This window comes from Cydia strobilella, chromosome 15 (genome assembly GCF_947568885.1).
Source record: "Cydia strobilella chromosome 15, ilCydStro3.1, whole genome shotgun sequence".
Lineage (NCBI taxonomy): Eukaryota > Metazoa > Arthropoda > Insecta > Lepidoptera > Tortricidae > Cydia > Cydia strobilella.
This window is the reverse complement of record NC_086055.1, coordinates 2,172,024-2,231,382: the sequence shown is the minus strand read 5'-3', so window position 1 is coordinate 2,231,382 and position 59,359 is coordinate 2,172,024. Positions and strand designations below refer to the sequence as shown.

The following is a 59,359-nucleotide window of genomic DNA, read 5'->3' as shown; positions in this document are numbered from 1 at the left end:
TCAAAGCCAGTGTGTCGGTCACAGTAAGCGAATGCTTAAGGAGATTGGCGACGTATCGTTAAGCGAGTCGCTCAAAAGATTACATAATGTAAAGAGTGCAACGAAGAAGAAGAAAAGTCCTAATACCCACGTCAAAATGGTGTACGTCTTGTTGATGCCAACCTATTTAAGCTTGGTGGGTAACAATGAACCCGATTAAATTACGTAGGTTGTTTTTGGCATGTTGTCAGGAATGTTAAAACGTATTTTTGATTTCGTCTTGCGTATGTTCTATCCCTCACGGGCTCACGATGTGGCAACTGTATTTTACGTGATTATACTTAGGTACTTAGTATACTTGCTTTTAGACTCGCTTGTACCTACCTACTTATGTACGAGTGTCGAGTGATCGATGAAAAATGATTCAAAGCAGAATTAATGAGTGGGTATTAAATGCTGATGAAGCTAGGTGAATTATCATAAAGGTACAGTTTCAGTTTGAAAACTTATTTCAGCTGAAGTAGTCGCTCACTTTAGGAGCAAAATAAACGTAACATGGCGTGCAAACATACTTCGAAGAAGATCATATTGATGATTGTCAATGTGATTGTCATGGTAAGTAACTTTAAAAAAAATCGTATAGGAAGAGGAAGCACGTACTGCTTGCCATGAGATTTGGTCAGAGACGCCTAGTCTTTCTAAGATGGCTAAAGCGGGATTTACCATTACGAAATTAGTGGCGTGAAATTAATGTCGTGAGTCGTGACAGTAGTTTTACCAACTGCTTCACGTGTAATTTAATACTTTCGTAATGCATGCATTACGTTATAAATTACACGTGAAACTGTTGGTAAAACTACTGTCACGACATTAATTTCACGCCACTAATTTCGTAATGTAACTCCCGCTTAGAAGTCGGGCGTTAGTCGCGTTAGCTAAAGACGCCGGTTCTATTTCGGCCTTTACCACGTCTTCGTCACTTTTTCTTTAAGGCGGTTCCCTGAGCCAGAAGGCGAAAAATCTCCTTATATGATCCTGTTTTTCTAAGAGGAGTTGATATTCGTAGACGTGGAAAAAATATATGTAGTTCTTGACTATATTATCTTTAATATCATAGCTTCCGATACACGAATTATGACACTTCGCTCGATACAATTAATTCCCAAAGTAACATCTAACTCGGACTTTTAATCCAACTTTACTCGGTTATTTATTATGTGATACCATAAACAAAAAAAGAAGAAAAAACAATTTTAACTTAAATAGTAATTTCATAGCTGTCGAATTTCGATATTGTAGGGTAACGTTTTTAAAATAAATAAAAATCGACAAGATTCGATCAAAATTGACACTTGGCGCGCATGATCTTTCCCGTTCTTTCTTGCGAAATGTGACAGAAACAGCGGCAAACCGATGGAACGGCCTTAATATAACATATGACATCTATTTCAGCATATAACTTTTTTTTGTTATATTCAAGAGAGGGCGTAGCCAGCCGCGCGAAGCTTGCGACGGAAGATTTGGCGATTGCGTGGCTTTTAACGTCTTACCTCAATAACTCTGAAATTAAACTTCTGATTAAAATTTTGCTAGTCAAATCCCTAGGCTATACCACTAGCTATTTTATATTAAAATTACCTAACTATACTGCTATAGAATGAAGGGTAACGATATTCAATTGAAAAAAAGGGATTTTTTTCAAATAACCAACTTTAACCGTTTACGCTTTTGCTTAAAGTCTGCCATCGCAAATATAGTATAGTGTGAATTTTTAGGGTTCTGTACCCAAAGGGTAATAAAAACGGTACCCTATTACTAAGACTTCGCTGTCCGTCCGTCTGTCACCAGGCTGTATGTCATGAACCGTGATAGCTAGACAGTTGAAATTTTCACAGATGATGCATTTCTGTTGACGCTATATCAACAAACACTAAAAACAGAATAAAATAAGTATTTAAGTGGGACTCCCATACAACAAACGTGATTTTTTTGCTATTTTTTGCGTAATGGTACCGAACCCTTCGTGAGTCCGACTCGCACTTGACCGGTTTTTTAATGTCATTTGCCTTTGATTAAAACGTGTAAAAATGTTAGCCCCCTCTTAAGAACCTAGCGTACCGCGTAATACCTATAGAGTAAATAATAATTTCTAGATGAAAACTAAAAGTAAAATTGAAATGAATATCTGTAGTTCAATCTTCTATTTTGATGGTTTAAAACGAGCGAGAGATATAAAAAAATAACACAATAAATTTTCATGTTAGCATTTAAAACTGGCAGTGATAATATTTACAAGACTTGTTCTGATAATAATACCCATTTAGTGCTAGTACATGATTTAATGGCAATAAAGGAGTACCTACTCAAAAAAAAGCAGTATTTTTTTAAAATTAAATTCTAAGCTATTACTGTTTAATACCTGCCTCATATCGTTTCAAAATCCATTATCACATATTGATCTAATTTAAGCAAGCAATGATTGCCAAAATTAATTGCAATATCGGTAATCAACAGCATCCACTTGTTTTCGTTAATTAATTAGCAGTTGAAATCAAATACTTAGAAGCAATATCATGAAATAAAACCGGAAAAGTGCGAGTCAGACTCTCTCCCAAGGGTTCCGTACAAATTTAACAATATTTTTATTTTTTTGTCATAGTTTTCAGATATTTACCCGTACTTGTAGTGTAAGACAAATTTCATAATTCTATTTCAACAGACAGTACCCTATAAATTTTGATACCCTTGAGTGTCGAAATCATGGACCAGAAATAAATATTTATTGTCGTTGATAATATAAGTACAGTTTCTATACAGTATACCTACAGTGTGTAAATCTAATACGGGCAATAAATAATAAAAAATAATAATAATAAAATTTATTTATTTTCACCTCAAAAAGGATACATTTAACATATTAACTTTTAAATAGACTAAATTAAACCAGATATAGAATTTATCCGTCTAATCATTAATTAAGAAGCTTTTTAAGTTACACTTAATTATGACCCCGTAATTTTTATTTTTTTTAATTTACCGAGCAGCAATGTACTGCAAACATTAAGAAACATAAGATGACATGACATTACGAGATACGAGCTTTTTATAGTAGGTAACTGCCAACAAGCGTTGACAGTTACTTTAAAAAATTCGTAACCCGTAACTTGTGTGGTGTATTACATTGCGGGCCGAGTTATTTTGTATGGTTAAAGTTTTATTGTATTTCTAAGCAAAATCTATCTAAATATATTTCTAAGGTCCTATGCTAACCACCGTTTTAATGTTCGCCCATATAAAATGTACACACTGTATGTGTTGAAGTAATCATATTTCTGTTTCAAGCTTGTCGGCTTAGGAGTTTTCGGCGTGGGCCTATGCTGGTATATGAGGGTGAATGTGATATCGAACATATTCGGATATACCAGCAAATGGATGGCCGTCGCACTCATGCTGGCTGGGCCGCTGGCGGCCGCCGCTGGGATCCTGGGGTGCTATGGCGCTATCACACAGAAAGTGCTTATTCTGATCATTGTAAGTTACAAAATGTTTGAAGGGATCATAAGGGTCAAATGGATCAAAGGATCAAAGAAAACCTACCTACCTGTGAAGCCCATGGTCCTGGGTTCGAATCCCGGTAAGGGCATTTATTTGTGTGATGAGCACAGATATTTGTTCCTGATTCATGGGTGTTTTGTATGTATTTAAGTATTTATATATTATGTATATCGTTGTCTGAGTACCCATAACACAAAGCCTCCTTGGGCTTACCCTGGGACTTAGTCAATCTGTGTAAGAATGTCTTATAAAAATAAAATACATAATAAATAAATAAGAAAGGATCAAAACGTGGAAAGGAAGGATCATCTATATGTACACAGTTCTGACAATAAAGGAATCTTATCTTAAGATCACCAGTCTTTTCTGTGGACATTACAAAAGTTAACGATTCGGATATGACACCGTAAGATTGTGCACCCATTAGTTTACAATGTAACTTAGGTTAGGTTTGGTTAGTTTGTAATCTTTCTACCGTCGGTTTATCATTGTAAACTGATGAGTGTTTACAATTTTTTGGTGGCAGATGCACCTTTCTCGGACTTTCATCATACAAATTAAAAGAAGGTTGTAACATGCCGATCCTTATCAAAACTAGGCTTTCAAGACCGTTTATTTTTACAACGACCACGGGGAAGTCGCATAATTTCAATTCATACTACATAAAAATCCTCTCACAATCATCTCACCATGAGTGAACGCTAGCGACTGCGTCAATTCAAAAGCAGTGCATCTCGCTTGCACCAATGTCAGTACGAGGGAGATGCACTGTGAGTTAGATTACGTAATACGTAGTCGCTAGCGAATATGTCAGTGTCAAACTCGTGATAAAGATATAAGTCGATTTGCGTAAAGATAGTGCCATAATAATTATTTAAATCTTTTAATTCCAGTTTAAAGTCCTACTGATTGTACTGCTGGGTGCCAAGGTAGCGTGCGTGCTCCTTGTTTTCATAAAGAAGGAATGGTTTGCCAAATCCGGCCCGAAGAACGAGCCCGAAAAGTTCCAGATGATCTTTACAGCCTTTATGGCTGCTATGGCTGCTGCGGAGGTTTGAACTCTTTTCTTTAACCCTTAAATGCATAATGATGTATATATGCATCGTATATTTGATGGTCCGTGGCTCAATATGCAGCTATCCAAAATCACATTTATTACTTTTATACAGCATGACACATCTATTTCAATTTATTAAAAAGTTATACAAAAAATCATGCATTTAAGGGTTAAAAAAACATTTAGTAGGTGCAAGTACTTGCGTGCGATCGTTGGAGGCATGGAGACTGTATAAAGGAGCCAAATCTCTATGTATGAAAAGTGTCCATCAAAAAACAGTAATTAGGCGGCGCCACCATACACCGAAATACTACCAAAAACAACCTACGTAATTTGGTCGGGTTATTTGTTGCCTTATATGGTTCATGTTATACTCATGTCCCAGAGCCTAACTAGCGCCACCGGAGAGATTAGGAACTATTATTTAAAGCTTAACGCGGTCACTTTTACAACAATTCTGCCATAAGAGATTGCGATCCTTTCTATACCATCCATAGTTGGAGGTTTGAACTCTGTGCTTATAAAATGATTTAGTCGTTGGAGGTTTGAACTTTGTACTTAAAAATTAATTAGACTGTGCAAGTACCTACTTGCATGCAAACGTTGGCGACTTGGAGGTTTGAACTTTTTACTTAAAAAAATTAAATTAAGCATATTCCGCGAAACAGTCCCTACTGACTGACTGAGGGAGAAAGCGTAATTAATTGCCAATAAATAAATAAATACTGTCCTAAGTGAAACCAATCGCTATAATATTCTGATTTTGACGACGTAAGTAGTGGAGTAAGAATTGCTATTTTAAATTTAATATAACTATAATTTAGGGGACCAAGTCTCCCCAGTCCCCCCTATATAATTAACTTGTGACAAATCTGATTCTTTCAAGTCAGTCGGACGACTGACCAGCGTTGTCCTAGCATTTTGTCACGGGTCACATGGGGAAGTTGGGGAGGCTAGGAGACCCTGGCAACAGACAGCAGCAGCTGGGGCCTATTTCTCGAACGGTATTAGTCTATATTTGTATCTCCTTGGATTTCACGGGCCTATAAATCCCGGTCTTTTGATAGGCTTGCGTTGGGATATAGATCCAACCGCCTGGAACCCGTTCACAGGCGCAACAATAGACACCCATGAACCGGTCGCAGCAGGCATTGGGACTATTGTAGATAAAGTGAACAGTATACCGGTCTATGAATTGAAGTTTGGGTGGACAATGAGTTATTAGTGTGTTGCCATGGTAACCCATACGACTTGACAGTTTGTGGACTAATAATATTAGACTAAAACCGTTCGAGAAATGGGCTCCTGGCAGCAGGAGCTGGGTGGTTACATTAATCAAAAAAAAAAAAATTAACCTACCTGTTTATTACGTGTTTTTTTTCTCTTTTTAGATAACAGCTACTGTGTTTGCTTACAATCTTATACGCCACGTCAGAACATGCCCCCAAGAAAATGAAAACTAAGAAGAAATAGAACTGTAGTTAGACCAAGAAAAGCATTCGCAGTGCAAGTGTTATTTATACGTCATTATTTCATAGAAGTTTGACGTTAAAATAACACTTGCACTGCGCATGCTATCAAAATCGTTGCAGACTTGTCTTGGTCTAATAATTCTGATTCGATTCTGACTCTAACAATTTTACATTCTACCCCTTAACTCGGACGGTTTTTAAGAAGTTCATTATTATGGTTACCTACAGAATTAGTTCCTAGCAATAATTGAATACCCAAACTGCACTATGCGTAAGCATAAAAAATGACGTGATCTCAAAATAAGTTACTTTTCACGAGTAACATTAAGGATGACTCACGTTAGACCGGGCCGTGACCGGGCCGGAGCTTCCGGCGCTTCGTTTTCTATGGAAAGCATCACGTGATCACCTGTCATGTCATAGAAAAGTAAGCGCCGGAAGCTCCGGCCCGGACACGGCCCGGTCTAACGTGAGTCATCCTTTACACAATAACCGTCTCAGTTAAGTGTTTAGGTGTGAATCATACTCTACATTTTAAACACCAGCAGCAGTATTTGAAATTATTAGATCTGAATATTAATTTATTCAACACAAAGAACAAGCAAAAAAAGCCATTAACTAAAACACTTGAGACGCAATTGTATTTTTTTTAAACAAAATAAGTAGGCACGAGTGAGGTGAAATGTCTCTGTCGGTGAGATTGATATAATGTTGGTGTCATATTTTTAATATGTATTGTCCTCTTTAATACTCTCAAGAGTCTCAAGGGCGAATCAGAAACGAAGATTCTAACAAATATGTCTACTCTTTTTCTGGTTTTTTTTAATTGGATTTGAAATTAAAATAAAATTTAATAAAATTCTTTTTTTATTTTCCTGACTTACCTTGCTTTGTAATTTACGTCTATCACTATCATCTCCTACCGTTCCTCAATTAATCGGCAGAGCAGCTTACCAGTCCAGTCCGCCGGACGCAAGGGCCTGACACTTCGATAGAGAAAGATAGTCTTATTGCGATTCCTATAAGAGTAAAGAGAAAATAGTGCCATGCTTTGTCCTTATCTTATCACCTTATCTTATCACTTATCACCGACCGGGTTTTTTTTCATGGTCGGGTTATGGCAGCATAGGTAGGAGGCGATGGCGAAATACCGAAATTTATAAGAGTGAAAGAGAAAAAGGATTATGCTGCCATACATTAACCTGTCAATACATGAATATGTCTTTCTCTTACCCCTGGTCGCTCGGTTTCATGTCTATAACTACTATACTATGTCTATGGCCGGACGATATCAGCCTGTCAGTTGTTCGGAACTGTCAACTTTTTGTTCTAACTGACAGGCTGATATCGTCCGGCGGACTGATAATTTCGTGGGCAATCAAGTCTCACCCGAGACAGTATTTTTTCCACTTTTAAATTTATTCCGTTATCATTGAAAGTCAGGGTTGGTAAAATTACGAACCCTAAATTCGACTTAACTAGCATTACCTACAAGTAAATCATAATTAAAATTCATTTATTTGCATAAAATATGGTACAACAAGGTGATATACTTATAAGTTTATTCAATAAATGTCAGTATAACAAAAAAAAAACAATACACTAACAACTTAAGACTAAACTTAAGCCTAGTCAAAAAGTCCCCCCCGAGTTGTCCCTGGCGCAAAGGTGCCCATTACATTACCACATTGAATTGCGATGGACAACCTTTGCACCAGGTACGAACCCGCGCGGGCGTCAGACCCCCTCTCCCTAATACGACGTCCCACTTCCCTAGTAAAGGCAATAGCCTCTGTCCCCCAGCACCCAGTAGTCTCAAACGCCAGGGGTTTGTTCTATTATAAATTGTATCGTGGGATTCATGGGCTTATTCAACATTTAGGATTTGTAATAAGGTTTAGGTTTCGTGTATGAACCGATATTACATTATCTAAATTTGATTTCCATTGCTCGAACGTCAATCTTGCCGCCCAACCCTTTAGGATCCAGAAATTGCCTCCCATAAGATAGGGCATTAAAGTAGGCAGCCTGTAAGAGCAATCAATTTTATTGTGGAACCGTGGACAGTTTCACCATTACATTGAGCTTGAAAGTAACATTTGCGTATCAAGTGTTGCTGCATTACTGTCTTGATAAAATGGAAATTTCGATTTCGCAGTAGACCCTAAGAGCCCGGTATCCAAAAATTACCAGAGCAAAATACTATGTCTGGTCTGTTACCTACCTACTAATTTTCGGTGCTAATAATTGATAGTGAAACTTCTACTCGCTCTATTTTCTTTGTTTTACCATTTCTAGCAACAAAAACTAGACCCAGACATAGATATACGTATATGCTACTTGAATGTTCATTTCAAATTATTTCAGAATATCGTTTTAAAATGAGTGTAATTTCGATTTCATGGCGGCGGCTACGTTTGTGACTCATAAGAGTCATAAGCTGATGAGTTATGAGAACCGTGTTGCTCCTTCTTGTGTTAGGTAATCTACGGTTATATCTCGGTCACAGCGCAACAATATCATCAATCTTATTACCCCTAGATACCTTCTGGGTTATTTTATACTATACTATTTTATAAATAAGAGCGCAGCAAGCTCGGCCCAATTTCTCCTTCCCATACAAACGGAGTTTCGTTCTTATTTTAGAACTACGTGTTGGATTGTAATGAAACTTTGCACATACAATGAAATTAGGTATATCTAGTTCTGTACGTTAGTGTATATAGCTCTAGTATATAAAAAAATGAAATAGAGCAAAAACAAGTTTTATATGAAATTTTAAATTAGCTGTGAATCAGTTCGCAATATTTGAATAGACCACCAATTTTGCAATCGACCTTAAAAACATAACAGCGTCCTAATTGCCTGTAAACAAAGGGTGGAAGTTTCATACAGTAATAAGCTTAATTTTAAAGTTAGATGGACGTGGGTACTATAACTTTGGAGGATATAACCAAACGGAGTAACCATTAACAGGCGTTCCCCTCTGTCGAAACTCCAACCACTCCAACCAATCAATGGTCATAGAGTTAGACTAAGAAAAGTCTGCAACCATTTTGATAGCATACGCAGTGCAAGTGTTAATTATACGTCATAATTTCATAGAAGTTTGACGTTTAAAATAATACTTGCAATGCGAATGTTATCAAAATCGTTGCAGACTTTCCTTGGTCTAACTCTACACATTGTATGGACTGACGTTTATCTGACAAAAATCGGCAGCCTGTTTTGTACAGAAAATTACAGACAAGGCGTCTCCATTTGGTTATATCCTCCAAGACTATATCGGATATTTTGGCAGAATAATTTTCGATGTTTAAAAGCTTTGGATGGAAGGTGAAACTCGTATTTTAATTTAATTGATAGGTTCAACTTTTGCTTTCCAGATTTTACGACACTTTCCTATTATAATATAGGATATAGGTGTTACGATTGAAAACCGGCCAAGTGCGTGTCGGACCACGCATAACAGAGGATTCCGTAACTTCATTCACATAAAAACCATGCAAGCAAAAAGTCGTATTTCGCGGAACTAACGTCGCCGTTGACAAAAAAAACCTTAAAGGATGACTCACGTTAGACCGGGCCGTGTCCGGGCCGGAGCTTCCGGTGCTTCGTTTTCTATGGAAAGCATCACGTGATCACCTTTCATGTCATAGACAAGTGAGCTCCGGAAACTCCGGCCCGGACACGGCCCGGTCTAACGTGAGTCATCCTTTAGTCTCCGCTCGTGTCATGCTCAAAATAATGTTAGTGGAAAGTAATTAATTATTGTAGTAGTAATTAGTAGGTAAATACCGGGTGCCTTCGGTGCCCTTATTCCCAAGGAGATGTAGGCACGCGGCGCCCTGCATATAATACTAAAAGAATCGGACGAAGCCATAGGTACCTGTGTACGGGGCGGCTGATTGTGGTACAATGTCCTTTGAACAGTTATAAACCGGACAGGTGAAAAGTAATAATTTATACTCGTAGCTTGGAAAATGGTTTCTGTGTATTCCAACAGGTTTTAATCACAATATGATATTGTACGACGTAACAATAGACGCCCTCATTTGTCAAAGCGTCAGCCATCACCGGCCGTACCGAAATACACTCTAGAATCATGAAAACGAGTCACGTTGTGGTTAATTTTTCATAGATCGTGACCCGTTTTCATCGCTCTAAAATGTATATTCGAAACAATACGTGTATTGTTTGATTTTCGGGCTCGTCATGCTGTTAGTAACATTCTTTATTAAATTTGCGGTTTCCCGCGACGTCACGCATTGAAATAAAACAGATGTGACGGGACACGGAAAAGCACGTAAATTTTATACCGTCGATCAAGTAAAGATTAAATAAATTGTGAAGAAAATATCTTAAATAAAAAGAAACCAAAATACGTACCTAACTTCAGAGATTGCCTGTAATATCTTAAGTATGCATAATCGCTCGCAGTAACAAAAATATTATCATTTAGCTTCTACTTTTTCTGTTTTTACATATGTACGGTAAAAATGTTTTATTAGCTGTGCGCGATGACGTTAGGTGAGAACAAAAACATACTACTTTTTCCGTTACCGTTCCTCTTTGTGGTTGAAAAACTATTTACATTTAAATTAGACTCGCAGCAGCGAGGTGGCAGTGTTACATTCTCTGCTCGCTGTATGAACGTGACAGGTACAAAATGGAACAATCGCATTTTTGAAAAACCAAGTTTGAATTTGGAATTTTTTACCCGAGATTACGGTTAGGAACTGAATGAGATTTCTTATGGCGGTTACGTCTGTAAATATTGTGGGAGCGCTCTGGAGAGGAATGTTTTCCGTCTCACTACTGGTTGTGGATATTTCCATTTAGAAAAAGAGTTGATGAAATACTTAAGGGGATCCCATGCCCCAATGACCTTCGATTTGAATCCCTTAGTTTTCTAATGTTTTTTGTAACATCATATTAACAGCAACGGATTTTAGCAATATAGTATCCCATATTTACTTCAAAGTTCATTGTTTTCGAAATATTTGGCATCAAAGTTGAACAATTTTAGGCCAAAAAACTGGTTTTCTGGCCATAACTTTTGTGTTAATTAGTTTAAAATTAAAACCTTAGACAAATTTTTAGAGACGTCTAAGACGAACCCAAATATGTAGATTTCGTATAAGTAAGATCTTTCACAGCAATCGAGATACGAAAAAAGTGTTTTTTTAGACAATGTTTAAAACAATCATAAATAAATAAGTATTCATTTTTTTCACAATCCAGTAGACAAAAATGGAGATAAAAGATTGAAGAACCGATAGCCGCTTGTCTTATAATTCTATATGTAGTGCAAAAGTAGGAGATACGATTCAAAACTTGTCAAAAATCGATGAAAACCTCACTGTTCACTGCGGGATAAAGGCCTCTCCCAACGATATATACAACGAATCGTCGTGTGTCCCGGAGTGACATGAGTAGGCCCGAATTTAGAGGCCTTGGTTTGGCACTTAGAATTTTGGGTGGTGAGGAGGGGGGAAGGGTCCCTTCTCCATCTCAAAACCATTGCTTAGGTTGCTTAGGCGGACCCGGCCTTGAATATGAGAGGATATTGCTAGTACAACCGATGGCCGCTGAGGTAAAAAGGTTCTTGAGTGGCGACCACAAACTTAAAAATGTATTACCAAAAGGCCAGGACCGAAACCCCGGGTCAAGTTAGGGGAAATGCAAATAAATTCACGCCGCATCCCTTTCAGGAGCAAAATAAGACACGTGTAAATTCTGTACGATTTACATTTTACAGTAAAACTTAGTACTTTATTTCCACTAATGAGCTAAGGTTCTCTTTAGACTTATATATATTGACCGGGATATAGACAGTGATTACCTTTTGTATTGTTTGTGAGCTCACGATATTTCGACGTTACACGCATCTTGTTCACGGGTGACATATCGGGAGCTCAAAAACAATACAAAAGTTAATCACGGTCTACCCCGGTCAATATAAGTCTAGTGAAACTAACCGGGAATAATTCAAAACTCTTAAGGTTCTCTTTGCCTAAGTTGTTGTCAGCCTTCTTCTATAGACCAGTATAAAATGACCTTGGGTTGTATCAACTATGTAAAGCCAGAGAGAGATAATACTTATATTGGTTTGCTCGCCTGCGACTGGTGAGCGTTTGAAACAATTTCAACCTTTGTAAATAGTTCCCTGTCCAATCTGCCCGTCCAATTGTTCGTTCAACTTGAGATTGAGGAGTTCTGACTTGGACGAACTTTGGAAAACAGTTAACTACTTAAGATTCAGCACAGACTACGTACCAGCTTTTGCATTATGAAACGTGGAAAGTTGAAAATGTCACTGTCACCACACAAGTACCTAAATGTATTTAGTCACACAAGTAACGTATATAGTTTTAACTGTTAATTTTTTACTAATTATTGACTAACCAGCTTTCACTCGCCTTCTTTTTCAGGCCAATTCGAGTTTGCTTCAAGTGTAATAAGGTCCTTTTATCTGAAATTCCAACAGAAATTCTGATAGTAAGGTCTTTATTGCACATGAAGCGTAAAGACCCTTCTCTGTGGAAAGCCACATTTTATTTCTAACTTAAGTACGTTTAGATTTACAAAACCTTTATATTTATCCTAGAGGCTAATTAAGACTTACATTTTAATGTCAAAATGATGCCGTTTTAAGAATGACTCACGTTAGACCGGGCCGTGACCGGGCCGGAGCTTCCGGCGCTTACTTTTCTATGACATGACAAGTGATCACGTGATGTTTTCCATAGAAAACGAAGCGCCGGATGCTCCGGCCCGGACACGGCCCGGTCTAACGTGAGTCATCCTTTATTATCATTCGCCTGTGCGTCTCGCTCGCGCCAGTGCCTATACGTGTACGAACAAGAATACGTGTATGAACAAAATGAGATCATATTGATATCAAAATGTACGTTCGAATTAGCTTCCTGTCCCCAATCAAAGGGCTCTCCAAGCTGCCCTTATAGATAAGCCTAACACAAAGGTAGCCAAGGGCATTATCAGTGCACCGGAAGCACGTCGAGCACCGGAAGTGGTTCTATCGCGAAAGTGCGTGCGCAATCAGCGAGGGAGATACGGCAGGACATTAAGTGCTGGAAAAATGGGGAAATTCATTAGGGACCGGAGACGGGATATAATTAGGTGTTCTATTTTAGGCTTTGAAAGGTCAGTGATGTTGCATGATATAATTATATTCTTCTTCATTATTTAATGGCGGTCTGGCTGGCCAAACAAGTTGGCACATGCCAATGCCAAGTATTTTGATGTCTGCACCTGAGGACAGCACAAACATATACCATTACCCACACAGAACATGAACGCACTACAAGTTTTGTTATAGCTAAGTAAAACAAAAAAAAAAGGTGGGTGATTAGTCCAGATGTAGACGACACAAATTAATAATCTCTTATACTATACTATAAGGCGGCGGCACAAATGTTGTTTTTCCTCAGAAACCTGGCTAGAATCCGAAATATTTTTTTATTTTCAGTGAGACATAGTAAGCTCGTAGATTTTATAAGAAGGGGAATTTTTAATTTTGTTAAGACGGAATATAAATTATTGTATATATGTGCCATTTTCAACCAAAAGGGTATTTATTGTCGCTTGTCAGTAAGGCGCTATTTCCATATAGCTTCAATTAGAAATCAACCTTATCAACAAGCGACAATGTGGTACCTTTTGGTTGAAAACGTCACATATGTTTATGTAATAAGGTCTGTTCTAATTTTTTTTTATTACAAAAAGGCAAGCATTTGACCGCAATCTCACCTGATGGTAAGTGCCGATGCAGTCTAGGATGTCTATTCACTCTCGATTTAAAAAGATCCAAGTTATAATTGTAATGGAGCCCAATGCGGTGGACAGACCAAATTCGCTCAGCCCTTGATGTAACGCTCCACGGTGCCCTACACTCGGCGACACACAGAAAGAGGTGGCGACAAATTGTCCAAGAGAAGCTGTTCCCTAGAAGTGACCACGACCATCAGTGATGAGGAATCCGATGCAAGGAGGAGGATGTCTATTGCGTTTGTTTATTGTAGGTATGTATGTTTGTGTGTTAATATCCTTATGCTTCACACCTGCAAAAGAGCTCTTGCCCACTGACGTCCAGTTTTTTGCGGGATACGGTTTTCTACAGGATCCCGTTTTAGTAGTATACGTGCTAATATAGTAACGTTCACACGAGCATTCTGTTTGCGGGATACTGCACGCATACTACAGAAAACTGGATCCTGCAGAAAACTGTATCCCGCAAAAAATGGACGTCAGTGGGAAAGCGGCCTAAGACCTTTTTATCAGAATTTCTATTAGAATTTCAGATGAAAACATCGTGCCATGTGCAAGTAGAGATAGGTGCGAACACTTTGAACGTTCGGATGACGCCAATTTCTCAAATTTTAATCTGGTCCTGTCGTATAAGTGGCGGCAGTGCAATATTAAAGGCATTTGCAGGCATTTTGCAGGCGGTGTTGCATGTTACGGTGCACGGGGGAAATTAAGCCCGCTCAAAGGATTTATGGAGACAGCGCACTTTAATATCATATTTAAGTGCTTGTAGTATCTGCGGGCTTAGCCAAGATGACAACGAAACGATATCTATCTCTCTATCATTTTTCCATATAAGTAAGATAGAGAGATAGAGTTTCCATGTCGTAGCGCAACCGATTGTCACCTTAGCTAGGCCCCCTGGTGTAGAAACGAGACTCAGGTAAATCTAAATATGCTCCAGGCTCCAGAGCATGAGCGACAATAAGTAACTGTGCAAGGAAATTTCCATACGACGTGAGATAGTTTTCACGAATAATATGTTTTTTATTGTGGACATTGTGGCCCAGTGACTGGCTATTATTTTCAAGAGGGAGGTTTTCTAAGAAAGAGTAAGCTACCGTTAGTGCAACGGCATTTTTTCTGGGACACGCACACGTACATCCTTATTATTAATTGTCAGTTTATCTGATAAAACGTTACTCTCCCTTCTTCAAACAGTTTACCCTTAGTTCGTGAGGGTATTTTACGTAAAATAATAAATAAATAAATATTATAGCCATTATAGGATATTACCACACAAATTGACAGTAAGCTCAACAGTTACACGCATTCGAAATGCATAAAAAGTAACAAGATCCTGGCCTTCATTTAAGGTACCAAAATATTACCCTACCAAATGTTCTCCTAGATATTTCCCAGAGGAACAACATATTTGTCTTAGAAGTTACATGTTGACATGTCCCAAGAAATATTTTCCTTATTACAGTGACTCCTGTGACTTTGGCCGTGTTTCCTGTCCCGTGTGTGCCATAATTTATTCTAAATAAAGTGCATCTTGTTGGAAAACATGGATGTGAATATTGTGTTAGAGCTTGTTCCCACTATGTCGGATGTCGGAACGATTTTTAATCGGGTGTCGGCGCCTCTGTTTACACTAGTCGGCTGTCGGGTCGATTATTAAGGATGACTCACGTTAGACCGGGCCGTGTCCGGGCCGGAGCTTCCGGCGCTTACTTTTCTATGACATGACAGGTGATCACGTGATACTTTCCATAGAAAACGAAGCGCCGGATGTTCCGGCCCGGACACGGCCCGGTCTAACGTGAGTCATTCTTTAATCGGGTGTCGGTGTACAGAAGTTCACACTAGTCGGCTGTCGGCCGCAGCTGGTGCCATTTGACGCGCGGTAGGCACAGGGGGTGCGGCGCGGCCGGGGTCGGTCCGACATCCGACATCATGTGAACAGCGCCGCCGACACGATTTTTTTCCGGACGGAGGGCTCACAAAACACACGATATTTTATGTCGGATCCGACACAAGTGATCGTGTTGTCGTTCGTGTGTGAATAGCTTCATATAAAATGTTCTGCCGCTACGACACCCGATTAAAAATCGTTCCGACATCCGACATAGTGGGAACGAGCTCTAAGGTTCAGGCAAGCATTTCAGGAAGGCGAGTAAATGATAAAAGAAATTTTATTGTGTAAATAAAGGTTTCATACAGTGACGGAATGTGCATAAATGTCGGCGACCGATCATAAGATTCGTAAGTAAGGGGACCTAAATCCAGGGGACCGCGAAATTTTTCAACTCCGAATTAAACATAGCCAGAGAAGAATGAACTCGTACAGGGCCAAATTAAGACCATGATGTACACATACAAATACAATTTAGAATCAACACATAATTGAATTACAATTCAATACATAATTTAGAATGAACAGATTATATTGGTATGAAAGTGAATGAATAACTGCACAAAATTCGGATTTTATGCAGTCGAACTGCAAATAAGTTTTGCAGGGAACTGTTTTAAGGATGACTCACGTTAGACCGGGCCGTGTCCGGGCCGGAGCTTCCGGCACTTACTTTTCTATGACATGACAACTGATCACGTGATACTTTCCATAGAAAACGAAGCGCCGGAAGCTCCGGCCCGGACACGGCCCGGTCTAACGTGAGTCATTCTTTATTTTAATTTATTAAATTATACTCGGAACGTGGGAATTAAAGGTAAAAACCTGAGGTAAAAACAATGAAATTAAATGCCGGTAGACTTGTTTGTATAATTAAATATGTGCTCAAAACGCGAGAGTTTAAAGTGTTTTATTCTAATTCATTTTCTCAATAAAGAAATAAAAGTTGTTCAGTTTGACCTATCAAATCACTACGCAGAGTATGAACGGTGGTTAAAATTTCACCCTGTATTAGGTACAAGGGCAGACTCCAACAAAAACCTTATTAGATTTAAGTTGGCGCGATAGAAATAAATCACGATATGTCTTATTTTCATTTAATTTTAACTGTAAAATATTTATCAGTACGGTTTTTACTCACTATTATTTTTAGTCGCTTTTGGCGACATGTTTCGGATTCTTTGGGAATCCATCCTCAGGCACGAGTGTCCGCGGCGGTTGTTCGTCGTGCACTGCCCGCGCCGCCCGCCTCAAAGAAAGAATCCCAAAGAATCCGAAACATGTCGCCAAAAGCGACTAAAAATAATAGTGAATAAAAACCGTACTGATAAATATTTTGAAATATGTCTCACGATAGTTTAAGTGCGATTAATTTTAACTGTATCGTTACCCTGCATACCATTGATATAGCCGATAGTTATATAGTCGAAGCACGTGACTTCAGTGACTGAAGTCACCTTCAGTCTATGTTTGTTAGGCGGCTATACCTAATAAAAGTTTGACGGTAGGACCTTCGTTAAGGGACCCGAGTGGCCTAAATTGGGTCCCGTAATCACGTCAAACGTACAATGGGGTCGTCAGCCGGACAGGGGTTGCCTGGCCATTCATAAAACACTTTTTATTCGACTGTGAGTTTAGCCCTCATACAAACTTGCCCCCTCGTTGATCATGAAAAATCTTTAACAAAAAAGAAGCGACTTCAAAAAAAATTTGCTTTCATTTTTTTGTCTTCATTAGCAGTTACGCTTAACCAAATTGTGCTTTCCGAGTTGAAGTTACTTTAAAAAGTACACAAATCAATACAATAGCTGTAGCCTTTTAATATTTGAAGGGCTTTGAGACCAACTGTGAAGTGTCCCTTTTAAACAAAAAAAAAAACAATCGGTCCAGCCGTCTTATGAAGCACTATTCTGATCTAACATTTTAATCTTGGTTTTCTTGGCAAAGAAGGAATAAAATGGAATAAATTGGCAAAAAATGGGGTGAGTAGGAGCAAAACTGACATTCAAACCTCGATAACATTTTATTTTTACATATGCAAACTGAATGGTGTACCTATGTAATAAGTGTTCCGGACGTTTTTAGGGTTCCGTACCTCAAAAGGAAAGAACGGAACCCTTAGAGGATCACTCGTGCGTCTGTCTGTCTGTCTGTCCGTCTGTCACAGCCTATTTTCTCCGAAACTACTGGACCAAGTTAGTTGAAATTTGGTATACATATGTAAGTTTGTGACCCAAATATGGACATGTAACGTAAACAAATAAAATTTAAACATGGAGACCACTTTTGGGGGGTAAATGAGAAAATTAAAAAATAAAGTTTTTCAAACTATATCGTGTTACATATCAAATAAAAGAGCTCATTGTGAGAAACACAGGTATTTTTTTTTTTATAATTTTAGGATAAACAGTTTAGAAGTACCAACGTAATTTATTGATAATAGATGCAATACTTATATTTTTAATAATAACACACATTAATAAAGTACAATACATAAAAAAAAATCAAAACTTAAAACTAATTATTACTAATTAAACCTAGACGAGCTACAACTAAAACAATACAAATTAAAAACTAAATATAAAAATTTTCCCTTAAGTCCCCCGCTTCCGGGAAACTCCCCAAAATGCTGGCGGCATTCCCCCTCTAAATCGCCGTTTCGATGGGTTTTCATATAAAGGTGATTTTGGAAGATTGCTGGATCGATTTTTTTTTATTATGAGTATTACTATAGCTCCATTTTCAATTAGAATACATTATTTTTGTAGCAGTAGCCCTAAAAACCCATCTCACCCCCCTTTCAAACCTTCTCTCCCCATTCATAACCCAACTCTCCCCGCGAAACCTACTCACCCCACCCCTTTACGGTACCTACTTAAAATCTGATATAACTTTTTGGATTCTAGAGTTAGGGATCGACAGGAGTAGAGGGTAGACTATAACAATAATAACCAGATAGTTATACTTAATGAGTTTTATGGAACATAATTATGTACTAAATGTTATTTGATACTTATTTATCAGACACTTAATGAAAGCTGCAGAAAATTATCGTGAGGAAATTGGACCCCAATATTGTCTAGATTACCCATAGGGAAGGTGAGATGGCAGTCACGTTCGCGAAAACTAGTGCCTGTACCAATTCTTGAGATGAGTGCCAAAAGCAGACCTCGGGGTCCTTAATGTCGCAATTGGGGAAGTGATAAAAAGAATCGGAGGCAAGTTCAACTGGCCCAACTGTACAAAAGTGGCCGTTAATCTTTATGAATAAATAAGACTGATTGTTCTTCCGGAAACTCGAATCAGCCCAGACACGACTTCTTATTTGGGAGTGGAAAACTCCTTATGGTAAAATTTTGAGATTTTTTATATTACTGGTCAAATATTAAGGGGAAACGACGCAAAGGAAGGCCCAGGCTCACATATCTCAGCCAAATAAAAGACAGTTTCTGTCGCGTTGTACGAGGGAGTAAGAAGACTGGCCCAGCAAAAATAAGAGTGGCGATTACTTCACCGACAAGAGCATAGCTCTTAAATATTGATGATGATAATTATATTGCTGGAAAAACTAAAGGATATCTTAAAACTTATGTATGTGTTACATCAGCATCAAACAAATAGTGATGGCCAAAATGGCCAAATATTCGAATTTAAACGGTTGTGACTGTGAATTTAGACATACTAACATTAAATCATTTTACGGTTTAGACACTTGTTTTAGTCACTCGCGCGACATGTTGGAAAACATCCTTATTTCTACTTTAACAAAGCTGTGTTGTGATATATTTGGCCAGGGCCACTTTGGCGTCATTATATATTTGATGCTGATTGTAAAATGTGAAATGTGAAAGTCTATATTATATTTGCGAGGAAATTCAAAGGTATAGAATACCCCTTCCCTTCCCTCGTCCCTTATCCGCTCTGTATGACAACTTAACCCTTTGCTGGTGGCGTAGCCTGGTCGAGTTTTTTTCACCTGTTACCATGCTTGTCACGTTCTGACATGTGGGTAAGTGCGAAAGTGACACATGATACGATAGGCGAAAAAAAAAGAAAGAAACCGATTTCAATCTAACGCTAAAAAGAATAGAATAGAATTCGAGATAGACCTGAAGTGTCCTGTAGTCATAAAAACTACATTAATATATAATAATAATATTTCAGCCTATATACGTCCCACTGCTGGGCACAGCCCAATGCGGGTTGGCAAAACTACATTAAGCTCAGATAAAGCGACAAGACATACCCAAGGGAATTGCTCTGGGGATGGGGCATATCTATCGATTTGAACAAGTACAATTTCACCTACAAATGCCAAGTAGGAGGATATATTATGTTGGTGGTCTTTAAGCATTACTATCTTAAGAACTAGAATCATCATCACCGACAGCTTGTTTCCGGACTGTAATCCATTCATGGTTAGAATGAATGAATTTCGTTCATAGTATTCAACATACATATTTATACAATCTAGAGCTTTGCAAGTCGAATAACTATGCATGTAACTTAACTGGAGTTGTGACTTATATGGACACGTTGCCAGGCAGAGTGATGGCAGGTGAACCAAAATGTTGACGGATTGAAGGCCGCTTTCGGATGAAAAAACGCTTGGCGTCCATTAATTGCCTCGTCGGGAGGATGACGTTCGAAAAATCGCGAGGCACTTTTGGATGAGACTAGCCCAGGACCGGGATAAGTGGCGTACAAAGAGAGACCTATGCTCAGCAGTGGGCGAGTGAAAGCTAAAATGAATAAATAAATGTAACTAATTATACATTTCATCTAAGGACAGACTTTTTTAACCCGACCGCACCGTTTGATATTACAATGAATGAGGTTGTGGCTGTTGCGTCTCTATTACTCTCAACGTCGTGCCGTCGTGAGATCCGGATGTCAGTTGCAATAAATATATACAACCAGGGATCGGAACCGGTTTTTTGCAAAAACATCGAAATGACCAAATATTTCGAAATATTTTGTACTCGAAATGTAGGACTTAAGGAAGACTCACGTTAGACCGGGCCGTGACTGGGCCGGAGCTTCCTTCGCTTCGTTTTCTATGGAAAGCATCACGTGATAACCTGTCATGTCATAGAAAAGTAAGCGCCGGAAGCTCCGGCCCGGTCACGGCCCGGTCTAACGTGAGTCATCCTTTAGTTGTGTTTTCAGGTAACGATATCGCATTATTAAATTGCCCAATTAGAAATGAAATAATTAGCAAAAAACGAAAAAATACCGTTTTCGTTCCCATACAAAAAATACCGGTATCCGATCCCTATATACAACTCGTAACCAACTTCCATCTCCAGGCACAACCCTAACAGCATTTATACGTCATTATGATGTCAGCGACGTCATTGCTACCTGGGAACACCCGCCGCTCTACATTCGACAAGGTGTCTCGATTTGTCTCAGTTCTAAGGTATAGTCGGCATTTAAATTTATTTAATTCGACATGCGATTTCAAGATAGGGACTGTAAAAGTCGATGTATGTGTTTAACAGTTTATGCACCCCGCGAACTCAGACGTAATTACGTCATTATGACGTCGCTGACGTCACTGCTACCTGGGAACACCCGCCGCTCTACATTCGACAAGGTGTCTCGATTTGTCTCAGTTCTAAGGTATAGTCGGCATTTAAATTTATTTAATTCGACATGCGATTTCAAGATAGGGACTGTAAAAGTCGATGTATGTGTTTAACAGTTTATGCACCCCGCGAACTCAGACGTTTTCAAATATTCTGTATTGCTCTTGAAAATCGGTAAATAATATAGAACTCTACGTAACCTACAAACCTGACAGACGTACATGTAATCCCTAGGCGTAATTCGAGACGTTTCGGAAAACACATATGTACCCTAGTTTCTAGAATTTCAATTTGCCTAATGCTCGGTCGGCGCTGAAATTGACAAATGGGGTGAGCGCGTGGGTGTATTCCAATTTAAAGAAATACAATCTTGATTTGATTTTGACACATGTTTCGAGCATGTTTTAGTAGATCTCGTCCGCTAGCTGGCGCGGTTGCACGGAGCGGGTGAGCGGGTTAACGAAAAATAGTATGAGCAACGCCAACTAGCGCGGACGCGTGTGACGGGTTTTACCTACAATGGCACCCGCGTGCGTGCGCCCGCCCGCTCCGTGCACCCGCGCAAGTCAGCGGATGCCCTGCATTAGGATTATTTATTAGTAAATCAATCTTCCCCCTCGCCTTATTTTCCTCATTACTGGGGGTCATGATTGCCCCGGTGGGATATTAATTTCTCGTTTACGATGTTCTTTCATCTGTATGTCTTTATTAGGACTAATCAATATTACCTATCATGACTTTATTCGAAATCCTCTTCCTCCTAGCCTTATGTAATTTTGATTTCACGCTATTTCATTCGACCAATATTTTTGTGTTTTCGGTTTTAAAAGGTTTAGCCTGGCCGAATGAATGAAATTTTTCTCTGCCTTACATTATTTATGGTTGGACATTGTTTAAAAGGGACAAACCCTGGATCACGATTTACTACTGCAACTGCACTACTGATTTTTACTACAATACAAACTTTTAAACTCATAATGCCCCTCCTAAACGTATATTCTCATTGATTCCAGGAACGAGAAGTTCTCGTACCTATATAACGAGTAAACGTGATGTTGAGAATTGTAACACCTAACCTGCGCTAAAGAAGGCCCGGTTATAAGCTTGTCTGCTTTCAAAATTTCATACTTTTATAAGTGTGAATGGGTTCAAATTTGACGTTCATGTTCGCTAGTACCATATACAAAACTGGAAGTTCATATTAAACATAAGAAAAATAAAAATAACGATGGGCCTTGTTTGGCGCAGGACGCAGGTACCTTAATCAGTAAACGTGAAGTTGAAAATTGTAATATGTACCTAGTGGTGAACTTAAGAGTAAATTGTATTAAGGATGACTCACGCTAGACCGGACCGGGCCCGGGCCGAGGCGTACGACATGTCATTTTCTATGACGGCCGATCGATGATCACGTGGTGCTTTCCATAGAAAACGAAGCTCTGGCCCGGCCCTGGTCCGGGCTAGCGTGAGTCATTCTTTACTTGGTTTTAGCTACCGCTCGGTGAGTTATTGTAATACTCGTAACAATTATTTTTGCGAATAAATAAATAAATAAAATAAATAAACAAAAAAAACAATAACCATATTATATCATTTTCAACCCCGACGCAAAAAAGGGGTGTCATAAAGTTTGACCGCATTGTGTGTGTGTCTGTCTTTGGCTCTGTCTGTGGCACCATAGCTCTCATTGAACATTACGAGGTCCCGAGATAAATTTCCCAGTAGAAAATTAGCTCCAGGAGGTATCTGTATTTATTTAAAAGGGGCCAAAGGTCCGAAATTAAACTGTCTGGATTGCTTTATGGCTCCCCGCGGAGCCTTGAAATAATTACCGCTGTTTAGGTTAATCTTTAAGGGAGTTTTGACTGTTGTAGCTGAATAAAAGTCAGTTAAATCATTTATCGTCATTAATCTTAAATAATACGTTGGAGTAAAAAATCTGGAAGTGAAGTAGATATTTTGAAAGTCATTAGGGCCTCTTCGTTTACTACTTACTTACTCGTTAGTTGTGCCGTTCTCAAGAACGTACTCCGTTTCTTATGGGAAATATTTTCGAGCGAGAACATTTCCCATAAAAAAAGAGACGTGTAAAGGCAGTAAAATTATATCATAAAATAGTCCTATTACTCTAAAAACCGGCCAAGTGGGAGATGGACTCGTGCACGAAGGTGTTTTTTCCGTACCATTATGCAAAAAACGGCAAAAAATCACGTTTCTTGTATGGGAGCCCCACTTAAATATTTATTTTATTCTGTTTTTAGTATCTATTGTTATAGCGGCAACAGAAACACCACATCTGTGGAAATTTCAACTGTCTAGCTATCACGGTTCATGAGATACAGCCTGGTGACATACAGACGGACAGCGGAGTCTTAGTAATATGGGTCGAAGAGGCGTCTCGCAGCTGGGCCGTTTTATTAAACAACAACAAAAATTATTTGCTACAAAAAAATTACAAATAGATACCTTATTATTTATTTTATTTCTCGATTTTGGATTTCACGGGCTTATAAATCCCGGTCTTATTTGTTCCACTCTCCATGTAGTAGAATTAAAACATGGAATTAACTTTTTATACTTGTATTATTATTGAAACACAAATTATTTGCAACCCGTACAACATGCGATGGCCGTGATTGTTCAAGAAGGATATTGATGGAAAAAAGTGTTGCCAGTAACATTTTGGCCATAGACCACAAACGGTCTTATTTTTTTTATTGTTAACAGTTTTAAGCAATATAATTAATTAGCATGAAGTTGCTGTTCTCAGCTATTTAACAGGCTGTGGCAAGGAGCCTTCTAGTTAATCGTCGAACACACAGTGGCTGGAGCGAATTGCCGAAATTATTCCTTGTCAAAACTGCCAACAATCCCCCTTCAGAAGTCTACCACGAACTTCGAAGTCATTGCGTTGCTATTTGGATCTCTATCGCTACAAGTGCAATAGAGAGGGAGATAAGGAAATTTCGAATTTCGAATGGAAAGTAGGCCTTCAGAATATTGAACGCTTGGTCGAAAATTTAGAGACAAATTGGGATTTGGTGTTGTAAAGTTCAGTCTTACGCGATGTCAAACGTAATTTAAACAAACAAACGCAGCACATCAATCATGGTCATTATGTCAAAGAAGTGCGATTGCGGGGCTCCCGTGTAGGACATCGAGCACATCATTCAGTACGGCTCAGTTGCCCACTTAGCAATACGACGGAAACCCTGCAGACTTGTTTACCCTCGACAGTGACGTAATCCAATGGATAGAGAACCTTAGAATATTTTTATAAACTATTGAACAATTATGCCATACGAGTAAAATAAAAATGTCAAGGAAATTGACAGATACAGCGGCCGCAGCGGATTAATGCAGCTGCAGTTATCATCGAAATGTCACCTTAAAGGTGTCATTCTGATGTCAATTTCCTTGTTAAATGAGTGATGGATTGAACGTCATAATCGCGACAGTAATGTGTCACTTATTTTATCAAAGTAATTGTTGCGAACGCAACCTTTTATTTGTATAATGCAGTAGCTAAACGCAGCCGTCGGGCTCAGTTAGTATGCGGAGGCTTTTTTAAAAGCACCAATAGGAGCGCTCCACTTGTATCGCGGCCAATTAGAGGCACCTAAATTTAACTGTGAATGACATCTCGCTTTGTGTGGTAGGGTACAGGACAGCGGATGTCATTCCAGATCTAGAGCAGAGCCCAACTGGGGAGGTACCTCTACCTTACAGAAAACCGCAGCCAAATAACACTAGACCCTACTAATAGTGTTGTGTTCCTGCCGGTGAGTAAGGATGCCAGAGCTCGAGGGAGAGGAGTGTTAGGGTCGGCAACGCGCATGTTACTCCTCTGGAGTTGCAGGCGTACATAGGCTACGGAGACTGCTTAACATCAGGCGGGCCGTATGCTTGTTTGCCACCGACGTAGTATAAAAAAAAAAACTACCTTTTTACTATTCAAATTTCGCTTAATCACTCTCGCATCAGCCTCCATACTATCTTGTAACGTAACCAGCACCTATTATTCTAGATTATAAGTTTACTTCAAATCGAAGTCTTCTTATTTGTCCTCGAGACCTGCACGGCGGCTACAGTAATTGACAGATACAGCGGCGGCGTTGATGCTGCAGCAGTAATGCCGTAACAATAATTTGGCTACAGTGACCATCGGAATGTCACCTGTATTATTAATATTAATTTCGTAATATTGCCAGAAACACATGGTACAATAAAATTAGTCGAGTGTTAATAATCCCGCCCTGTAAATAACGTTGACGTGCCTGCCTCACGTCGAAACTACATCACATTCCGCTCGGGCGCTAACTATGATAGATGACTCTCATTTCAAAATACGCATGTACGAGTACCTGTAGGTAGCTTCACTCCATTAGGTAGTGCGAGGAGGATATCAGTGGTGGATGAGATACAATATATTAACTCAGCTGTTTAAAGGTTAATCGTAAGAAATCGCCTCTGTACACATTCATTGTATTTTTTGCTTGTTATCCCTTTCAAAGTAATTTGCTCGACATAAGGTACCTGCGCAAAAGAAGGCCCAGTCCTTAAGCTTGTCTACTTAAGAGTGAATAGGTTCAGCGTCCACGTTTGCTAGTACTATATACAAAAAGGCAAGTTTATATTAAACGTAAGAAAAATAAAAAAAACGATGGGCCTTCTTTGGTTCAGGTATCTTAATCGTGAAAATTACTTTACAATAATTCTGGGTAGGCTTTAAATGTTTTTCAGACCGATACTGATACGTAAATACGTGCAAATACGTAGAAAAACGTTAAAAAATGCCATGTTTGTTGGAATAAAAGATTGCAAAGCTGTTCCAGAAATGACTGAATAAAATTTTAAATCATGTTATTTAATTTGTTTAAAAGAATAGACTTTTACTAATCCATAGAAAGAGATGCAATGCTCTGGTTAGTAATGATACCTCTGTTTCTTTCACTTTTCTCCGTGAAAATTCAATCCAGAATATTAATTCCATGTTCTCGGCTCGAAATTTAATCACACGCGGACATTTGCATGGCGTAATTGAAATGCTTAATGCCAAGTTTACATAGCTAGAGTCGTTAATATTAATCCCTGGATAATTTATTACTATTTAACCGACAACTACCTGATACAGGGGACTTTCATCATTTATCCTGTCGTTTCGGGCATGGCAATACGTTCTTGGTCACGAGCAGACTGGTGAGGGATTCTATCAGCAATAGGGTTGATGACACATGTTGAATTTATACCAAAATCTAGTAAAATAGATAGCAAATGAGCAATTTATCACAATAATTTGAAAATAAAATAATATATGGAAATGATAAAAAAATACAGGACTTGAAAGTTTCAAAATTTAAGTTTTTTTTAAATAAAAAAGGAGTTGTATAGCAAATATGTACATAAACGCTATATTTTACTGGCGAAATCGCAATCTTCTTGTGTTCCATACTAAGATGGGTTCTCAGTTGGACGATGACGTCATGTTCATTTATCGTTTTGTTAGGAGCGTAAATTTGCGAGTGAAGTACGACTGTCGGACTTTAATTATTATTTCTGCCTTTTGTATTGCTTTAATGCCATTGCATTAAAGCAATACAAATTGACCCATTGGTCAATAAACATTTGATCCTAAAAATAAACCTGATCGATTGATACTATTAATTATAAAAAAAAAAAAACATCGAGAGGCTATTATTATCAGATGCAATTTCTGAGCACGAACTATTAATACTGCTTTTATATATGGTTTAATTACACTCTTGCCTTCCAACGGTTTCTTCTGTCAAAACCTTCTTTCTTAAGTTTAAGATGAAGACTAAGGCCCGTGTAAACACAGCACGGCGATGTTTGGAGAGAAATGCAAATACATTTAATTTTAAATTTAAATAATATTTGGTAATGTTTTTGAAAACTAATATTACTTACCGCTACGCGTGATAGGGCAAAAATGGTTGCGATGACGACAATGCTCTCAAAATTAATAAAAAGTATCAATAAGCCTGTTTTTATTTCCTATGCCTTTTGCTTGCCTTCTCACTGTTTCTTCTGCCTCCTTACACCTCTTTATTTCTTAAGATGAAGACTAAGCCCCATGTAAACAAGGCACGGCGTTGTTTGGAGAGAAATGTAAATAAATGTAATTTGAATAACATTATCAATCAAGGCGCGCTCGGCTCGTGCGTACTTCTTGGAATGGTAAACTTAAGTTAAAATCAATAATTTATACAATTATGTGTACCTATAGGTATTATATGGAATTTTACATTAGGTAGCTACTTTGATGACATTTTCATGTTTGATAACATTATTATTTAAAAACTTTCACGGCCAAAATAAAATATAAGCGACGGTTTTATGAATTGCTTTGCAATGCATAAAAATATCAATCAACGAAATAAGGCCCGACGTCGCTGTCCAATAGAAAAAAACCCACAATGTATGATTTTTCGTGATTTCGAGATTGTTCCTATAATTCTTTGGTAAAATATATTCGACCAATTAAAGCAGGCTCCGTTTCCATGCATATTATTAGCAATCAGTTACCTTCTTACTCAGTCGGATAATATAATGAAAAAGCTCGTGTTATAATATACTGAAAAAGCACGCGTGGTTAATATCTAGGATTATGAGCCAAAAATCGGTGGAATAAAAACGTCGTTTTGAGCAATTGTGTTGAAAATGATATTTGATCTATTTTGCTTCGATTATTACAAGATAAGACAAGCCTTACTTATCAGGCCTCCGTACCTAAATTCATTTGCCACAATTCATTCATTATTAGACCTTGTTAGGTACCTGTAGTACCTAGTACCTTGTTTCTTCTTGTGTCACCTTGTTGGTTCTCCTTGTTTGTTCTTGTACTGTTATACCTTGTTTCCTTAGTTGTTTAATAGGCAACTACTGTCCGCGCGCCAATTCCGTGCATTCGGAGGTCGAGGAAGTGGGAGGGTGTGCGCCGCGCCCGTACGTACAAAATGACACTACTCTGTCATGACGCCCAACATTCCTAACATTCCTCAGCCGTGCACGGAATTCGCGCGCGGACAGTACTCACTTTCCTGTTGGCCGTACATACACATAAACAGGTGGTGTGGCCAAAATATTCTACACTTGAACCCATCAAAATCAAAATTCATGTTGCTAGGCACACGGAAGCAAATTGATAAAGTTGCAGCACTTGATCCTGTAGTTTCTATAAAAGGCGCTCCTCTGGAAAGAGTCGTTGAGACTCGAAACCTGGGTCTTGTGATGGATGAATGTCTAAGGTTCGAAAAACATATTTCTGAAACTGCGTAACTGCTTCTATCGGCTTAAAGTGCTGTACGGGATTCGCGAGTGTTTGTCTGTTGATATGCGCAATGCGCATCAAATTGTGTGATACCCTTATTCTTTCGAAATGAAATTATGCTGATGTAGTGTTTACTAGCTAAGACAAAAAAGGTACTGCAGCGAGTACAAAACGCATGTGCACGGTTTTGTTTCCCTGTCCCACGACGAGCACATGTTTCGCCGTTTTTAAACCAGCACGATCTCCTAAATATGAATTCACGTAGACATCTACACTTTTCCACATTGTTGTTTGGAGTCATAAAAAATAAAGAACCCTCGTACCTACATGACACGCTTAACTTCTCGCAGCGCGCCATAAGACACGCATCACGACTCACTTTTCCTCCACACCGCACGGTTGCCTTCCGTGGCAGCTTTCGTTTCGCTGCCACCAAGTGTTGGAATGATTTGCCACCACCAGTACGTAATTCGAAAACCGTGTCCACCTTTAAAATTCACCTCCGTAAATTCATACTGGCTAAGCAAAAATGCAACACTTAGGCAACCGTGCACACTCAGTCACTCACACACAAATCGCAGACACTTACATACATACATACAGACAAACATTCATAAGACTTAGGTATAGGCTAATTTTAATTAAGTAATTTGATTGTTATTTGTATTTAAGCTTTCCCTTATTTATTTTTTACATTGTGTTTACTAGTCCATCTACTGGGCCTTACTGAAAATCAGCGTCGCGGAGTGTGCCATGTTGGCTCACACCGTGACACCAAGCTGAGTAAGGACCATTTAGCGCAACCTCATTCTGTTTAATTATTTCTAGTTTTAGTCTTGTTATGTTGAGCTAATAAATGCTTTTTCTTTCTTCTTTCTTTCTTTCATACAACATAACCGTTAGAGTCACAGCTGTAATTGAGTTTCACATGAGGGGTTACGGTGGCGCATGTTTCGTCTTGATTAAAATTGTACGCACGTTTCGTTCGTATGTTGAGATAATGGCAGACAGACGGACAGAAGAACGATACTGTGATTGTGATTGGGGTAAAACTAAGATAAAGGTTTTGCTTTTCTGGAGACGTGACCAATTTTTTTTATCGAAAATGCCTAATGAAAAATAAAACTGTCCCGAGGTAACAGTGCCCTCACCATGAGTTTTATTGTGTTAATGCCATATGTCAAATCTAATTGTTTATTCATTCTTTGCCCCAAATATATATATATTTTATGAAGTTTTTACTCGGGAATTTTAATAAGGACTGCAGTTGAGGATTTCAGGGAAATAAAGCAAATCCATTTTTCTTTTATTATTATAATGTAAGTGCAATACTTAGGCACTTAGTTTAAAAGGTAACGTAATTTACATTTTTTATACTTATAAAAGGTTAAAAGTGGTTTTATAGGAATTAACAAAGCCTCTTAAAATTATGAGAGAAGGTATACCCTTTTACACTCATTACTTTATATACATTTAGCAATAAGAATAGCTGAGGAGGTGAAGTGTTCTAGTGTTCGACCGTCACCGGATTTCTTACCGAAAGGTTCGGTTTTGCTCTAGTTTCGGCCAAAACCGAACCTTCGGCCGAAACATGAAGACGCCGACATATACCGAAATCAAAACTTCGACCGAACACGATTTTTATGCCAAAACCTGCCGAACATTAATTAGTTCTGTCACACTCACAATTGCGGTATTGAGATCATTTTGAACACCTGGCCCGCTCAGCTAGTTTTGATCCTGACTGCATGTACATATTTAGTGGAGATGCTGCAAAATAAATATATGTAATGTATAATAATGTAAGAGACACGGTTAATCGAAGTTGCAGCCAGCTGAACAAACTTACTGATGCGCTAAATTAAATTGTCTACGAGACTTTCTAGTTTCTCTTAACTTAAATCTAACTGAAGCACATTTATGTTTCTGAGAAACAAAGAAGTTATAAGCTAAAATACTTATAAACTTAATATACCTATAAATAAAACAGAATTAAATAACTAACCTATAAAACTTAGAAACTAAATCTAAAAATAAATAAAAATAATCTTAAAATAAATAACTAAAAACTATTCCCCTGCGGCATGGTGCCGTAGATGCTGGCAGCATTTCCTCACTGTATCGCAATGCTTATTCTTTGTGCGAGGAAGCTGCCAGCTCTACGATCACCGGTGGCGTCTGCTATTCTTTTGGTCAATTGCTTTAATAGTGTAGACACGTTCGGACTCCACGGGCGAAGGGTCTCGACGCCAAAAGGTACGAAATCGTATTCGGGACCGAGACCCCTATATTTGGTCCTTTTTAGGGTTCCGTACCCAAAGGTCCTCCTACCTACAACCTACCTCCTTCTTTACAAATAACACCTATGTATTGTAATGTACCTGATTATGCAAATAAAATGAAATGAAGGGTAAAAACGGGACCCTATTACTAAGACTCCTGTCTGTCTGTCTGTCTATCACCAGGCTGTATCTCATGAACCGTGATAGCTAGACAGTTGAAATTTTCACAAATACTAAAAACAGAATAATATAAATATTTAAATGGGGCTCCCATACAACAAACGTGATTTTTTTGCTGTTTTTTTCCGTAATGGTACGGAACCCTTCGTGCGCGAGTCCGACTCGCACTTGGCCGGTTTTTTAAATTATCAGCCGCCTCTGCCATGCCGCCGCGCCGGCTAAAATTACTTATCAATGCTAAAATTATAGATCGTTCAACTTAAAGCTCATTTAGACCGTGCGAGAATTCGCATGCGACTTTCACTACAATGCGATATTATTTTTATCGATCAGCTGAATTGGATGTAACCTTAATATTCCGCAGTGTAACTACTTCGTGCACCGTCTTAATGAGCCTTAATGCGTTATTATCTTGTATTATTTGCATGTATTTTATGCACAAACTATGCTAATATTAACCCTGACTAACAAGCAAGAATATGTGAGAAAATACTTCTTACTTCATTTAAATCACTCCAAATATTAAAACCTATGTTTATAACATCGGAAGGTAATTATTTATTACAAGATACGAGTACTTAATAGATTAAGGGATACAACATTTGTTACTACCAACTTTACTGTTTACAACAAATGCAATATAAATGGTTTAATAGTAATTATGGCGTACTAAAAATGTCAGATTATACTTAATGCGGTGCTACGCGACGTAAGCGCCGACCGCCATTTGATTACTGCCATAAGATAGGTACTTTTAGCCGTGCAACGTCACATTTTTACTCTAGCGACAGAATAAGTAATTAACATACAGAACGGCCACGCACCGCCCCGCCCCGGCTCGATTTACCTCGCCCCGCGACAGCAGATTGACGGCCGTTTGCCAGCCGCTCAGTACTATTTTTAAGCAACTTACTCACACTATGACGCACGACGCGTGTACAGATGTGCCTTTCACACATAGAAACGCAAGTGATTTTTGATGTATAGCATGTCCGCCCTGTGCTCTAGCTTTTGGCAAAGCGTTTTCATAACCATTTTTGGTCAATTGCATCCAAGAACTAAATAAATCGTTATAGTGTGGGTACTTGAAATGCCAAATACATTAAATTACTTTCCATGCCTTGTACGATTTAGAAGCAATATCGGCAGCCTGACATTTTACATACGACATTCAAACAAATGATACACTAAAACACTATCATAAGCTACGTATCAAATTTTTAAGTTTTACATTATTTTTGACAATGGAAACAACTTATCATCACATTATATATCCTGACTTATATACCCTTGACATTATATACCCTTAGCCCTAACTCGCGTCAGCGTTCCGACCGATCCCGTTTGTATTCTGACCGTTTCCGTTTACATTCTGACCGTCCCCGTTTGTGTTCTGACCGCTGCCCGGGGTGGCGTCCTCATAGCCTTTAACTAGGTTTTCCAGTATGAACCGGATGGTCAGCTTGTATATATTCTCTATGTTGGGCGTGTAGCGGTCTCCGAGCGTGGTCTTCGCTGCTTCTAGGAAAGGTTGCTCTACTTTCTGAAAGGAGAAAATGTTTATTTTATTTTGAGTAACAAAATAATCTCTACTAAGGTGTAATATTAAAATAAGTGCATTTCAGGTGTGCAGTGAACAGGTTACCAGAGCGATTTTTGGGATTATACTGAGCAACTTTTACTATGGGACCAACCACGAAATCGCGAAAAAAATATACCCTCCCATAGAAAATGGACCAGCCAAAACGTATGAAACAGCCAATTATTTATTCGCGATTTCGGGGTTGGTCCCTTAGTAAAAGTCGCTCAGTATAATCCCAAAACCTCCCTGGCACATTTTTTTTGCCACCGTGTATAAATGTGAGTTTAACTATGTCTGTCTATTTCTTTTTCACACAGGGCATGTATGGAGGCAGAAGAGGCAACCGCCCACGTCACTCTAGATTGCTCTGGGGTGGCAGAATATCGGGCACAGCACCTAGGTAGTATAGTATTATATAATCTGTGCAATTAGCCTCAACTTAATAAAACTTTTGTCGTAAATTATTTATTATAGGTTTTATTGAATTTAGTACAACACAATGTGTCTAAAGAGTAGTATTACATTTTGCAATGAGAGGTTGCCAGACTAGAGAGCATGAAGTAAATGTAGATCCTATACCTTGAATAACTTGCCAACCGAATTTCTTTGCATTTTTCCACAATAAATTTTTCCTTTTGCTGTATCAAAGGTGTTTCAGATCATTATATTTTTTCTCAGGGCACAAAGGTAAGAAATCGAACGGGGTAAATTAGCCTTTCAGACGGTGGCCTTTGGGTAGCTGTGCTTGAAGCCTATACAGAAAAGTAAGTCAACACTTTAGTCAGTTAGTCATTCTTTAGTGAGATATTTTTGATTATGATAAAGTAGGTATCTATAGAAATTTTGAAATTAATGAAGAAACGCCTATTTTTATTATGATATGATGTTGTGTATAGTGATGTTGTGTATATAACTGTGAGGACTCAAAGGTTGCGAATTAAAATACATGTCACACTTATGTAGTTATTATGATCCATACTATTAACTTCTATGGTATACCATAGCACTTTTAAGATAATACTCGGCAGAGAACGTTTTAAATTCCTTGGGAAAATATCAAGACTGTTTCCATGCAGCATTAATATAAGATTTTCATTCTTTAGTTAAGTATTTGCATGAAACAATGTATTTTAATTGGTATGTGTATACCAAACCTATGTTTACAAATAAATCATTTGAGTTTGAGTTTGAGGGACAAATAAAAAAAAGTGATCTTATTAATATGTTTAAACCCCTGATATGTCTCTGTTATAACTGTGGCGACAACATGTAACATCAAATCAACAAGAACTATAAAGCCACATTTAGACGGTTCAAAAACTTGCAAGCAATTTTCGTTATAATGCGGCATTTGGTCGATCGACTGAATTCATTGTACTCTTTAGTTAGTAATGTCACAGAATAAGTACTCCTCGCCCCGACTCGAATTACCCCGCGACACCAGAGTGACGGCCGTTCGCCGGCCGCTCAGCACTATTTGTAAGCAACTTACTCACACTATGACGCATGACGCGTGTACAGACGTGCCGTTCACACATAGAAACGCAAGTGATTTTTGATGTATAGCGTTTCCGCCCTTTGGTAATGTATCGAATATTGCATGCAAGTTCTTCAACCGTCTAAATGGGACTTAACAAAGATTGCTTTTGTCAATTCTATGTAGCGATCTATAAAAACGAATCATTTTCAAATTTTATGTTAGCCCTAACTCCATCAAAACCTTCAAACATTTAATACAATTTGACAGAATGTAGGGGCTAGTAAAAATGTGAAGAATGGCCTCATTAATAGGTATTTTATATTATGAGTTTTAGCTAGGAGCTAGTCTATCACTTTAAAGATGTATCGTATTACGTCTACTTTTATATCTTCACTATGCACCAGTCAGAATGGCGACATCAAAGTGATTGAGTTAGTCGCCTTCGTTCGTCTGTTCGTTCCAGCCACTGCATCTTTACACTTAAGTACTATTGTCACCTTATTCACAAAACATTTTGTTGTTAGTCCTATATTCTCCCATGAAAAAACTAGCCTTCAGATCTATATCAACTATAAGGAATTGGAGACCATGATATGAATAGGCTGATGGGTTAGTTAGGTTAGTTAGATTAGGTTTCAAATTTAATCTAGTTTAGATAGCTTTTCAATCATCACAATAATGTGTCCTAAGTAATTTCACTAGTCTACAAGGTGACGTTTGATTGCGTGTTCATAATCGCATTGTTATAAAAGTAATTTTAACTTGCAGTGAACCGGGAGCCGTCCTCATTGTTGACTGCCGTTTTATGAACCTTATTACTGGCACATAAGGTTCATCGATGGTCAATCTAGGAGTGCTGTTACCCAAGGGACAAAAAGGCCGAACATAATTAGCTCGTGTCCGCACAGGGTACGTAGCCAACGTGCCAATCGTTAACGCTCCGTAGCGAACGAAACGCAACTATCACTGTCGCACTAATATGGAAGAGTGATAGAGAGAGATGACTACGCTACGCTACGGAGCGTTAACAATTGACAGGTTGGCTAAGCACCCTGATTGGGATTTTCATGGTAAGCGGATGGGTCAGAGATGGAACATTATTATTTATGTATTCATAGATGTTATTACTGTTACTCTGTGTCCGGAAGTTATACACCGAAAAAAAAATCTGGTTGTTGTAACGAGAATTCGGTAGACCCTACAATTTTTATCGTAGTATATGTGACAACTCTACAGATAGTAAACTCAACTATACACTACTACTACACACTATATACTATTGCCCGTTACAAACGAATTGTAATCGCTTCAAAACAAATGGTTGGCTAAACAGAAAAAAAAATTAGTAGAACGCAAAATTTGTTACAAGAACAAATTCCTATTTACTATACATTCTGGTAGTATTGTAAAAAATATTTTACAGTACATATGGTGCTACTTTGTCGCACTAGTGCGGAAAGTGCACTTTTTGTGCATATGTCGAAAGTTTAAAGGGCCATATGTACTGTAAAACGTTGTTCGATACACGTGCGAATAGGTAATTCGCAACTCGTGTCGATTTAAAACACTCCCTGCGGTCGTGTTTTAATTTATCGCCACTCGTTTCGAATTTCCTCTTTTCCGCACTTGTATCGAAAATAACTATTTTTCCGTGTATGTTTCATGCTCGCTGGGCTAAATGATGAGCGCTAGGATGTCCGACGGGACCCTCAGCCGCCAACCCAAATTCTTAACAAATTCCTTGGCCTCCACAGCCACAAGCAAGCAAGCAAGGTCCCGCAGCCTCGGCTGCAACTGGCACAAACTGACAATATCGTACCCAGAAATTGCTGGCTTCGAACCCATCTATCTGATGATGCGTGGCCCCCACATGTTGCACATACGCCAGGAACCCATCCACGTCTCGTAAACTCTTGATGCCTTCGTCCAGGGTATGCATGACCTTCGTAGCGTGTTCAGCTAGTTCTGTGGAGCTGAACTGGTGTTCTGCTGTGTGGAGCTCGCTGAATTTTGTGAAGAGGGCTAGGAGATCCTTGTTTTCTTCGAAGAGTCTGGAATATACAAGAAAAAGATTAAATGTCTTATACGTATAATAAATCATTTTACGGTTTAGACACTCGTTTTAGTTACTCGCGCGACATATTTCGGAGAGCCTAGGTCTCCTTTCTCAAGCACTAATAGTGCGAGCACGGTACACACGGAGCGGAGCGGTGATACACGGTCGTCGTGAACGCTGCTCGCACTATTAGTGCTTGAGAAAGGAGACCTAGGCTCTCCGAAACATGTCGCGCGAGTGACTAAAACAAGTGAGGCTAAACCGTAAAATGATTTAATGAGGGTATGTCTCACAACAACAGTTTAAATTCGGTCTTATACGTATTTGGTTTTTTAGGACGCTAGTTGAACATTGTAAAGTTAAAACTAATTTTCCTGATTGAACCCTTATTCGCATAAAGCGACTTCTTTTCTATATCACTCAGGACATTCAGGTCATAAAAACATTTCGACTTTATTCTAAAATAGATGTGTAGCAATTGACGATAACTAAAAATCCTTAATAATAGTCAGTTAAAAAAGGAGGCACTGATTTCTAAAATTAACCTCATCGACATAGTAATTATTATGACATTTATGACGTCCTTCATCATCATCATCATCATGTCAGCCGATAGACGTCCACTGCTGGACATATGCCTCCCCCAAGGCTCGCCACTCCGACCGATCCTGTGCCGCTCGCATCCACCGAATTCCCGCGACCTTCACCAGGTCGTCGCTCCACGTCCTTAATGTAGGTTATTCATACTAACTTCATACATAGCTTCCTACATACTGTCCGCGCGCGAATACCGTGCACGGCTGAGGAATGTTAGGAATGTTGGGCGTCATGACAGAGTAGTATAATTTTGTACGTACGGGCGCGGCGCACACCCTCCCACTTCCTCGACCTCCGAATGCACGGAATTGGCGCGCGGACAGTAACTTCATACATAGCTTGTTTTGACATTTGTCATAAAGTAAGTAGGAATGCATAATTTGGCTTGCCAGTGCGATCCCCTAGCGGCTAGAAATATTCACCTGACTCCCCAAATCGCTACAGAGAACTCTATAGCATCCAGTCACCTACTTCACAAAATTGGTCCCGACGGTGAATCCATCAACTAATATAGCTTGACCCAAAGTTCAACAACAACTACACGTAACCGTAGATCAGGTATAAATGGACCAAACGTGTTGAGAATAATAGCAACGTTCAGTTACCTGGACAACCAGACACATGAACGGATGGACAGTGGACGCGCTGGGATGTGATTTCAATGAGTTTGTTACAGAGAGGCCAATTCGAACTTACATTTTGGCATCAAAATGATATCTAAATAATGTAATTTTGTTATCATTCGCCCGTGCGTCTCGCTCACGCCAATACATGTACGCGGACATGTACGAGTGAAAAGCATGCGCAAATGAAAACTAAGAGGCCAATTCGAACGTACACTGACATCAGAATGATATCTGAATGATGTCATTTAGTTATCGTGCGTCACATGTACGGACGATCGAAATGCACGATAACTAAATTACATCATTTGGAACCAAGAAAAGTTTGCAACGATTTTGATAGTGAAGTTTGACGTTTAAAATAACACGCACTGCGTGTGCTATCAAAATCGTTGCGGACTTGTCGTGGTCCGGCTCTAACGGAAAAAATCGCAGGTCGCAGCGCATCTCGCTCGAACTATTATAATTTATACTAAATACAAGCGAAATGGCTAAGGTCAACCAGGATAAAAACAACTATGGGGTTATTGCGTCTAATATGGATATTTATCCAAAGAGGAAAACTGGGACTACGGTTGAAATATTTGAATGGAGAACCGGGTCGTCCCCTTTCCTCTTAACGTGCGGACGACGACGGTGACAATACTGACAACAGTATGCGCCTTGCATTTCAATCAGAGCCCGTGTTACCATTCTGTTCTTACATTTTAAAAAAAATATCTAGCTTTTATGTCGCAATCAGATATGAACCGTATTTCACAGCGCTATGGTCGCTTTTAGACTGTAAACTTTTGTGAGATACAACGTTAAGCAAGTATGAATTTGCACGTGTAAAAGCGTAAGGAAGTAACTACAAAAATAAAGTTATTTAAATTGATGATTCTAAGCAGTTTTTCTAAGGTCTAATTTGCAATTAATCAGTTCTTTATGTTAAATGATATGATGATGTGTTTATGAGCCTAAATTGTGATTGTATATGTCTATCATTCAATAACCAGGTTTTAATTTGGATATGCATAATAGTTTGACATCCACATAACATACCAGTTTGACATATACATTTAAAACCGATTTTGAATGAGCATGTTTTGTAAGGAAAAAACCCGATTTTTAAGGGTTGCTTGTTAAACACATTTGCGATCAAAACTGAGCAAAATATAGGTTATTTTTCCCGTGCATAAGTTCGGGACAATGAAGCTAAGCCGGCAGGCCGCGTCGCACCATTAGCCCTGACGAGGGTATGATCGTACGTTCGTACGTTATACCTACTGCTATTGCTAATGTGGAAAATCGGACTTTTTACTGGTAAACGATTTGTCACTGATTGTAGATCTTATAGCGCTGTGATAAGGTTTGAGGCCTTGAGGCCTTTGTGGGGTTTTGAGGGATTAATTACAGAAAACGACGGTTTTCCAGAATACAGGTAGATTCAATTTTTTTTAATATGCAGATACGTCTGCGAGCGATACTCCAAATTTTACATAAGGCGTGTATACATAAGGGAAGGAATGGAAAGATTTGCAAGGTTCTTGGTAGGCTTCCTTAGCTCAATTGGTTAAGAGCAACGCACGGATTGCGGAGGTTGCGGGTTCAAATCCTGCCGGAAGTGTAACTTTTTCCATTTTTTCCTTTAATATAAAATACAGGTAGATTAATTTAATATTTATATAACCGACTTCAAAATTGGAAAAGGAGGTTCTCATTTCGGTTTATTTTTTGTCAGGGTCGAGTTCGGATGAGACAACTCAAATCTCAAGAGCATATTATTTATAGCGATTTTAATCTTAAAACACAAAACAGTGCTATTTGGTGAAATGGAACTGCTCATGAAGACCAATGGAACTTCTCCGCGATAAGTATTTAAGGTCTTGGGCTAATTGTAATTGTATATTATGAGATGGACTATGGTAAATAATTAAAAAAAACTTTTATGGCAGACACTAGGTCCATTGTTTGGTTAGTTTAGTACAACACAGTAAGTAACAAAAAACCGGACAAGTGCGAGTCGGACTCGCCCACCGAGGGTTCCGTACTTTTTAGTATTTGTTGTTGTAGCGGCAACAGAAATACATCATCTGTGAAAATTTCAACTGTCTAGCTATCACGGTTTATGAGATACAGCCTGGTGACAGACAGACAGACAGACGGACAGACGGACAGCGGAGTCTTAGCAATAGGGTCCCGTTTTTACCCTTTGGGTACGGAACCCTTAAAAACGCATTAAACAAGCCTATTTTAATGGAATGTTAAACTCTTCTCGGAAGTCGGATTTTTTCAATTAAAGATTACCTACGAGTATTAGTTTTGAAAACTGCATGCGTTTATCCTATTGGGACAGTAATGATAAAAAGGATGAGAACTATGAGAAAATTTTTGTCCCATATGAGGGTAACTACCTCCTAAATAAATAAATCTTTAAAAAGGTGAACAAAATGTGTTTGTGGAAAATTGAAACATCGAACGAAATTATTACTGAAACTGAAGTACCTAAGTATCTAATTTGGTGCAAGAAAAACTTTAGTAGCCCATTAATCAACTTTGCACCGTAACATTTTCAATGTTCAAGTTTATCAGTTACCCTTTTTTCCCATTAAATCGATATTATCTTTGATTAACGCCCATCGGATCTTATCAAACACAATTTTTTTCTTACAATTTCAACTCTATCAGTTTGAGTTAGAGTTGCTTTTCGTAATAAATGAATTGTTAAGATATGAGTTTGTTTAATGTCGTCGTTATCCATTTCGAATCGGGCCAATGAACTGAACTGGCACGTAAATAATGAATCGCAGGCAATTCAATTTGCACCGAAACGGCCTGGCAAGAAGGGTAACCAGGTACCAATATCATTATAGTAAAGGCACAGGGCGGACACGCTATACATCAAAAATCACTTGCGTTTCTATGTGTAAACGGCACGTCTGTACACGCGTCATGCGTCATAGTGTAAGCTGCTTAAAAATAGTACTGGGCGGCCGGCAAACGGCCGTCAATCTGCTGTCGCGGGGCGAGGTAATTCGAGTCGGAGCGGGGCGGTGCGTGGCCTTTCTGTATGATAATACTATTACTTATTCAGTGTTAAAGGTATCGGCAGAAGAGTTGAGGTGAATGATTACACACACAGGTACACAAGATTAGGTACTAATCGCAAGAACAGTATTGGATGACTGAATAAGTGAATGTGACTTAAGCGCACGATATTAAGCTAAAAAAAACCTTGAAACTTGCAGTCGTGTATACCTATATTGCATATTAAAATTATTATAAACGGGTGACTCGCGTATTATTAAGTCGAATAGCTCGACATGTTTCGATCCAATTTACGAGAATCCTCTTCACGGAGCAACGACACGCCTTCACTGGTCGAGGGCGCACCGTGTATTGCGGGCCAAAGCGAACTAATACGCAAGTGACCCGTTTACAATAATTTTAATATGTTTCAGTCTCACGGGAGTTTTATAGTGTATGCTGCATAGTTATTAAATATGTTTGTGCGAGAAAGGGATAGCTGACAATAGTTGTTTTTTTTGTATGGACGAGTACGTGGTATTCTTCCCTCTTAATCGACTTCCAAAGCTATTACATCTAAATCGGTTAAGGCATTCAGAAGTTATGGTGGAATAAAAAAACTCACATACAAACATGAACACTGAAACGCAACTCCTTTTTTGGGCAGTTGTGTAAAATCCCGACACGCCAGAAAAGCCTCGACGCCTGGTCACCCTGTTACCGAGTGTTTTAAAGAGATAAGTTAACTGTTGACGGATCCGAATTGTGGAAGCGTATTTAAATTGGTGTGAATAAGGCATTTTTGGCAGTCATAATTTATATTCAAGGGCTATGAAAAAAATTACCTTTTAGCAGTGGGTACGGTTAAGGGATTTAATTTCAGTACCGTCAGGCGTGGCTCACTCCGCGATTTCGTCGCGTCGCTACATGCGGCCCACACCAATTTTGGTGTCTAGCCATAGTAGTTGCCGCGCACCGCTACGGAACGGACGCCTGCTCGCGCTTACGGCCACCTAGCGGTCATATATGTCATAACAGACGCGTTTTGTTAGAGAGTGAACCTTCTGTACCAATACCAAGTAGTATTATTTTATTCTGTGCTGAAACTGAAATTATCATTCCCTTAGCCCTACGGCCCAATTCGAACAATGCTTATAAGATGTGACTCCGATACGATATTGTTGTCAGTGTCAAAAGTGAGATTTCTTCAACTAAAAACGTCACTTTTGACACTGACAGATCAGGATCGTATCGGTGTGACATCTTATTGTAGTTGGTCAAACGGACTTCCGGTTCGAACGCCATCTTGATAGTAGCCTTGTGATTAATTCCTTTGTTTTTTGCTCATTAATATTGTTTAAAGTGTAATATCGATAGCTTTATTATACAGTAATCTAGTGTGCAGTGAATGGAGAATTAATCTCAAAGCGTGTTTAACCACCATTTTGGAGTCAACGGCCGGTAGTCCACGTGCTTCTCGTAAAATCCAGCTATCGGTTTTACGAGACAACTACAACAACCACCGAACAACGTGGCCTGTAGCCTTGGCGTGTAGGCGTGGTACTGTAGCCCCTCGGGAAAACCTCGGCAGGGAGCTCATTCCACAGCCGAAGCGTACGCGGGAGGAAATTCCTCTTAAACCGCACAGTACGCGACCATTTAGGTGCTAGGGTGTGAGGATGAACGCCCTGCCGATGGCGAGCGGTGCGGTGATAGAAAGCGGCCGTTGGCATCATGTCAAACAATTCTTCAGAGCACAGCCCATTGTACAGGCGGTAGAACACACATAAGGAGGCAAAGTCTCTCCTTAGACTTGAAGGTTCAATACCGCTTGTAAGTTTGGGATCGTCGACACTCGTTCGACAAAGTCGAAGGGTCCAAGCTGGCATCCAGGTGCTCCTGTCCAAAGGTGACAGCAGTACTCCATATGGGGTCTGACTTGCGATTTATATAGCAGCAGTCTTTGCCCCGGAGTGAAGGATTGTTTACCGTACAGTAGCTGAAGTTTTAATCAAGAACAAGAAATATTAATTCGATCCCACGTGGATCCCACTTTGACGTTGGCGAAATCATCGACAGTATCGATGGAGCCATACTACCTAAAGATTGAATTGAAGTTGGTCAAATAAAAATCCAATTTGAACTGTCACGTTATAATGAACGGCCACAAACAGCCGACTGTCAATATTGGTGATATTGGCCGTCAATATTGGTTATTGGCGGCCCTATTGAATCTTCAATCGAAAGCAAATACGAATGAATTTCGTTATCGAAAGTGTAGTTTTCGATAATATATGGTTAGTGTGGTATAATTTTAGTTTTCATTTTAGGAGAAAAGTGGACGCGAAATCGTCTTTTCATACAAACATAGTACTCATTTTCCTCTTTAGATATTAACATTATTGAAAATATTTTGACACAATTTGATCAATATCAACCACAGATATGCCCCTTCGTTTGATTTTCTTCGAATCTTTCGATGAAATTTGCTATATGGCGGTTTTCCGTGGCGAATAATTGATCTAGCTAGGTCTTATCTCTGGGAAAGCGCGCATTTTTGAGTTTTTATATGTTATCCGAGCAAAGCTCGGTCTCCCAGATATTTTTTAGTTATTATAAGTTTTAGAAGCATTTAAAATCGAAATAATTACATAAGAACCTATGTTATTATTATTTGGCTAGATTCTAAAGACTTAAAATTAATAGACAGTAATCTAGGTTCTTGACTGATATAATTCCTTCAATTGCTTGCCAAATCGTCATATTTTCATACGGCGCTCCAAAGAAAACAGAATATTATATCTGCCACGTACGAAATATGCTCTTATTTTAATAGCAGTCAAGGCCTTCTTGCAATTATATTGATCCAACTGTCTGGTGAATATGGGTCACTAATGTATTTGTAATCTTGTCAGTTGTTGGTCAGATGATAAAGTGCTATTAAGACGAAAGTGGAAGACCCGCGCGAAATCGCCTTTTCATACAAACGTACGTAAACTAACTTTCCTCTTTGCGTATTAACATTATTGAAAATATGTTGACAGTTTGTTGTATATCAACCACAGCTATGCCCCTACGTTTGATTTTTTTTCGATTTTTGAATCAAACCCAAGGGGAAAAATCTTTAAGAGGAAAGGGAACGGCCGCTTCTCCATACAAACGAAGTCCCCATTTTCCTCTCTGGATATAGACATTATGGAAAATATTTTAACATAATTTCATGTGTACTTACCATAACTATGCCTCTACGTTTTAGATTTTGTGATTATTGCAAAAATTAGGAGCAAAAAACAGATCTGAAATCTTGTGAGATTTTTTTTTACCATCATGTCAATATACAGAGAGGAAAATGGGGACTACGCTTATAAGGAGAAACGGCCGTCCCATTTCCTCTTAAAAATTTCCCCTTGGGTTTGATTTGCCCTAAATAAAATGTAACAGTTGCTATGTCCGGATATTTTCCGCTTGCACACTAAAGGAGCCCGGGGTTTACTTACCATAACTATGCCTCTACGTTTTAGATTTTGTGATTATTGTAATAATTAGGAGCAAAAAACAGATCTGAAATCTTGTGAGATTTTTTTTTACCATCATGTCAATATACAGAGAGGAAAATGGGGACTACGCTTATAAGGAGAAACGGCCGTCCCATTTCCTCTTAAAAATTTCCCCTTGGGTTTGATTTGCCCTAAATAAAATGTAACAGTTGCTATGTCCGTATATTTTCCGCTTGCACACTAAAGGAGCCCGGGGTTTTACATTTAATATTACATTTCTTCAAAATTACGTGAGTGACCCGTGATGAATGTAAATAAATAAATATTATAGGACAATTTTACACAGATCAATCTAGTCTTACAGTAAACTCAATAAGGCTTGTGTTGTGGGTACTAGAACTAGACGAATTAGACCATGATATACAGTGTGGAAACAATGAATGGGCCCTGGAGGAAAAGTACCTCAAAACCTTAAGTTAGCTCATTTTGCTTAAAGGAAACATTATTTTATTTTTAAAAAGAAACAAAACTGCAGTCAAAGATTTTTTGAAATTTGCTTGTTTCACCCGGGAATCGAACCGATTAAAAATTAAAAAAAAAATAAACACGCTATTTTATTCTATTATTATTTCGCCAAGAAACATTAGGCCTTACACTCGTCTGTCGTACAAAATATCCATAAAATCGAATATTTAGTATTCAAGAATATTTCTAGACAACCAAATTTGAAAAAAATGAAAAATCTTTGAATGCAGTTTTGTTTATTTTCCAAAATAAAAGAATGTTTCCTTTAAGCAAAATGAGCTAACTTAAGGTTTTGAGGTACTTTTCCTCCAGGGCCCATTCATTCTTTCGACACTGTATATGTATACGTCGCAGGCAAATTGTAAGAATCCGCCGTTTACAAACGGCGTCGTCAATTTATAAACGTTTTCACGTCTGTAAATTGCCGAAGGCAAATTGTTAGTGCGCTCAATAGTATCTCACGCTATCGAATGAAATGTGACGTTTTCAACCAAAAGGTACCACATTGTCGCTTGTCCATAAGGTTGATTTCTAATTGAAGCTATATGGAAATAGCGCCTTACTGACAAGCGACAATAAGTACCTTTTTGGTTGAAAATAGCACAAATATATACCAGGGGTTCAGCTGCCTTAACTGTAACGAAACTAATTTGAGCATGCATCTATATTCTATACTGAACTTCACGAGCAACTAACGTAATTATGCTCGATGTAGCTCGAGACGTTTCTGGTCTCCGAGCGGTATTTCTTGCTATTCACCAAGTTTAGCAATCATGTTAGTTTGTTATGTTATATCATGGTTGTTAAATGTTATGTGTGCCTTGAATGCAGAAGGCCTTGCTTGAGTGACGCAGCGTCGATTGATGTTGACTAAATATAAGCAGACCAGACTTGGGCCTATACAAAAAACCGGCCAAGTGCGAGTCGGACTCGCGCATCGAGGGTTCCGTACTTTTTAATATTTGTTTACATCATCTGTGAAAATGTCAACTGCCTAACTATCACGGTTCATGAGATACAGCCTATGGTGACAGACAGACGGACAGACGGCCAGACTGACAGCGGAGTCTTAGTAATAGGGTCCCGTTTTTACCCTTTGGGTACGGAACCCTAAAAACATTAAAAACAAAATAATCATGTTGTCAACGAGTTATGGAACGAAGGAAAACCTAAAGAACCTGCTAAACCTAAGAAAAATACACAAAATAAAAAAGTCTAACAACTAGGAAAAAGACAAAACTGACAGATGCATTACACCATGTTCCATGCCATAAATAAAACTGTAATGGCGTGGGCCGGGCACGTAGCAAGATGCACCGACCAGCGCTAGACCCTTGCCGCTACCAAATGGGCCGGTCCGGTTGGAAAAAGAGAAATTGGACATCCACGACAAAGATGGGTGTATGATATTAAAAAGCCTACCTACAGTATCCGGGAAAAACTGGCTAAAGGATGACTCACGTTAGACCGGGCCGTGTCCGGGCCGGAGCTTCCGGCGCTTCGTTTTCTATGGAAAGCATCACGTGATCACCTGTCATGTCATAGAAAAGTAAGCGCCGGAAGCTACGGCCCGGACACGGCCCGGTCTAACGTGAGTCATCCTTAACAGTAGCATAGGACAGAACGAGGTGGGAGAATCTGGACGCCTGTAGGCTAATAGAGGTACCTATAAATTAAGTAAAAATAAGATTAAATTTAAATTATGTACCATGTATGTAGCTATAAGTTATATGGGAAATAAAGAGGCTTTATTATTATTATATTATTATAATAACAATAAGCAGAGATCGGATTACTGGAGGCAAAATTAATTGACAGGTAGAAAGAGTTCCTAATATATCGATAAACTCAACTATCGATATTTTCGGCCAATGACATACACTTACAAAATATATCTAGGCTAAATAATCGAGTCAAGTCCGGCAGAATGTCTGCCTTCGTCATAAAAAAATTAAGGAAAAGTAGTCGGTAGTTGCAAAAATATAGAATAACAAAGAAACTGCAGACACCGTCTCGCTAGATTACATACGTATTATACATTATATAGGTACTTCCTTCCTGTTTGCTCTTCCACTTCCTTTAGTTGTATCTACTTTCTGTTTAAATGTTCTTTCATTTGTCTATGAATTACGACTTTCCTGTCCGGACTTGATGATGGGCTTAAATCAGTGGTTTATGTACCGAAGTACTGAGATTTTGTTGTCCGCTTTTCATAGAAAAACTTGATTATGTATGACGCTTTTTTATATTTCACCATTTACTTGTTACTTTAACTTATTTTACTAAATATAAAAAGTTTAACGTTATAGGATTAATAAAACCAGAATTAAGTGTCTTAAGCTGTCAAAATAGAATTAATTAAAATAGCCCGGGTCACACGTTTAGGTCTTTAAGGTCACGCGACTGCACGCCGCAACAGCCGCAGTCGTGCTGCTACAGTAGTGCGGCACCGCGTAACGTCGCAACTGCAGTGCAGAGGCAGTCACAAATGGACAGTCACCTTTAGTCGAAAATCACGTGACATGTTTCTCTTCATAACGAGCAGCTTTATCTACAAACAAACTTAAATGGAGCTGGGCGGGACATGTTGCCAGACAGATGGCAGGTGGGCCAAAATGTTAACGGAATGGTGGCCGCTTTCAGACGAAAGGAGTGCCTGGCGTCCGTTGGCTCGTTGGGTGGACGATATTCGGAAGACTGCGGGTCACTTCTGGATGAGATTGGCTCAGGACCGGGATAAGTGGCGTACGCGAGGAGAGGCCTATGCTCAGCAGTGGGCGACAGAAGGCTGATATGATGATGATGATGAGCTTTATCTACGAGTAGAACCGTTTGTGTCCGTGTTCGCTAACCAATGCAGACTCAGCAGACAGTTTTTCGACTTAAAAAATTAGACTCGTTTAATATATTTCAAATGCATGGGTTTCGTTGGAGATTTTGTTAGTAAGATTTAATAATGAATAATTGAACTCGCCTCCCCTCAGAAGGCTTTTTCGGCATTTTCGGTGTAAATGTAATGAAATAGCTCTCTCACCCACGCCCGCCCACGCCGTTGTTTATGTTCAATTGCTCTTGTTTGGCAAACACTGTATTTGATATAAATTGGATTGGTTAATCTGTCTACGGTGATCTAAGGACGAATTTCTGGGGATAAAATGTGATATTTTCTATAAAAAGGGGCCTTATTGTCGATGGATTATTAACGATGCTCCGATATAAATACAATGCCGCGCGACGCTGTGCGGCGTAAGCGCCATCGACAATAAGGTCCCTTTTCATAGAAAATGCCTCAAATTAACTGGCTTGAAAACAGTACTAAATGTTTCTTTGTTTAACGCTGAAAACTTGCTTACTTCATTCGTCCTTTATTATAGGTACGATCATATAATTATGTACGTATAGCTTTCGGCGTTTGGTTATTTTTATTGTGTAATTTTTCTTTTAGGTGCACGAATATCTGCGGTATTAGGCCGAATAGTAGGCAACATTCGGCCGAATATCGAATATTCGGCAAAGTGGCCGAAAAGGCCGAATACCGAATAGTTCTGCTTAGAAGGTAGGTTTTAGGGATTTTTATTTTTAGGGTTCCGTACCCAAAGGGTAAAAACGGGACCCTATTACTAAGACTCCGCTGTCCGTCTGTCCGTCTGTCACCAGGCTGTATCTCATGAACCGTGATAGCTAGACAGTTGAAATTTTCACAGATGATGTATTTCTGTTGCCGCTATAACAACAAATACTAAAAACAGAATAATATAAATATTCAAATGGGGCTTTGGGCACAAACGTGATTTTTTTTGCTGTTTTTTTCCGTAATGGTACGGAAAAAAACAGCAAAAGCCCTTCGTCTTCGGAACTCGCACTTGGCCGGTTTTTTAGTTTAGTAATTTTAGTTTTAGTTGTTTTATATTAAAAGTACCCAATAATTCCCTTAATATATTTTTGTTTATAACTCTACTGTGTTACACTTAACTGAAATAAAGTGGTGTTATATCCATTACGATTTATCAACATCGTAATTATGTTTAAAAAGTAATTTTAAGCAGATCGCTAGAGTAGAGCGGAAAAGCATTTTCGAAATGAGCGTTGAATTTAATTTTGTTTACCACTCCAGCAGATAAGTAGTTAAATGATAAAACAAGCTTTTCCGACCTAGTGAACTGAAAATCGTTTTTAATCCACCACATTTTCAGTACAGTTAATAATTACTTTGCAAGCCCCATGTAGACTCGTCACAATAAATTGTCACGATAAAAATCTCCTAAAACTGTTTAATTTATATTTATGTCTAATGTCAGCCATTCTCAGTGTGCTCCGCGGACCCCTAGGGCTCCGAGAAAAAGCGAAAACAAATCAGCAATCAGCTCTCCTATATCTCTGGTCCACAGTTAATTTGTCATAAGTTTATTTATTTATTTGGGGCTCCGTCAAATATTTTGCTTTCCAAAAGGGTTCTGTCGCCAAAAAAATTTAATAACTATAACGCGAGAGGGGCCTTTAGTGCAACGCTGTATGAGAGATGATATGAAACGAACGCAAGTGAATGATGAGGTGACGGGCGGGACGGTTTTTAGAGAGGTATGGACGACAACGACATCTAAGTGAATGGGATAAATAAGGGCAAGTGATTTTGATGACTTCATACATATTGTAAACTTACTTGACAAACAATATGATGCCTGTCTTCTCGATCTGTCTGTATATCCCCTTCCAAGATGCCAGCATGCAATACTGCTGTTTTGTGGTCAGGGGACATCTGGGGTCCGACGGAGGCGCTGGCCGGTCGAACGGGTCATGGTTCAGCTCTGAAGCCGCGAGTTTCGCCAGCTTGCAACCCATGACTTTTGAAACTTTAAGTTAAAGACATCAACTGCTTAGACAACTCTGCTTCTTTGCGTTTACGCTCTTGTCAGGTCGTTTGACTGATTAGACGAAATTTGTTTTCTTGCGTTGTTTTTGTAAATTATTAAAAAAAACTAGTTGTTGTGGTCACGTCCAGTTTAGTAGTTTGCTTCACAGTGTGATGGCAATTTTCGCGAATATAACACACATTTTTGATAAAAGTTTTGATTCATAAATAGATCACTGTTGGTTTTTTTAGACTGTTCACTGTCCAGTTACTTGAAGTTAGCGAGTTAATGTTAACAGTTGACAATCGTGAGATTTCTTTAGCGCTAACTGATTTAACCTCAAAATTAAACGTTCCGATTTTTTTAGGAACACAAGTTTATATTTTAACTAAGATTTTTTTTTGTTATAAATTGCTAAAATAATATAAGTATGACAATCGTGTCGATGTCTTAATATCACTTATAATCACCTGTCTTAAAACCTAACCATTTAAAATCGAGCTATTTAGATTAATAGCCTGTTCTAAATGTCTTTCGCAATTAACGTTTGATCACATGTAAACACATTATCTGTCAATAATGGCGTCTAGTAGAATTCCATCGTTCTATATTTGAATTTAAAATTTATAACCGTTGCGTTTCGTGGTTACGCAAGCGCGATCTTTTTCGGACTGACTCTAGTGCACTTAGGCGTTTTTAGTGATGGGAAAGGTTTTAGTTTGCAAATAAATAAGTCATTATTTTCTTTTATCGTTAGTAAAAAAATATCAAAAATATTAATTAATACGAGTATAACGATAAGCGATAAAACCGCCTGTTGTTTATTGAGGTGTGCAATAAAGAGTATTTGTATTGTATTTGCATAACCAATTTAAAAGGTTTTTGGAAAGGATAAAATATACTGGTTTCAATGGTCTTAATGTGAAATTGATATTTTTATTATTGCTTTACAGTATTTCAAAGGCATCGTTACTCTGTTTGTAACTTTTTTTTATGTTCACTCGAGAAAAACATCTACCTACATTGTGCTAGTGTAGTAGTTATTTATTTTTCCACGAGCTTGCAGGAAAATGTCTTCCTAATAGATTTTCCCAATAGGAAAAGAATATCCACACGTTTTCCGTTCGGCCAATCAGTATCCATTGTGTAATTGTCTACAAAACTAACGGCTCACTTATATCGTAAGATATGGGGGGCAAAGATCTCATAATGGGAGGGAATGGTTATCCTCCTAACTTTGCTGGGGGGCAAACTTTGGCCATAGCCCCAGGGATCGAACCCGGGAGCGATGGAGTGTTAAATTAATACAATATCGGATGACTGTTTGTTGGTTATTAGTTGGGTTGTCGATAATTGGTGACATTATTTTGGTTAAAGTTATAGTCACTACTACAAGTAAATTTACTTATATGACGAAGTATAATTCACATGCACATTAAATTTTGTATTGATACACATGCTCGTATTATATTTAATATGATTAATTAATTTCGTAATTATTTATTATTGAGTGAACACTTGCCACATATTATGATTAAGTTCTATAATATTTAATAAAATCAATCTTCATTTTAAAAGAAAACCTTTATGTAATAATATGTAGGTACATTCATAATTCACATGTCAAAAAAAACCTACCTATAAACCACTACATTAAAAAAATCATTCGTTTACACCACGATAAAGAAAAACAAAACTAATAAAATAATGATTTAGTTCTTTTTATTCTCGTAATATATAAAATAAACCGACCAATTTTATTTTACTTTTACTGGAATCTTATTTACCATCCTCAAATATTAAAATTTGTTATTCTCTGTCTATCCTAAAAAAAATCATACATTAATCTAAGTAATCTTCAACAGGTGATTAATATTTTCGCACTTCTAACTCGCCTAAACGATTGATCAAATATATTTAAGATGAAAGGAACATCACTATCCAACCATTACGACGCCGACGATATTGTATGATAATATTTTAATATTATGGCGATCATACGTCATAGTTCCCCTTCAACGCCATTTTCGACCTTACTCCTTTATGTTAGAGGTCATTGATATGCTACGGTCGTGACCATTGTTACTCATATGGTCCTTATTGGGGGTAGTCGGGCGGCGTCATACGTAGTTATTACTACTGTCGGCTTCCTAGTATAGTTAAGTAAGTCGAATAGTACAGTCGCCATCAGATATATCGGAGCGGCCGAGGCGCTCACAAAAATCTGAACACGCCTCTATTGTCAAGGAGATTGCGTGTTCAGATATTTTTGAGCACCTCGGCCGCTCCGATATATACAGTCTGTACAGTCAGCATCAATAATGGGGGATAAAATATCTGGCACCCTGGAATAATTTTATAAATAGAGATATGTCTGTACAGTTCGCGATCAAAAGTATCTGTCACAATCTAATTGTTCATTGTTGTTTTCTATATGAGGTGTGCAATAAAAAGTACATATTTGTATTGTATTGTTCTTCATATTTGGGTCAAAACTATTTTCGTTGTCTCGTTTTTTGTCCCCAAAAAATGTGACGGAGTGGAGCTTTGTATGGAGTGAAATTCAGTTTTTAATTTTTCTCATGTTAATTAATAATTTACAGCCAGAAAGACATTCAATAGCGCTCAACTTTATTTATTTATTTGATGGATATCCGTCGTAAAAATACCTCAAAAACTCCGACACGGACCTAGAGACGACCTAGAAAAGACAACTTATTACCTACATATCAAAGATAGATATAACTCCGTAATAGATGGATACAGTCTAAGGAAAAAACGAAAATCAAGAAAATTTGAGTCTCGTTCAGAGGGCGCTACTAGTTTTGGCATACAGTCGTATAGATGGCGTTGACGGTTTCTTTTGTTATTTAACAATTTTAACGCATATCAGTGAAAGAATATGGGTCAAAATCATAAAAATAATTAATGCAAATAAAAAAAATCATTTATCTATATTTAAATACATTCTATCGTATTTTTATAAATCTTCATTTTTAGTTTTAAAGTGTGTCGACAGATGGCAGTGAATTTACTGGGGTTACAAAATTTACTATGACAGTACCGCTCTAGTATAAGTTACTCTATGTACATATCCACCCCTCAGAGTATGTATGGTAATTTCACCCTGTGTATCAAAACGAGTCGCTCAGGTTTAATAATGTTAAAATGCTAAAGCAATACTGATAGTTCCGCTACTGGACGCTAGATGAGACTACGAAAAAATAGGCTTTTGACAAAACCGATGTATGGAGTGAGCACTCTATGTCTTCTTAATTATCTTTGATATGACTAAGTTTGCCCCGTGACTTGCTTGCTAATATTGGGTGACGCGTAAAGTTTTTTGTACTTACCATAAAAGAACAACAAGACCTCTGTTGTCAGTTGGCAGGCCCCCAAAGGCGCCAGTAGGTACCTACAGAGACCAAAAACAACAAAGAACAGACATAAAGATAGAAACAGTTAAAAATTTGATTTTTTAATATTTTTTTTTTAGATATAACTCCGTAATAGATGGATACAGTCTAAGGAACAAACGTGCCTTGAAAATCAAGAAAATTTTGATTTTCGAACAGATGGCGCCACTACCTTTGGCCTACTCTCGAATAGATGGCATTTTAACGCATATCAGTGAAATAAAATGGGTCAAAATTATATAAAAATAATGTCTCTAAATCTATCATCACAAGTAAATCACAAGTAAATGACATCATTTAGATATCATTTAGATAATATCTAAATGATGTCATTTACTTGTCGTGCATTACGCTCCTACTAGTTTGTCCGTACATGCATTGAAGCGAGCGGGACGCATTGGCGACTGACATCATTTTGATGTCACTATGTAAGTTTGAATTGGCCGGTGTCACTTAATAACGCGCATGTAATCATCTCAGGTGTTGCAGGCGTCCATAGGCGACCTTACCATCAGGCGGGCCGTATGCTTGTTTGCCACCGACGTGGCATAAAAAAATAACTCAGTTACCAGTTAACAGATAAGAACGTTTATTTTCTTTCAGATCCACTGCAAGGAATGGAATCCACTTTAATATCGACGGACGTGAAAATATTTTTATTAGGCCAGCCCAAAGTAGAGCGTGAAATATTGCGTTAGGTACGTCGCACACTAGCACAGTAATATAGCGCTACGATAATTTACTATACTTTTCAGCAAAATATTTAACTTGTTACTTACTTAAACCACAGAATAAGTCCTTCATACAGAACGGCCACGCACCGCCCCGCCCCGACTCGAATTACCTCGCCCCGCGACAGCAGATTGACAGCCGTTTGCCGGTCGCTCAGTACTATTTTTAAACAACTTACACTATGACGCATGACGCGTGTACAGACGTGCTGTTCACACATAGAAACGCAAGTGATTTTTGATGTATAGCGTGACCGCCCTGTGCTTAAACTAAGCGAGAGGCATGGAAATCATAACACTTTGATAATTTAAATAATATTAATTTATTTTAAAATCAAAGTAACATTTTAACATCGATCTTTATACGACACTTTTGTTACAACACATTCATCTTCAATAATTAATCCTTAACTAAGGGTCTGTACACAAGAGGCAACGGCTCACATGAAGGTAGAGGTGACCGAGGTGAGTTGTGACAGAGGAGAGTTGTGAGTGTTGTGACATCGTCGAGTTTTTGGAATCTTTTAAATAATAACGAGCTCGCAATAGCGCGCGTTTGTTAGTTCAAGTTACTAGCTAATAGACGCGCACTGTTGCGAGCTCGCTAACAGTTAAGAGGTAAAAAATCGACAATGTCACAACTCACCTTGGTCTCCCCTACAAATGGTACTCAGAAAAATTATACCAATTTGTCGGTTTTCACTAAGGTCAATGTGGATAAGATCGTCTATGAAGCCGCGGACTGGAAGCATGCGGCCAAATGTATGAACCAGTCCGCGGCCTAAGGGAAGACCGTAGATACAAATTTTTGCGATTTTTTTTTATCATCAGGATTGAATATGCTAGTGATTCTGAATTGAAAGAACCCAAAAACACCAGGATCTGTGAGAATCAGGTTTTCAATACTTATTTTAGAAAACGCCCTTTTAACTCTTACGGTACACATACTCCACTTACAGAAGGTCAGTAAATCAGAAAGAACGAAGTTCATCCTTTCTGGGATGCTAGCATGAATTACGTTTTCGCGCGCTACTCTATACATCTTGCGCGACTCGAAAACGCAACTCATGCTAGATGGTCTGACTGTGCCTGAGCGAGCGAAATACGAGATTTCTTGCCCTATGAAGGTCTTCCCAGCAATAAATTGTATGGCCGGTCTTCCCCACATTGACTTTATGGACAATTTTTAATGGACTACTGACAAAGTGGCACCGTTGGTCAGAACAAGTATTTTAAGTCATTTATTCTTGACAGGACTTGATCGTGGCTAATTATATATTTTACCGAATTTTAACGAATGAAAAATCTAATTTACAAATTCCAAAATAGATTTAAGTTTTGTTTAACTGCCAAAATTTTTATATATAGCTTATTTATCTGCCGAATAAAATCAAACAAATTGATCCAAAATAGTTATGAAACATTTAACACAACGAAGAAAGAACGTTACGATCTAGAAAATAGTTTAAATATTCTAGTCCCCAGTTTACGCTAAACACGATGAATTTCGTACATCGACCCGCCGTTTCCTATCTCTATCGCACGCGCATAATTATATTGTTGTCTCGCTCGCACAGGGGCATTGACCGGCGGCATCATCGGCGGGACAGCAAGATGAACCTGATGAACGCGCGATAGAGATAGAAACAAATTCTTTGGTAGTATTACTTTCACGGTTGAGAGCTTAACAATTAAATCAATACTTAATGACTGTCTTAAAAGAAAAACTTTTTATTAGGGTAGTTGACATTTTTTTTAAATGGTATCAGTCGATCAGGTTTGTTTTGAGGATCAAATGTCTGTATGGGACCCATTGTCTTAAAGCAATACAAAAGTCACTTTACTGAGCAAACGCTCTAACACAAATGGCAACACATCGTGATGTCACTCACTGTGTCACTTTGCTTAGAAGCCGCTTTGCTTAGAAGCCGTTTGGATGTATGGAAAACGAGGAAATTGCGATTTGGTCGGTGAAATGTCGCGTTACCTTTTACTCGCCCAGCCATAGTTCCTCTAAAATGTATTATATATTGAAGTGTCAACTACCCTATTGGTAATTTTGGTATGGAGTAAAAAAAAAGCGAACAGTTTCATGTAGGTTGTCCGTACCTACAGGGAGCCAAAAAATTTTCGCGTCAAAAAAAATTTTCTTTTACGTTTTCCTTTTTAGAAGACGATACCGAATATGCCCTTTAACGGATCCCCACTATTTTTTTTCCACCTTGTATTTGCTTATTATAATATATGCAGTATTATAAAACAAAACAACCTAAAACTGTAGATTTTATTTTATTTCTCTATTTATGAAAAATAGGCCCAAAATAGTAATAGACCTGACCTGGCAGTAGCATTGAGGCCAGTTGCCGGTTCACCCGGGTGGAATATCCGGGCGTCGAACCCGGGTGACCGGCCGGCAAATTGTAGACGTGTCGATTTGGCTCCGGGCCAGAAATGGACAAGATTATGACGGGGTGAAAATACCCGACACATATAGAAGATACATGTTAACATGCTTGCAACCCTCTTTTCACCCGACGACAGCAAAATAAACATAAAAATTACACAAATCGACCTAGATCCACATTAAACTCAATTAGGTTTGTATTGTGGGTAGATTACGATGTATATATAGATACTTAAATAGATAGAAAACATCAATAACTCAGGAATAAATATTTGTGATAAACACACAAAGAAATTCCCTTACGCAGCGTCTTACGTAAGCTAACAACTCGCGAACGCGGCGCGGCGCGGCGGGCCCACGGCGTTCGCGTTCGCAACGTGATCGCCCACGTAGGACACTTCCATAGGTATCAAAGGATTAATTGACAAAGCCATGCGAGTCGTATCCGGGACGCTCCAATCTACGCCTTGCCACTGGCTCCCCGTGCTCTCACGGATTGCCCCGCCAGAACTCAGGAGGAAGGACGCCTTGCTTCGGGAAGTGTCCAAGATCCAAAAGAACCCTAACCTACCATGTTATGCAGAGTTTTTAGAGCCAAACAAGCAACGGCTCAAATCAGGAATCCCCCGTGTAGCATCGCTAAAAACCTAGCCGATACTCAATTTAATCTCAAACGCGAGTGGGAAAAATCGTGGGCCTTGTTAATGGCGGGAAAACTAGGCTCTGATATCACGCCTGGCTCCAGAATAATGGGATCGGACCTCCCTAGACGAGACTGGTGCAAACTTAATAGACTGCGTACTGGTCACGGTCGATGCGCCTACTACAAACACCGCCGTGGGTGGGTGGATTCCCCGGCCTGCAGTTGCGGTGCGGAAGCACAAACCATCCAGCACATCATTCATGACTGTCCTATAACGCGTTATGTCGCCGGCCCTCCCGAAGACCTGATCACCCTGAGCGACGAAGCCATAAGGTGGCTGACTGGTCTATGTGTAGATCTTTAATTACTTATACAACACTTACACCGTTTCTATTTCACAATTATTATCATGCCATACGATTAAATAAATAAATAAAAGGATTAATTAATTGCTGCGTTACCAGGATTCGAATCCGGGACCCCGTGCTTCGTAAGCAGTCACTACCAACTAGGCTAAGTAGACCGCTTAGTGCTACAATAGGTTATAAAAGTTGTATGCCCTGAACACTGCAGTAGTTGTGTTTATCTTTATTACGTGCACTTCCTTAGCGTCAAAAGTCATTAGTAATTTATATGCTGTAATTTAACGACCAAAACTCACCGAGTTACAAGATTCTAACTTCTTCAAATCACTTTCACCCTAAAAGAAACTGTTAGACTGGCTAATAGCCCATAAAACAACATCTTACAATTTTTATGAGAATGTCTCTTTTATTAGCGTTCAAGCTGTTAATTTCAGGCTTTAATCAATTATTTATTATTACAGTTGAGCCTTAAACTTTACTACCCTATGCCTAGTCATTAAATCTTTACGAAAATGACCCTTGTTTCTCCAATCCTCGACCCTTTTCAACTTTGTACCGAGCTAAAACAGAATTCAAAGATGAAAATTTGAGTATTTACCAGACCTTCCTTTTGATGTTATGTACGTCTGATTAAAAATGAATAATTGATCTTTATTTTGTCCTAATTTGCTTAGGTACATTTTATTTCAATTCAATCCTAGATAAATAATACCGATAACCTCGCCTGATCATTTAATACGATAACTTTTCGTTGAAAACCGATTGCTATAAGATTATGAGTAGGCGCTTATTTTTTCACGAAAAGCTGCGGCCGTAGCACCATGCCTGTCACGTTCTAACAAGTATGTAAGTGCGAAAGTGACGGGCATAGTGACAGGCGATAAAAATGGAACCATGCTGCGCCCGCTGATTCGAAAGAGTATCTAAAACATCGTTTTGAGTTTGAGCTCGGTTGGCTCGGTAACATCAAATGAGTTATTCATTTTGATTTGGTATATTTATACATTTTGCTTGCTTTTATTCTGCATTAGAGCCGTCAGCAGGGATTAAATGCTTAAGCTTGATAAAGCCTGGATAAGTTGGTAAGTACTTTATAAAGTTAAACAAGTTTCACAGCGTTGCGCATGTATCTAAATTTAAATTCGAAAATGTTTTTATCTAGAAATTGTAGAAATTAAAATAATGATATTTTTTATTAATGATTTTTGCGCCTTTCACCTTTATTTGAAAGTGTTGATTTACCCAGCGATATGATATGAGCACATTTTAGTAATCGTTCGTTATATGAGTTACGCAGCGTCTTACGTAAGCGAACAACTCGCATACGCGAAGCGAAGCGGCGCGGCGCGGCGGGCCCACAGCGTTCGCGTTCGCAATTAGATCGCCCACGTAGGACACTTCTATAGGTATCAAAGGATTGATTCACGTGTTGTTCGCCTATGTATAACTTGGCAATTCTAAGTAAACGTAATACAAAAGGAATTAAATAATATTATTTCACACGAATATTCAATGCTCTGGGCTTTGTTTGTTCATATAAAAAAAACAACTACTCAATTTTGGTATAAGTACCTTATTTAACTCTATGGAATATAATAATAGTGCGACTTTTATTACTTATCCTTTCCTTGCCAATTTACCAGTGCCTCGTACGAACACCATGCATACTTTCCACTTGTAACAATGCCATCAAGTACACCTAAGCATTAACATGAATACTGATGCACTTGGCACTAAGCTCATGTAAACCCAGCATTACAAGTTACAACTTGGAATTCTGCTGGGCCACACTAACGGGCAACGCCGGGAAACGCGTTAATTATCGCGTTAATCTTAGTGTTGTGTTCCTGCCGGTAAGTAAGGTTGCCAGAGCTCAACGAGGGAGAGGAGTGTTAGGGTCGGCAACGCGCGTGTAATATCTCCGGTGTTGCAGGCGTCCATAGGCTACGGTAACTGCTTACCATCAGGCGGGCCGTATGCTTGATTGCCACCGACGTGGTATAATTCGACGTTTTTCATACGGCCACACTGGGATTATCGCGATAAACAACGGCGTTACCCGCCGTTTGCGGTTAGTGTGGCCCCGGCAGAACAGATAAAACACTTGTACAGTTGTAATTGTAACTGATAGACGACGAATTTCGACTGTCTTTTGAAAATTTGAACTCAATCGTTTAAGAAACAGGGTCGTAAAGTGCAGTAGGAGAATTAAATGATCATTGAGGGGATGCCAAGTTTGAAACAGGTGTTGTTTCCGAGTACTTACCCTTGAGTTTATGTGTGTGTGTGTGAGGTGAAGGATTCCTTCCGTTGTAATTTCAGCTGGTTTCAAGTAACTTCACTTTCACTAAGCTGTTCTCTGATTTTCTCTTTGATGTACGCAGCGTACGTAAGCGAACAACTTTCGAACGCAAAGCGAAGCGGCGCGGCGCGGCGGGCCCACTGCGTTCACGTAGGACACTTCTATAGGTAGGTATCACCTCGCA

General features: G+C 38.7%; 2 protein-coding genes across 2 annotated transcripts; one reads left to right on the top strand and one right to left on the bottom strand.

The window, feature by feature from the left end:
- The first annotated feature begins 472 nt into the window (after positions 1–472).
- On the top strand, positions 473–6,069 carry LOC134747969 (tetraspanin-5-like). The gene is made up of 4 exons (XM_063682647.1): positions 473–594; positions 3,322–3,510; positions 4,428–4,586; positions 5,983–6,069. The coding sequence occupies exons 1-4, from the start codon at positions 535–537 to the stop codon at positions 6,052–6,054; spliced, it is 480 nt and encodes a 159-aa protein (XP_063538717.1). The 5' UTR covers positions 473–534; the 3' UTR covers positions 6,055–6,069.
- Positions 6,070–32,403: 26,334 nt separating this feature from the next.
- LOC134747780 (neuroglobin-like) lies at positions 32,404–49,585 on the bottom strand. The gene is made up of 3 exons (XM_063682422.1): positions 49,125–49,585; positions 35,977–36,208; positions 32,404–32,638 (listed from the first exon to the last, which is right to left on the bottom strand). Exons 1-3 carry the CDS (start codon positions 49,301–49,303, stop codon positions 32,408–32,410), a joined length of 642 nt encoding a protein of 213 aa, XP_063538492.1. The 5' UTR covers positions 49,304–49,585; the 3' UTR covers positions 32,404–32,407.
- Positions 49,586–59,359: the final 9,774 nt, after the last annotated feature.

What these genes read in the sequence shown, in the direction of transcription:
- LOC134747780 (XM_063682422.1), bottom strand. Translation starts at nt 49,303, where the DNA reads ATGGGTTGCAAGCTGGCGAAACTCGCGGCTTCAGAGCTGAACCATGAC. An exon ending in GGCATCATATTGTTTGTCAA is followed by an intron (nt 36,209 to 49,124) that starts GTAAGTTTACAA and finishes TGTATATTCCAG; the next exon opens with ACTCTTCGAAGAAAACAAGG. An exon ending in TCGAAGCCAGCAATTTCTGG is followed by an intron (nt 32,639 to 35,976) that starts GTACGATATTGT and finishes TTCTCCTTTCAG; the next exon opens with AAAGTAGAGCAACCTTTCCT.
- LOC134747969 (XM_063682647.1), top strand. Translation starts at nt 535, where the DNA reads ATGGCGTGCAAACATACTTCGAAGAAGATCATATTGATGATTGTCAAT. An exon ending in TTGTCAATGTGATTGTCATG is followed by an intron (nt 595 to 3,321) that starts GTAAGTAACTTT and finishes TTCTGTTTCAAG; the next exon opens with CTTGTCGGCTTAGGAGTTTT. An exon ending in AAGTGCTTATTCTGATCATT is followed by an intron (nt 3,511 to 4,427) that starts GTAAGTTACAAA and finishes TTTTAATTCCAG; the next exon opens with TTTAAAGTCCTACTGATTGT.